The sequence below is a fragment of the Lycium barbarum genome, chromosome 12 (genome assembly GCF_019175385.1).
Source record: "Lycium barbarum isolate Lr01 chromosome 12, ASM1917538v2, whole genome shotgun sequence".
NCBI classification, from domain to species: Eukaryota; Viridiplantae; Streptophyta; class Magnoliopsida; order Solanales; family Solanaceae; genus Lycium; species Lycium barbarum.
Genome location: NC_083348.1, coordinates 82,474,615 through 82,544,613, shown reverse-complemented (window position 1 = coordinate 82,544,613; position 69,999 = coordinate 82,474,615). Strand labels below are relative to the sequence as shown.

The 69,999-nt window shown below is 35.0% G+C and overlaps 2 protein-coding genes across 2 annotated transcripts; one reads left to right on the top strand and one right to left on the bottom strand.

The window, feature by feature from the left end:
- The first annotated feature begins 39,244 nt into the window (after positions 1–39,244).
- On the top strand, positions 39,245–44,251 carry LOC132622680 (protein INCREASED PETAL GROWTH ANISOTROPY 1). The gene is made up of 6 exons (XM_060337333.1): positions 39,245–40,717; positions 41,741–41,872; positions 41,973–42,154; positions 42,266–42,377; positions 43,736–43,870; positions 43,962–44,251. Exons 1-6 carry the CDS (start codon positions 39,542–39,544, stop codon positions 44,097–44,099), a joined length of 1,875 nt encoding a protein of 624 aa, XP_060193316.1. The 5' UTR covers positions 39,245–39,541; the 3' UTR covers positions 44,100–44,251.
- Positions 44,252–52,860: 8,609 nt separating this feature from the next.
- Positions 52,861–59,421, bottom strand: LOC132621490 (protein trichome birefringence-like 38). The gene is made up of 6 exons (XM_060335778.1): positions 58,816–59,421; positions 58,293–58,464; positions 55,656–55,831; positions 53,944–54,102; positions 53,450–53,737; positions 52,861–53,354 (listed from the first exon to the last, which is right to left on the bottom strand). Exons 1-6 carry the CDS (start codon positions 59,109–59,111, stop codon positions 53,243–53,245), a joined length of 1,203 nt encoding a protein of 400 aa, XP_060191761.1. The 5' UTR covers positions 59,112–59,421; the 3' UTR covers positions 52,861–53,242.
- Between the last annotated feature and the right edge of the window lie 10,578 nt (positions 59,422–69,999).

The window sequence follows — 69,999 nt, the reverse complement described above, 5'->3', positions numbered from 1 at the left end:
AATTCTTGGGAAACTGGTTTATAATCCTTAAATGGATTAAATGAATCAAGTTTGATGTGCTGAAATCACATTAATGTAAATATGCATTGACGAAGGGAACAAAAATGGTCCTGTTTATTCTTGTCTCTTTATGATAATCGGAACCTTTCATATTATTATGCAAAGTTGATGATGGCTTGAATATCATTGGAGCTCTTGAAGAGTTTTTAAAAGCAGTACATTATCTGTTGAAAAAAGTTGAAATAAGAAAATTGAATTGGTCCTGAAGTACCATATCTTTATGCAATTGATGCACTTATATATCTTGCTATAACTACGAGCATGATATAATTTACTCCTATATGGAGATATTGAAATAGGATCAATTGCATACTGCTAATGAAAATATGGCATGAATGTGTTTATCCTAACAAATATTGTCAAGTGTTTTGGATATATAGAGCATTCATCTGATCACAAATCCTCTGCCAATCTCAAGATATGATAAGTTGGTATACAAGATTGGAGTATATTATCTTCAAGAATGTTGATATTAATGCGCAACAAATCCGTTCAAGTGATAATCCTGCAGATTTGTTCACTAAATCTTTGCCAATTTCAACTCTTAAGAAGATGATATTCAAGATTGGAATGCGAAGACTCCGACATCTGAATTTTGGTCTTCGTCAAGGGGAGTGCAATACGTGTTATACTCTTTTTCCCTTAACCAAAGTTTTGTCCCATTGGGTTTTCTAGGAAAGGTTTTTAATGAGGCACCTCTCAAAGCGTATTACTAGATATGTGTACTCTTTTTCCTTCATTAGGATTTTTTCCCACAGGGTTTTTCCTAATAAGGTTTTAACGAGGTACATCATCTATTAATGGACATCCAAGGGGGAGTGCTGTAAATATTAGTGATGGATATCCATTTAATATACTTGAAAACCATGATTACTTGGCCACCAAGTTCATTACATGGCCTTCAAGCTATTATCATGTTTTTGGCCACCATTTTCCTCTTATAAATAGGAGGTCCATTTATAGAATTGAATAGCAATAAAAATTTCTCTCTCTCTCCCAACTTCTTTGGCTATATGTCTTGTGTCGTGTACTTTTAATATTATTTTATAACAAAAAGCACATTCAAATAAATTGTTGATGCGAGTAAGAGAATCTTCGAAGTGTTGTTATTGAATTCTAACTGCCTTGTAAGTATCAGACTATTACATTATTAATTTGAAAAAGAAAAAAAATCAGCCTCATTCTAGTAGTAATTAGGGCTGGGATAAAATATTGAAATCCGAATTACCAAATCGAACCGAAAATTTTGATAAGTTTGGTATTCGATATTTCGGTATGTATTCGGGAGTTAAATTTCAAAATTACAGTATTCGGATTTGGGTTTGGTATGAGATATTAATACCGTTCGGTATTTGGTATTTAACGAATACTGAATTGTCTATTGACTAAAGGTTCACCCCTAATTATAACTCATATATCTAATTGGACCATCAATAGTCAGCCAAAGAATCCTTAGTCTCTATGAGCTATGACCGATCGTATATGACTTTGAGTAAATGAGTGACTCAAAACAAAGTAGCAAAATACGGGCATGTAAGGAGTGCTAATGCTATTTGCAGTTCTTGGATAATCCATTTAGTAGCAGCTTTTGGATTATCTTCTAGCTTTTTCTAATTTAATATCCTAGATATCTTTTAGTTGTGTCAATTGTTGATACCCAATTTTGTCCCTCATTTATTCAATTTTATTTACTCGGGCTTCTAAATTTATTGACAAACTAAATACTTTATTTTCACTACTATTATTTTCACTACTCTTATTTTTAAACATTACGAGCGTTACTTTATCACAAATTTTTAATGTTCGTCATCGTTTCATTTTTAGGGTTTGGAATCGTTAAATTAATTACAAGACAGCACTTTACAAAGTATTTATTTCTTCTACATATTAATTATTTATTGTCTTTACATAATATATATTATACCAGTTATTAAATTAGAAGCCCAAAAATAATTAAAATAGCGGAGGAAGGACCAACAATTTTCAGCCAAATTAATGGCCCAAAATACCAATACAATATCATTCCCCCACTCAAATAAACAACCCATATTTTAATACCCAACCCACATTTATGTCAGCCCATATTTGAATTAATAGACCGGCCCAAACGAATTATTGACCAGCCCATTACCCGACCCGGTCCAGCCCATCCTTTTCTCCTTTACCCTAATCCCTCTTCTCCTCTTTCTCCTTCTCACCCGCCTCCTTCATCCTCTCTCTCTCTCTCTCTCACCCTAACTCCTTCTTTCTCCCATCGCCGCCGCACTTCCACCTTTCCCTTCCACTGTCGCTTCGCCTCCCTCGCCTTCCTCTCATCGCCACCCCCCCACTTCCGTCTCACTCCTCTTCTCCTCTTTTCCCCCACCTGCTCTGACTTCATCCACTCCTCCACGTTTCCTTTCTGACCACCCACGTTCTCTCCACTCTCCTCTCTTCCATACTCCTTTTGCACGCGTCTGACACACCCCCTTTCCTCTCTTGCCATCCCTGCTCCTCCACTCACAGTTGTCCCCCATGCGTCTGTCGCCTTTGTTTCCCCACGCCGATCATCTCTCCCACGCTCCTCTCTTTTCTTAAACCAAACGAAGCCCTATAAATTCGGGGTGAATTGTTCTGTTAAAGGGGGGACAGATAGAAAAACGAAGGATCTAGAACCAAAAATTCCCTACAAAACCCAAGTTTAATCATCAAATATAGGAGATTCCAAGAAAACAGCCAACGATTACTCTATCTGTTTGGTTGAAAACTTTAGTTTCTTTAATCGATTTTGAGGTTCGCTCCTGTTCGAGTCTATTCATAACGAGAGTGTAGATTCGACGACTCCGACGCCTCACTTCACTGCACCACAAACAGGTAAACTTCGATATAATTGTCACTCGTGATCTGTAATTTCTGTGTGTTTAGGATTTTAGTTTACTCTGCTGTCTGTTCAGTGGTTATGTTAATTTTGCTGTCGTCATGTTGTTTGTTTGATGTTTGGAGCTGTTAGGATAGAACATTAGTTGCTAAATGAACTTGGAAGATGTATGCTGTAATTTGGTTGCTAGACCGAATTTCCAGGATTCAGAATCTATTTTAAGTTGAATATACATAGGATATACAATGGGTTAACAAGATAAGAAGAAGATATACATTCGATATACAACAGATATACACACCCTGATATGTATATTTTAGGCATATTGCATATATGTTTAAAACAGTTCTGAACTATCCCTCTTTACTCTATTTGTTCTAAGTAGTGTGCCCGCGACGAGTGTAATCTGCTTAGATTTAAATGCGGTAAAGTGATTATACAACATGCCGATGTTGGTTGCTGAATTCTGTTTGGTCCTGTTATTTTTCATCATTTTTTAGTTGGTGGTTGTATTTGAGTAGCATACAAACTATGAACCATTCAGATTCCTCCTTTCCCTCGTTTTTTTTTTATTTTGATGATTGCCCTCGATTAGACCACTATGAAATGTGCCTATTTGTTGTAATTTAAGTATTTGAATTGATTAAGGCTTTTCATGCTCATTAAATAAATTTGAAACTCTGTATGGCCTGCTTAATAAGATATGAATCTTAAGTCGTCTGATTCATTGGTTAGTTCTACAATAAGGATGCCAGAAAATGTGTTTAAGTTCAATATATGCACTGTTTAACCAGCTGAGGAGTAGGCAGTTTCAATTTCTTGTTATGTGCACATTACAGTCTGAACCTAACCTATAGACTAGTTAGTGTCTTTAAAAGTATTTAGTGTTTTAGCTCCACATCTGCAGCTTACTACTATGTCCAAAAAGAGATGTCACATTCCTATCTTGTTCGATCGAGTGCTGGCTATTTTATGCTTGAAATTGTTCATGACTGTTGGTTAAAATATTGTCTGTCGCTCCCTCTTCAAAGTAATTGAGCTATAGTGTTGGATGATAACTTGTTTGTTTAGCTTACTGTAGTTTATTTAAGGGATCAAGGCAGTATTCATTTGAACTTATAATATTATAGGACAAAACCTTATAAAAACCCCTGCTTCTCTGTTCTAGGAGCTGTCTTTGGCAGGGCGCATGAGCATTCTCTCACCGTTTCATATTTTGTTCGAATTATAATTCTGGTTGGTATGTTGATAGTCTAGTAACAGATTAGCATGACTGAGTTTCTTTTTTTTTTTTTTTTTTGTAAACCCAAAAGGCTGTGTTCTACTTGATAGTCTGATGTCTCTATACCCCACTGTTTCCCCTTTGTTATTTGTAAGGTTTTATAGGAGGTTGGTTCAGGATTGAGATGAGAATCCTATTTGATGTATAGATCTTTGTTCGCTTAAACTACTTGTTCAATCCTCTTAGCATTTGAAACCTGTAAAAATCAGTATTTGTTTCCTGTTGAATGACCCTATCTGACTTCCTCCCTGTTTGGTTAGGACTGCTCTGTTGAGCTTAGATTTATGCTTTAAGAACCTATTGTATCCAGATATATGGCAGTTCTTGTATGCTATTGCATTAGTTGATTTATACATGGTTAGCTTGGGGCAAATGTTTCAAGTAAATGGGTAACAAGTCCACTAAAAGGCTTCTCTGTTTTCTGCTTGAACTTATATTGTCATCATGTTAGAGGGCCACCGTGCGCTTATTTAGTCTAAAGGATATGAATTGAGTTTGCCCTCGCTAGTTTCGTTTCCAGTTTCCTACCGCCTGAATATCATTCATCTCGCATATTACCTTTTATTTAGGGTCTAGTATGCCCACTGTTTGGATTGAATAAACAACGTTTGCCCTTTGTTCGAACCTGTGCACACTAAATGTTGATTTTTTTTAGAGAGTTGATTGCTGCCCTATTTTTCCTTTTATTTGCTTATGTGGTTGTCCATTGCAAGTGTATTGTGGGATGTTCTATATTGTATAGGACCCTTATATCTCAATTAATATTTTGATAGGAAGGCGGGGTTAAAACTCTCCAATATTTGCCTTCTACACATCCTTATGAATGTGTATGTATGAGATACACATTGATTATACAAAGCATACACATAACCTTCGATCTTTCTGCATATATATTTTACACATTATTCATTGATCGTATAATAACTCCTTTCTTTTCGTTTTGTGCATGACCGATCGCATACGAGTCCGAGAGATTCGTTCTTCCTCCACATTCGGTTTGGGCTAAGGTCCAACGTGAACTATTCTTCTCCGAAGCCCAACAGAGGCCTAGATCCAGAAAAAGAGATTGTTGGGCCGAAGCCCAACAGCTACGCCCACAGCAGCCTCAAAAAATGGGCTGGACCCATTTACTCTTTTACTCTCTTCCTTATTTTTTGTGTATTTTTATTTGCTTTTGTATAACTAACATTTATGCTTGTTAATTAAGATAAGCCTTAGTAACATTAAAAGTTTTAGTTTAGTAATGGGTAGTTAACTCCATAAATTATATTCACTTCTATTTTTAAAAACTATTTATAGTATCTATAACACTTATTTGAGTAATTGATTTTCAAAAAAGCATGACTACATCTTTTGGCTAACGGAATAATAATTTATACTTACTATCTTAGAAGTTTAAAACGTCACGAATTTTACATAACATTAGCTCATCCTAAATAAAAGGCAAACTAATTTAACGGATAACTCTTTTACTTTAGTTCATTTCAAACACTTGAAATACACATTTGCTGAAACATCAATATAAATCTTGCAATAACTCTACAAATACATTTTAATTTGTTAGTTAGTGTAATTCATATTCAGAATACATATGAAACATCACTCATCCCATTTCTTTTGGTTTATTTATAATTAAACTCTTATTAAATCACTATATTTTCTACAAGTATATTTTTAAATATTATTATTATACTATCGTTTAAAATTTCAACAACATTTATAGGTCGTATTTCAAAATAGCATTAAAAGTATTTTTTTTTACAAATTATTATTATTCTTACAAGTTCTATTTTAAATAGCATTCTTACATATTTATCTATAGCTTTAGCCATACTTACAAACCTACTTTCTTTTTCTATAATACTATATTTACACCTAGCCTAATTAAATTTTAGTCCGGTCGGTTAACCATTGTTAATGGGTCTTAAAGGGTGCCTAATACCTTCCCTTTAGACTAATTGAACCCTTACCTAGAATCTTAAGTTTCGCAGATCTTAAACAGAGTTCACTTTAAGCATAACTTTAATAAATTTCAGGTGTCCTAATTCACCATAAATAATTAGGTGGCGACTCCTTAAAACAAACAAAAACAGGAATCTCCAATACGTCATACTTCTACTTTAACTCTACGGGGTTAAAAAGGGGTGTGACAGCTTGGCGACTTCACTGGGGAATCACTTAGGTTCTAACCATAACGGACTTAGTTTAAATAGGTTTTGTGCGCTTATTTTAATTACTTTATTTGTTTGTTAACTGTTTTTACATGTTATTAATTGGTTGCTTGATATAAACTGTTTGTTTGATATAAACTGTTTATGTGTTACTGCTTTGATAAACTGTCATTCCGTTCATATTTCTTCCACTCCTGGAAAACTCACACATATTCACACACCCGAAACGGCTTCGCGGTTCGCGCCCGTTCACTATTAAATTACCTTTTAGTTGGATTGATCTTGTGGATTTAGTCGATCAGCGGTGCAGTCGACGGCCACGGACTTTCCACTCCCAAGTTGTCCGCTTGGGGGAACCTTGTGTCATAGGAAGCCAACTCTTAGTCAGCCTAAGATAGAGCTAAACCAACACCCTTTATTAAGAGCATACATTTTATGACCTAGGAGGTTTAATACCCTTGGTGTATTAAACCCATTAGATGACTTTACCCAAACGTCCAAGTGGGTTCACGACCCCGAGTGACACTAATCATATTTTATGTGCATGTTTGAAGGATAACTGTGCCTAAATATTGACTATTTGCTCTAATTAATTAAACTTTAGGAGGGAGGGAATGACTAACGTTTCTATGACAGGTATGCATTTGCATCGAAGTACAACAAATGACGAAGATCAAGAGCATCACAAATGGAGCTAGAAGTTAGACATAGAAATTTTATTAGGAAACACTTATGTGGTATCCAATTTGACATGTAATAAATATTACACAACTCTTGTACTTTTTTTTTTTTTTGGGAAATAGAATCTGTTTAATTAATCAAAGCAACGGGATGACATATTATGGCACACCTTATCCTTCAAACAACGTTAGGCCCACCGCTGGCACAAAGAGGTCAAATGCATGTTAGGACGCGTTATTATTTTTTGATATAATCATTTACATCTGTTTGACAACTTGTTTGACTCTACTTGATAAATTATTTGCTACATGCCTTACTCGACTTTACGTGACCATGACTTTACCTAGATATGTTCATGAGATTAACATCGTTTATACTGTATGTCTATTTTATCTTATTCCCGAACAGAGAGTTGATTCGTGTTGACACTCGATGGTCGACCATCCTTACATCACGAGGTCAAAGACGTCATCGTTACCTGAACGTAGTTGGGTTGTCCAAGGAAATGAAATTACTATGTCTGATCCGGCCGCATCTGTTCCAACTGGTGTAGAAAACATCGTGATCGCTAGCGATCCGCCCGAGACTTCCGAACACGGAATTGTTATTCAACGGGATGAACATATCGCCCGCCTGACTCAAGAAATTGAGAATCTACGTGGAGAACTAAATCGGGTTAAGGACTTGACCAATTTATCCATCACGCTCCAAAATTCACCTCCTGAACCTAGAAATACTGCACCAGACCCACCTCGTTTCCCATCACTCGAATCCCCAGTTGCTGAGCATTTTCCTCCCCAAAACAATGCACCTACCAACAACAACTTACCTCCGATCACCCCCGCAAATCCACCAAATCCATCATCCGCCTATACTCCCCACAAAGTCAACCACCCACTTACACTAACTATACTCCTCCACAAAATCAACCACCCACCTACACTACCTATGCTACTCATAATCCACCACCCGTCAACCCACCAAGTCAATCGCTAGTTCACACTCCCTATGTTCCTTTACCCACCAATACTAATCCACTACCCAAAACCACTCCTCTAAACCCACCAGATCAACCACCTATAAACACCACTTATAACACGCCACCTCCAGTCCAAAACACCCCCACCGTCCAAACTTATCCAACCTAGCATCTACAAGGGGCACACTTTGTCACCCCAAATGCACAATATGTTCCTCCGGTATATGCCACAGAAACACAAGCCTTTACCAACCCAGTAGCGATCAGGTTCCAACCCGAGGTAGATCAATACGAAGAAATGGAAAGGGATGTAAAGGCAGGGGCAGATAACATATTGCTAAAAGAGATCCATAGTCTCAAAGAAGCAATGAGAAACCTTCAAGTTGCTAGAGGAACTAAGAGTGTAGAATATGAGGATCTCTGTGTTCAACCTGACGTCGATTTACCCGTAGGTTACAAACCGCCGAAATTTGATACATTCAATGGAACAGGCGACCCTCATACACACTTAAGGGCTTATTGTGACAAACTGGTTGGAGTGGGCAGAGACCAGAACATAAGAATGAAACTCTTCATAAGAAGCTTATCTGGCGAAGCACTTACTTGGTATACACAACAGGATGTCCGTAAATGGCGTGGTTGGAGTGACATGGCGCAAGACTTTATGGACAGGTTCAGTTTTAACACCGATATCACGCCGGATAGAGTCTACATGACTAAGTTAACCAAGAAAGTAGCTGAGACATTCCGCGAGTATGCGTTACGTTGGAGATCAGAAGCGGCCAGGGTTCAACCTCCGATGAATGATAGAGAAATGACTGCTACCTTCATTGAATGCCAGACTGGCATATTTTACGAGAAAATGATAGGTATGATGGGACAAAAATTCACAGAAGTTGTCCGAATGGGAGAAGCCTTAGAAGAAGGAATCAAATCGGGGAAAATTCAGGATCTTATTGCTTTACAAGCAATAAACAAAGCTATTCAATCTGGTTCTATCAACGGGGTTAAAAAGAAGAAAGAAGATGTCGCTGCAGTCATGAACGCCCGAGGGCATGAGCCGAGCCAAGCCGTTCCATACTTTAACCACCCACAACAACCTTTCTACCCTTACCACTACCCTGAACCCTACCAAGCTCCACTATCCCCTTACCCTGTCTACAACGCCCAAGCAAACTACTACCAACCCCCAGCGTCTCCACATCAAAACCCACGTCCGTATAAACCCAACCAAGCTCCAGCTTACCAAAATTGGCCACATACTATACCTAGAGCCCGTCCAAGCCCTGACACCAAAAACACCCGTAATTACACTCAGATCGCTGAACCCTTGGCTCAACTATTCGAAAGAATGAAAGCAGCAGGCATAATACAACCGATTGAAGGGAAAATTCCCGAACCTATCCCAAAATGGTTTGATGGTTCCAAACGTTGTGCATACCACTCTGGAGTTGTTGGGCACGCCACTGAAGATTGCTATGGACTTAAAAACAAAATCGAAGACCTGATTAAGGAAGGAGTAATCCAGCTCGCTGAAGCTAAGCCCAATGTGGTCAATAATCCTTTGCCTGCTCACGGAGGTGCCAAGATTTGAAGGAGTCCAGTGCGGAAAGGGACATGTCATCAACTTTTGTCGTTCCCGTGAACAATCCAAAGACAAACACACATGAAGATTACTGCTACAACCACTCACAACATCGAGACACCTATCACACGAAGTGCCGAACCAAGAGAGACTCTGAAGAATTGGACTTGTACTCCGTCTCTGATTTGCCGGTATTCTTGGTAGTTTGAACATGTAGTGAACTTGTTTTTTTAAAAATTGAGGCTTGAACCATGCCTAAAACTTTTGTTTGCTTTGCTTCATGTTTTGGAAGCTTAATTGCAAAACTATGAATGCATTTCTGATTTCCTTAATCATCCATTATTGTTATTTTCTACTATAATTATCAAATCTGTCAACTCTACGATTGTGACATGAAATAAACGAACAGACAAACATACATCCCGAGAGAGTAACAAAGAAACTAGGGGACAAGACAAGATTCCACTCGAAAGAAATTGAAATAGCCGATAGGTGATGACATAAGCCTGATAGCTAGCAATCCAAGAAGAAATCAAAAGACGACATTAGGTAAGACAACCTAGTTTGCAACCTTTCCTTTAACAACCACCGTACGAACTACGTTCCGACCTGATTCCCGTGGTGGGATACGTAGGCAGCCCACATAGGATTCGGTTGCATTATAACAGAAAGTCCAAAAAAAAAGAAGAAAAAAATCCTTATACAAGGAGAACTATGCTTAGCCTGATTCCCTCGGCGGGATTCATAGACTATCAACATATAGGTCCGTCACACCTAGATAAAAAATTTTAACAAACCTTTTACCATTTATATAGCAAAACTACGCCGACCTGATTCCCTTGGTGGGATACGTAGGCAATCCACATCGGGTTCGGTCCCTTATTAGAAATTTTTTAACCATTCTTATATACCTTACGAACTACGTTCTGACCTGATTCCTTGGCGGGATACGTAGGCAACCTATATAAGGTTCGGTCATACCACAACATAAATTTAGCACACCCTTCTGAACCCAAAACTGGGGCATATTTTGAAAAGATATAGACGAAAGAACGGTTGGACATCGACAAGATTAAGGCTATCAGACAGGAAGTATTGTAGACCAATTGCTTTAGAAGTGTCACAATCTGAAGTTGGCAGAATATTTTACAACTTACATATATATACGTTTACATATATATCTTTCCTTACATATATACATTTACATATACATATTTAACAACTTATATACGTATAGTTACATTTCCTTATACATATACTTACATACCTACCTTCCAAATCAAATACTTTCTTGCAATTGTTTTACTACTGTTCATCTACCGAGACTTGAACGGAGATCACAAGATCCAAACAAACAGGATGAATGGAGCGCCAATAAAGTCAAGCTTCGAGTCAACACGAATCAACTTTCCCCTCCCAAACTAAGAATTTTTCTTTGAGTGCAGGAATCAAAAGGCCACGAGATCAACAGTCAAGTCTATCGATCATGGCCAAAAGCATCGTTTGGCCATTGTGGCCTCGCCTCAAAAGCCATACGGCTTTACTTCCAACCTTATCTTTTAATTTATTTTTATCAAAATAATTTTATAACTTTATACACCTGTTTTTGTAGGTTGACGAGATTGAAGGCGAATTAAATCGGGATTACGTGTCCTAAATTTGGCCTGTCACGATACCATCAACATCATGAGCCAGACGGCTATTCCACCACTTTACTCCATACTTTATCAATTATTTTATTATATACTCTACCAGCTTTAACCATTTTACTCTGAACTTTGCAGGAGAATCATTGTTAAGTTTCCAAAGACAGCTGAAGGCATCTCCCCAGACCGCTGGAGGCATCAATATCACACCCCGAGGATAACTATACATTTTAGGCTCGTCCGCCTTTAATAGGACATCATTTTTTCAAAAGCATCGCGTTGCATATGCACTACTGATTTCAAATGCCCGACAAAGGGACAACATCATTGTTCGCAAACGCACAACATTTAGGCTCGTCCGCCTTTAATAGGACACTCTAGGATTGTCCGCCTTTAATAGGACACTTTAGGCTCGTCCGCCTTTAATAGGACATTTTAGGCTCGTCCGCCTTTAATAGGACACTTTAGGATTGTCCGCCTTTAATAGGACATTTTAGGCTCGTCCGCCTTTAATTGGATATCATTTCTTTAAAATGCCTCACACGGCATATGCATCATGTCCTCGAAAACAACCGGAGACATGCTTGGGTTCGTCCACCCTAAAATAGGATACTTGGGTTCTTCCACCCTAAAATAGGATGCTTGGGTTCTTCCACCCTAAAATAGGATACTTGGGTTCTTCCACCCTAAAATAGGATATTGGGTTCGTCCACCCTAAAATAGGATACTTGGGTTCTTCCACCCTAAAATAGGATATTGGGTTCTTCCACCCTAAAATAGGATGCTTGGGTTCTTCCACCCTAAAATAGGATATTTGGGTTCGTCCACCCTGAAATAGGACATATGGGGTTCTTCCACCCTAAAATAGGATATCGGGTTCGTCCACCCTAAAATAGGATACATCGGGTTCGTCCACCCTAAAATAGGACATATTGGGTCATTCTACCCTAAAATAAGAATTCACATTTTTATCTTGAATTTTACAGGATTGGCGTCGAGTCTCTGAAGACAACCGGGGGCATCATTCGGCTATACAGTCTCATATGCATAAGCCATACGACTACACTATGAATCTACTCTCTACTTGTCATTTACTTCACCAATTCTAACGATTTTACCTTGAACTTCAAAGGAGACACGTCATCAAATCTCTGAAGACAACCGGAGATGTATCATCAAGTCCCCGAAGACAACCGGAGACATAGCATCAAGTCCCCGAAGACAACCGGAGACACAACATCAAGTCCCCGAAGACAACCGGAGACATAGCATCAAGTCCCCGAAGACAACCGGAGACGCATCATCAAGTCCCCGAAGACAACCGGAGACATAGCATCAAGTCCCCGAAGACAACCGGAGACACAACATCAAGTCCCCGAAGACAACCGGAGACGCATCATCAAGTCCCCGAAGACAACCGGAGACATCGCATGGCTATACGGCCTCACTCGCATAAGCCAAACGGCTATACACTTACTTCACTCTTTACTTCATTTCTTTATTTCATCATCTACTTTACCTACTTTAACGAATTCACCTTAAATTTCGCAGATATCATTTATCATCGAGTCCCGGAAGACAGTCGGAGGCCTTATCACTATCATCTTGAACTGCAACTAGAGATATTATTGCATCTTCAGCATACACATCACGCATTCATTCAAGTCCCTGAAGACAACCAGAGACAACACTGGCCATACGGCTTCATTTTCATTCCCACACTCATATTTATTATCATTTTACACTCTTTATAATTTTATACTCTCAACGTTATTACAAATTTTGACATGAATTTCAGTTTTGGCAGAAAATACAACCTGCAGGGACGCAACACAACGTGGAACTTTATCTTACGCAGTGAACTGGGCAAATTTGCGGAAGAGGATTACCAAACTCACAAGCAAAGGTCACGAATCTACTCTCGAACTCAATTCCGCCTATGTCCGCAAACACGTGATACGTAGGTTAATTTCTCTTTCATCCTCCGCTAAAACCCTACTAAATTTACTCTTTTCACCATCTCATATTCCTTTCTACATCCCCAGCGTCTCCATAACTCAACACTGGGGCATTTTAGAGAATTTACATCGTGCCTAGTAGAGTCCTACTTAAAGGTGTATTGCGCGCCACATTTATAACTAGGAGGCTATAAGCATATGTTCTATTCTTGAACGTTCTCGTCACCTGTCTACAACCCCCCGCTAGATTGTGAATCCACAAAAACTTTCGAACTAGACATGACCTTAGTGCAACCCTAGATATGTAGGCAACTCAAAACTAAGATTCAGCCATAATTTTCCATAATTTCTTCGGACCTCATCATATTTTCCATCAATTTTCCTAAACCGTACTTTCTTACAAACTCATATTCGTCGGTCCAAACAAAATTGGCTACTACGTCAACTTCTTCGCCCGAATATTCTTACATCATCTCCGGTCGAAGAGGGGCATCTGTTGATACCCAATTTTGTCCCTCATTTATTCAATTTTATTTACTCGGGCTTCTAAATTTATTGACAAACTAAATACTTTATTTTCACTACTATTATTTTCACTACTCTTATTTTTAAACATTACGAGCGTTACTTTATCACAAATTTTTAATGTTCGTCATCGTTTCATTTTTAGGGTTTGGAATCGTTAAATTAATTACAAGACAGCACTTTACAAAGTATTTATTTCTTCTACATATTAATTATTTATTGTCTTTACATAATATATATTATACCAGTTATTAAATTAGAAGCCCAAAAATAATTAAAATAGCGGAGGAAGGACCAACAATTTTCAGCCAAATTAATGGCCCAAAATACCAATACAATATCATTCCCCCACTCAAATAAACAACCCATATTTTAATACCCAACCCACATTTATGTCAGCCCATATTTGAATTAATAGACTGGCCCAAACGAATTATTGACCAGCCCATTACCCGACCCGGTCCAGCCCATCCTTTTCTCCTTTACCCTAATCCCTCTTCTCCTCTTTCTCCTTCTCACCCGCCTCCTTCGTCCTCTCTCTCTCTCTCTCTCTCACCCTAACTCCTTCTTTCTCCCATCGCCGCCGCACTTCCACCTTTCCCTTCCACTGTCGCTTCGCCTCCCTCGCCTTCCTCTCATCGCCACCCCCCCACTTCCGTCTCACTCCTCTTCTCCTCTCCTCTTCTCCTCTTTTCCCCCACCTGCTCTGACTTCATCCACTCCTCCACGTTTCCTTTCTGACCACCCACGTTCTCTCCACTCTCCTCTCTCCCATACTCCTTTTGCACGCGTCTGACACACCCCCTTTCCTCTCTTGCCATCCCTGCACCTCCACTCACAGTTGTCCCCCATGCGTCTGTCGCCTTTGTTTCCCCACGCCGATCATCTCTCCCACGCTCCTCTCTTTTCTTAAACCAAACGAAGCCCTATAAATTCGGGGTGAATTGTTCTGTTAAAGGGGGGACAGATAGAAAAACGAAGGATCTAGAACCAAAAATTCCCTACAAAACCCAAGTTTAATCATCAAATATAGGAGATTCCAAGAAAGCAGCCAACGATTACTCTATCTGTTTGGTTGAAAACTTTAGTTTCTTTAATCGATTTTGAGGTTCGCTCCTGTTCGAGTCTATTCATAACGAGAGTGTAGATTCGACGACTCCGACGCCTCACTTCACTGCACCACAAACAGGTAAACTTCGATATAATTGTCACTCGTGATCTGTAATTTCTGTGTGTTTAGGATTTTAGTTTACTCTGTTGTCTGTTCAGTGGTTATGTTAATTTTGCTGTCGTCATGTTGTTTGTTTGATGTTTGGAGCTGTTAGGATAGAACATTAGTTGCTAAATGAACTTGGAAGATGTATGCTGTAATTTGGTTGCTAGACCGAATTTCCATGATTCAGAATCTATTTTAAGTTGAATATACATAGGATATACAATGGGTTAACAAGATAAGAAGAAGATATACATTCGATATACAACAGATATACACACCCTGATATGTATATTTTAGGCATATTGCATATATGTTTAAAACAGTTCTGAACTATCCCTCTTTACTCTATTTGTTCTAAGTAGTGTGCCCGCGACGAGTGTAATCTGCTTAGATTTAAATGCGGTAAAGTGATTATACAACATGCCGATGTTGGTTGCTGAATTCTGTTTGGTCCTGTTATTTTTCATCATTTTTTAGTTGGTGGTTGTATTTGAGTAGCATACAAACTATGAACCATTCAGATTCCTCCTTTCCCTCGTTTTTTTTTTATTTTGATGATTGCCCTCGATTAGACCACTATGAAATGTGCCTATTTGTTGTAATTTAAGTATTTGAATTGATTAAGGCTTTTCATGCTCATTAAATAAATTTGAAACTCTGTATGGCCTGCTTAATAAGATATGAATCTTAAGTCGTCTGATTCATTGGTTAGTTCTACAATAAGGATGCCAGAAAATGTGTTTAAGTTCAATATATGCACTGTTTAACCAGCTGAGGAGTAGGCAGTTTCAATTTCTTGTTATGTGCACATTGCAGCCTGAACCTAACCTATAGACTAGTTAGTGTCTTTAAAAGTATTTAGTGTTTTAGCTCCACATCTGCAGCTTACTACTATGTCCAAAAAGATATGTCACAGTCCTATCTTGTTCGATCGAGTGCTGGCTGTTTTATGCTTGAAATTGTTCATGACTGTTGGTTAAAATATTGTCTGTCGCTCCCTCTTCAAAGTAATTGAGCTATAGTGTTGGATGATAACTTGTTTGTTTAGCTTACTGTAGTTTATTTAAGGGATCAAGGCAGTATTCATTTGAACTTATAATATTATAGGACAAAACCTTATAAAAACCCCTGCTTCTCTGTTCTAGGAGCTGTCTTTGGCAGGGCGCATGAGCATTCTCTCACCGTTTCATATTTTGTTCGAATTATAATTCTGGTTGGTCTGTTGATAGTCTAGTAACAGATTAGCATGACTGAGTTTCTTTTTTTTTTTTTTTTTTGTAAACCCAAAAGGCTGTGTTCTACTTGATAGTCTGATGTCTCTATACCCCACTGTTTCCCCTTTGTTATTTGTAAGGTTTTATAGGAGGTTGGTTCAGGATTGAGATGAGAATCCTATTTGATGTATAGATCTTTGTTCGCTTAAACTACTTGTTCAATCCTCTTAGCATTTGAAACCTGTAAAAATCAGTATTTGTTTCCTGTTGAATGACCCTATCTGACTTCCTCCCTGTTTGGTTAGGACTACTCTGTTGAGCTTAGATTTATGCTTTAAGAACCTATTGTATCCAGATATATGGCAGTTCTTGTATGCTATTGCATTAGTTGATTTATACATGGTTAGCTTGGGGCAAATGTTTCAAGTAAATGGGTAACAAGTCCACTAAAAGGCTTCTCTGTTTTCTGCTTGAACTTATATTGTCATCATGTTAGAGGGCCACCGTGCGCTTATTTAGTCTAAAGGATATGAATTGAGTTTGCCCTCGCTAGTTTCGTTTCCAGTTTCCTACCGCCTGAATATCATTCATCTCGCATATTACCTTTTATTTAGGGTCTAGTATGCCCACTGTTTGGATTGAATAAACAACGTTTGCCCTTTGTTCGAACCTGTGCACACTAAATGTTGATTTTTTTTAGAGAGTTGATTGCTGCCCTATTCTTCCTTTTATTTGCTTATGTGGTTGTCCATTGCAAGTGTATTGTGGGATGTTCTATATTGTATAGGACCCTTATATCTCAATTAATATTTTGATAGGAAGGCGGGGTTAAAACTCTCCAATATTTGCCTTCTACACATCCTTATGAATGTGTATGTATGAGATACACATTGATTATACAAAGCATACACATAACCTTCGATCTTTCTGCATATATATTTTACACATTATTCATTGATCGTATAATAACTCCTTTCTTTTCGTTTTGTGCATGACCGATCGCATACGAGTCCGAGAGATTCGTTCTTCCTCCACATTCGGTTTGGGCTAAGGTCCAACGTGAACTATTCTTCTCCGAAGCCCAACAGAGGCCTAGATCCAGAAAAAGAGATTGTTGGGCCGAAGCCCAACAGCTACGCCCACAGCAGCCTCAAAAAATGGGCTGGACCCATTTACTTTTTTACTCTCTTCCTTATTTTTTGTGTATTTTTATTTGCTTTTGTATAACTAACATTTATGCTTGTTAATTAAGATAAGCCTTAGTAACATTAAAAGTTTTAGTTTAGTAATGGGTAGTTAACTCCATAAATTATATTCACTTCTATTTTTAAAAACTATTTATAGTATCTATAACACTTATTTGAGTAATTGATTTTCAAAAAAAGCATGACTACATCTTTTGGCTAACGGAATAATAATTTATACTTACTATCTTAGAAGTTTAAAACGTCACGAATTTTACATAACATTAGCCCATCCTAAATAAAAGGCAAACTAATTTAACGGATAACTCTTTTACTTTAGTTCATTTCAAACACTTGAAATACACATTTGCTGAAACATCAATATAAATCTTGCAATAACTCTACAAATACATTTTAATTTGTTAGTTAGTGTAATTCATATTCAGAATACATATGAAACATCACTCATCCCATTTCTTTTGGTTTATTTATAATTAAACTCTTATTAAATCACTATATTTTCTACAAGTATATTTTTAAATATTATTATTATACTATCGTTTAAAATTTCAACAACATTTATAGGTCGTATTTCAAAATAGCATTAAAAGTATTTTTTTTTACAAATTATTATTATTCTTACAAGTTCTATTTTAAATAGCATTCTTACATATTTATCTATAGCTTTAGCCATACTTACAAACCTACTTTCTTTTTCTATAATACTATATTTACACCTAGCCTAATTAAATTTTAGTCCGGTCGGTTAACCATTGTTAATGGGTCTTAAAGGGTGCCTAATACCTTCCCTTTAGACTAATTGAACCCTTACCTAGAATCTTAAGTTTCGCAGATCTTAAACAGAGTTCACTTTAAGCATAACTTTAATAAATTTCAGGTGTCCTAATTCACCATAAATAATTAGGTGGCGACTCCTTAAAACAAACAAAAACAGGAATCTCCAATACGTCATACTTCTACTTTAACTCTACGGGGTTAAAAAGGGGTGTGACATCAATTAGCTTTTCTTGATGTCTTCTTAGCTGTTGATCTTTTATCATATGGTGCCTCCACATCGAAAAACGGAAATAATTGAAGGAACAGTATCAAATTTAAAATTCAGTTGATTCCGACTTCAATACTGTATTACCGAATGTCATACCAAACTGAAGTTTGATTTACCGATTACAGAATTACCGAACCGAACTTTTTCGGTTCAATATTTAGTATCTACTCTCAATTACTGACAACAGAATTACCGAACCCGAACTTTAGAAATACCGAATCGAATATCGGATGCCCACCCCTAGTAGTAATTGTTAGTTGTTTACTAATAAGTAACTATAGAAACTAAAGACTGATTCTGATTGTGCAACCATGCAAGTCAATAAAAGCCTACAAGTAATTAAAGGAAAAGGAGAAAAATCTTGACTAACCCCTCTAGAGGATTTACAAAATAGCACGAACATTGTAATTAAAGTGCCTTCTTTTTCAAGAAATTGCCTTCTCATATGCATAAGTCAAGACCTTGAATGAAATAGTCTGAGGTCTATTTATAATAATTTTAAAAAAATATTTACATTGTCAGATCACTTAAAGAATAATTGTGAATAAATCACAGTAGTATGCATTGATAAGTAACATTTTCTAATCGGTAAAACTATAACCATCAATTTATAATAAAATTTGCACTGTCAATTTATGTAGCTTAAATCAACAACAATAACATACTTAATGTAATCCCATTAGTGAGGTTTGCAAAGAATACGATGTACTCAACCTTATCCCTACCTTTACAAACAACAACATACCATATTCCGACAAGGTGGGGTCTGGAGAGGGTAGAGTGTGTGCAAACCTTATTCCTACTTTTATGGGACATAAATTAAAAAGGCATAGGCAGAAGAGACAAAGGCAAAGCCTTAAATGAGAATAATCAGGAAACTTACACTAACAAAATAATTACACAAAATTGCAAGGTCCTTCAAATTATAAGTGAGAGCTTAATTTAGATATTGTTTCTCGCAAAAATGAGCAGTGATTAAAAGTCATTGATATGTCCAAATCAGAGAAGGAAAGAGCAGTGCGTGCCCTCAATCTTACGAAATTAACTTAGACAAGAATGTCAATAAGAAATGGCCCCTACTCATGGCCATACTCAACTGCCACAGGTCCCTGAGAAACAAAGAAGATATAAAATCAGCAAAAATAACCCCACATATATTTATTTATCATCAAATCAAAGTGTGCCTCCCTTCTCCTTGTACCACCAACTCTAGTATTGAGCCGACCTCATTAATTTTAAGTATACGTTTGGTTTTATAATCATCATTGACTGTCAGAATATTACTTGATAGGATCCTGCAAGTCTCACTTCCTTCATTTATTTTTATTTCAATATTATTTTCCTATAACATGAAGTCGATATGATGTTTCTCCTTCTTCTTTTTTTCGTTGATTATATGTGTGGAATTGATGGTGTTAGCATATGGGCCTTGCAGATCCAGCTGGGATCACATTCGGAAGTCCGATACCCATACAAGACTCATGGCCATAACGCGAAAAATATCCTGAACAACGTACTGTGTTACAAACTTACATCTTATTATCATTAAGGGATCCCTTATCATTAATTGATTTAATATAGTAAGCATATAAAGTTTTGAATTTGCTCCAAATATTATGTATCTACTCTTATTAACTTGGTATAAATACTCTGTGCGAGTAACGTTTTTACGGTCCTGGAACTGTACATGTTGTTCTAATGTCTTCGGCCCTCCAATATCTCGAATATTGTATGGGAAAAGAATCTCCGTATAGCGCGGTATCCATTTCCAAGGAACTCTAGGTGAGAGGCAAAGGGGGACAAATCTTGACAATTAGATCCTAGACCCAATGAATTATGTCGTATTTTGGGAAAGAAGTGCTGTAATGAAAATTCCGAGTCATTCTTAAAATAGGAACAGAGAAAAGACAAAGGAAAACAGAAAAAATAACCCTCCTGTTCTAAGAGAGGATTCAGTTATATACATCGTCAGATGATATATGCCTCTTATAACGGGTAATTTGTCAAATTTATAAGATTACAAATCTCACAATTTATAAAAATATAATTAGAGTCTATAAGTATCTTTTATGTGACCTGATAGTGTAAATATTTTTTTACAGTACTAAGAATTATCTAACTTAAACCCTTTTAAGAGGCTATGTAGCTAATATATGTAAGGAATTTTTACTGGTTGTAGCTTCTCTTAAGACATATTTATTAATAATAACTATCCTTTAATTTAATTATAAATAGTAACTAAAATACTTTTTATATTTACCACACATAGCTATATCAGTAACTTTTAGTTACTGGGCCAAATACACACGTAAAACCCTCCACCATATCCCCAAATCCCACGTTTAACGGTTAGTCAATTAAATTCATCAGATTATCTCTCCAGCAACATTAATCCTTGCCTTTTATTTTCTCCACTACCTTCCTTCACGTTTCATCATCTTCTAACCATTGTTGCAAAAATTGGGGAATGTATTTGGATAGGTTTTTACATTCTATTAGTGTATTTTTGTTCATAATAACTTCCTATTTTCAAAGATTTTGAAGCGTGTTCAACTTCCAATCATATCTTTTTTCTTCTCCAATACCTTCCTTCACGATTCTTCATCTTCAAATCGTTGTTGCGGAAATTGGGGAAAGTTGTGTTTGGGTAAGTTTTTTACATTCTATTAGTGTATTTTGTTCATAATTACTTCATATTTTTCAGATTTTGAAGCGTATTCAACTTTCATTTGTAAGGTTTTTTAAGAACATTCATTAATGGCAGACGGAACAACACCTAATAGGGTTACTCGAGGTATACCATTTGCGGTTCAAAATATATTTTTTCCTTCTTTTGATTTGGGGATTTCTCAACAATAACATGATGTTGTTGCAGCCTCTGCCGATAAAATGGCTGCTGAAAGGCGTTCCAAGAATATTCATGATCCTCGAAGAGTTCAAAATCCCCCAATTGCAAAATCTTCAAAGAAAATAGATTCGGCTACAGTCACGAAGAGGAGAAAAACTAGTGATGTTGTTCCGGGCAGCAAAATTGCAACTGATATGGATGTTCAAATACAACATACACATAGTGAATTACACTTCAGAAATACATAGTTTAACATAAACTGCAACTGATATGAAAAATAGTTCAGAAATACATAGTTTAGCATAAATTGCAACTGATATGAAAAACAGTTCAGAAATACATAGTTCAGCATAAATTGCAACTGATATGAAAACTAGTTCAAAAAATTGCAACTAATATGGATCTTCAAATACAACATACACATATTGAATTACACTTCAGAAATACATAGTTTAGCATAAATTGCAACTGATATGAAAAATAGTTCAGAAATATATAGTTTAGATAGTTCAGAAATACATAGTTTAGATAGTTCAAAAATACATAGTTTAGAAATACATAGTTTAGATAGTTCAGAAATACATAGTTTAGATAGTTCAGTTTACATAGTTCAGAAATACATAGTTTAGATAGTTCAGTTTACATAGTTCAGAAATACATAGTTTAGATTCAGAAAAATAAAAGATATGAACTGGATCTTTTTTTTGATTCCTAACCATTCACGTACATTAGAATACTTTCAACCGTAATTTTCAAGAGCATTATTCATTCATTGACACTCTTACAATGATATTACATCATTATTTTCGAATATCAGTTATAAAGATAGAAATAAAAAAAAACAGAAGAATAAAACAACTTTGACATTATGCTCCAAGAAAAAAATTTAAATCACATAAATACAACTTGAATAGACGAAATTTGTGAAATCAAAACAGTGTTTTTGCACGAATTACCTGATGATTGATGTGTTTGTCTTGTTAATGTATTTTCAGATGTGTTGAAGATTTAATTTGAAATTTGAATTTTTACGTTTTGAATGTTGAAGAATGCATGGAAGAAGAGATACGTGTAAGGAAATGGAATATTACAGCTGATTTTGTGGAAAAGAAGGTAAAAAAATATATTAATTTCTCATTTAATACCACCACCGTTACAGGCTAAAATAAAGGAACCTGCTCCTTTTTTTTTACTGTATGCTCATGTATTTGCTGGCAACAAATACATCCGAAAACATACACAAATCAGCTGATTTTTAGCTACGAATGGTAATATTAAAAAGAGTAGCTATAAATGGTAAGAAGTTACAATAAGGTAGTCATTTGAGAAATTTTACCTATATTTAATCAAATACCCAAAAGGCCCCGGCATCCGAGCATATATACTAGGAGCCTGTTTGGATGGGCTAATGCCTATAAGCTGTTTGCAGCTTATAAGCTGCTTTAGATAAGCTAAGTCAAATGGACCAAATTATTTTTTTAAACTTATTTTAAGCACAAAATGACTTTAAGCTGACTAGTCAAACACTAAAAAAACTGAAAACAGCTTATAAAACTTATAAGCCAATCCAAACGGGCTCTAGGTAATGAAATTAACCGATATCTTTATGTTTAATATATATGTTTGGCCTTTTCCTTTTTTGTGTTTTGGTTTTTCTCTTGGGGGTTTAGTCACAGAGCGGGAGTTTTTTTTGTGTGTGTGTGCGCGAGGGGGGGGGGGGGGTGGGTTGTTGTTCTGTCTAATATCAGCATGTGACATGGTGGCCCCTATGAAAGATGAAAATAATATTATTGTAGTAGCAGAAAGAAAGGAGCTAACTCGAAGGTTTGCCATGGAGCCAAATGTTGGAGGCAGGGAATAAATGCATGTTAGGGAAGCTCATGCATGCAAGAAATGTTTGGAACTCTCTCTGCTCCAATTCACGTGATACAATTTCATTTTTAGTCTGCTAAAAAAGAATAATATATTTTTATATTTAAAAATAATTTAACTTAAATTTTTCCTTTTTTATTCTTAATTAAATGATTTACAACTTATCTATGAATTGTTTTAGATTATAAATTTCAAAAGTTTTACTTTATTTGCTAAAATTCATACTTAGTCAATTTATGTCACATAAATTGGACGGACGGCGTATTACTCTTCCTGTGCCTACTTCTCTGCATTTATTGCATACTTAGTTGGTCATGCATTCATTCATATACTTACATCATTTTCTCTAACACAACCCCCCCCCCCCCCCCCCCTTAAATGTGCCATCCTTCATTACTGACCATTTTTGTTTGTTTCAATTTACGTGACACTTTTCAGTGAACTAATTTTAAAAGTTGTTAAAAGTTTAGAAATTTAAAAATTATATTGTACAAAAAGTACTACTTATAAATTACTTATAATTTTTCTTATCTCAATAGGATAAAAAAAATTAAAATATTAATAAAAGCTTACTTAATTTGAAGCTCAAAAATTAAATGTGTCATATCAATCGAGAGAGTATTATATTTATTTGTTTCTTCTTGTTTATAAGGTAAATAATGATTTTTTGAAGGATAAAAGGAGGGGCTACCCTCTGCATTTATCACACTCTCACCGCATTCTTTTTTCATGTTTCGACTTAAGTCACCGCTCCCTTGGCTTCTTTCCTCCTTGCACAGTTTTCTTGCCCAAATGACCTCTCTATATATCCATTTATTCTTAACCCACGTGATTTTTTTTTTCTTTCAGAGATTAAGTTTTTATGTTTTGTTCGCCAGCAAATTACTGTTCATAAGAAGAATATCTAAATTCTAAGGAATTATCTTGCCGGATCGAGTCCTGGCCCATTATGTTTTGTACGTTAGATATTCCAATTCCAATCCTTACAATTTACATCGTATTAGATTCTATAGGACTTGATGATATTCATATTGACGATTTTTTGTGGTGATTTGTTATATCATGCTATCAAATCAATCAGATATGGTCTCTTAATATATTGATCACTATGGGACCTTAGCTTATACTATATCATAGTTATAGACAAATCAGTAACAAGCGTGTTAATTACAAATATAACTCTCTCAATAATGGACATAAATATACATTCTTCTCTGGATAGTTTGAAGAAACGCGGAGAGTAATAAATTAGGGAAACAATAATCAGATATACCTTATATTGGCATACGTTAAGCTTTCTCAAAGTGGGATTGGACAAAGAGGCCTTTAGAAAAGAGATACTGTTTACCCCTTTAATTAGTCTATGCTACTCTACCTTTTTTTTTTCTTTCAATTTTTTGTTTTGTGTTACTCTACTCCACCTTAACTCACTAAGACGCAAAGATCAATTTCTTTCAACATTTGGTTTCTTTTCACCAATTTCTTCTTACATTAGTTCACTATCGTTGAATAGATACAACACCAGCTAAAACAATATCTATGATGTGGGAGTAAACGTCACATTTAATTAATAGCTTATTAATGGAAGAAGTAAAAAATAAAATCAGAGAAAACGTCACAGATGAATTTTTGTTTTTTCTAAAATATTATAAAAATTAAAACAATTTTTTATTTATCAAAATTAAATAAATTAATAAGGTTGTCCTAGCTCCCACCACAGCAGTGCAATTAATAAGGTTGCCACATCTGGAAAGTGGACCTAATTTATCGAAATTGCACTTCACATCCTTTTCAAACTCCTATCTTTTGCAGCTTGCACCATTCCCTATAATGTAATAAATCAAAGCAGAGTATCATAATGTAATGGAGTAAATACATAAGAGAGCGAAGAAGCAGCTGCATCAAATGATCATATAAAAAGGCAAAAATCTTTGCAATCAGAATGGTGTGTTCATAACATCAACTTCAAGAATAAAGTAGCTAGAGCTTTTTCATTTTGTTCGTGTTATCCATTTGCATATCTAAAGGTCAAGAGTTGAAGTAAGAGATATACTGATCAGTGGAATGAGACAAAACTAATAAGTGAAAAAGAGAGGAGGTGAGAGGGAGAGAAAGCTGTATATTTGTTAATGGTCACTATATTGCCAGGCTCACCAATCTTCATATGAAAGTGATATATCAATCCATGAAAATTCCAAACTCCTAATGCAATCCCTTTAATTAATTCCTCACCATCTCCATCCATAAGTGCCTTGCATGTTCTTTCAACCAACCTTACCTAAAAGTAGGGGAGTAATGGGAAAATTGCCATTTTTGAACCCGCGTTAATCAAGGTTTAGCCAATATCTTAAATTTAATTATTTAACTTTTGCGGCTTGTTATCGCGGAAACATCATTTAGATTATTATACTCCTATACTCATGTAAACTTTTAAAACTTTGACGTAACCTAAAATATAGGCATCGAGAATGTTCCTTGAGTTAAAATTGACACCTTTCAAACTCCATAAAAATTTCTAAAGTTTGAGATACATATGTAGTTCAAACTCAAGAAAAAAATATTGGAGTTTCTATGTACTTGTAGAATTTAAAACTCCAAAATATTGTCTTTGAGTTCAAAATAAGTGTCATAAATGAAATAATCGTTTTCACAAAACATATTTCTGATGCATATTTTGAAATATAAATATTTTATCATTATTTCACTCACGATACCTATTTCAAACTCCACTAAAATTTCCTGAAGTTTGACCTTTCAAAAGATCAAAAGAATTGTTTCATGTTTCAGCTATGCGGATTTTGTCCAGATTTTATTTTTGCATTAAAAAGTGGTTATTAATGACATTTATAACAGTGGCTAAACTTTGATTGTCAGCTCAAAAACTAGTCAACCCCCTGAATTTTACAACAATATATGTGTCAAATGCGTAGTAGAGTTTCATTTACGTGGATAAAAATAGAATGAATTAATAAATGAATGAGTCAATAACTCGCCTTAGTGTTACTTGGGTTGAGAGGTTGCTTTACGGAAATATCCCTTTTAGGCCACCACTTAGTTAAGTTTTGTCCCTAGCGTTGAGACGGCCAAAGCATTAGTTGTGGTCTAATATTTTTGCAAAATTTAGTTTGCTCAAAAGAGTTTTAGATCTTGGTTTAAAAGGGTCATAAGTTGCAAGAGAAGAAAAAGAGGATTATTTACGAAATAGATGTCCGAAAAAGACACAACAGGCTAAAATTTCCATTTTTTTTGTATGGAATGCCCTGCAAAGGCACACTGGCTTTAATATTTGCCCTTCGCTAAAAACTCCTTGGTTCCTGGTTCGTATCCCCACTTAGTCAAAAACTAAAAAAAAAATATAAAAAAAAATTACAAGGTAGAGTTTGGATTCGTAAGGCAAAATTTTGCCTCAAACTCAACCTGATCAGGCAAAGTTTTGCCTTAAATCTGAAGGCAAAACTCTACCTTAAAGTTAAGGTAGAGGTTTAATTTACATTAAGGCAATTTTTTTTATTCAGTTGAAATTTTGCAAAACTCTGCCTTAAGCCTAACTTTTGCTACGAAACTCTGTCTTGCAATTTTTTTTTTCATTGAGCCGAGGTTTAAATCCAGGACTTCGGGGTATTAGGCGAAGGGCAAAAATTAAAGACCACCAATTTGAGGGGCAAAAATTAAAGACCAGTGCTTTTGAAGGACAATCGTGCAAATGACCCTAAAATTTCTGGAGTTGAAATGATTTGGGTCAAGATGGGCTAAATAATAATGGGTCAATGTCCAATCCACCGAACTCTTACTTGATTTAAGTTTCATTGTTTGTTTTCTGTTAATTTGTTTAATTACCGAATAAAACATTTTTTTCTTTATTATGATTATTTATAACATATCAAACAAACAAACAAACAAAAAAAATCTTCTTAAAATTTTGTTAACATGTTTCTCATGTGTTAATTTAGGCCAGCCCAGCTATTTGATGGGCTTAATTGACAGATCAAAATGGACTGAATTAATACATGAACGGATTATTAATCCGTCCAAACTTAAACGTGTTAGGTGAATCATGTTTTTATGAGCTAGTTTGCCACCCAACCTCAAAGCAATAGTTGAAACGGGTTCCTGATTAATTGCTCTGCTTTTGCCTATTAAAAATTAATCCCATTACTGTACTACTTAATTTTCACCGTCTCCCTTGTAAACATGATCAAAATTAAAAGTTTAAAATCTGTTGAGTTTGAGCTAAAGCTGATTAAAAGAAATTCTAGGAATACTTTATCTTCTCTACGTCTTGGATATCAAAAACTAATTTCCCATGGTTTGGAGTTTAGTGATCTAAACCATAAAATTAGACAAATAGCGGGTGGCAACACTACAGGTAAGAAGACCTTTGCCAACAAAAATACTTTTGTTGCCATAGATAGACTCTTGTTGCAAAAAGGACTTTTGACAACAATATTTTTTTTTTTGTTGCATAAACTTTTCCCACCTGCTGTTACTGCAACGACGACGTGCAACAACTTTTTTGTTATTGTCAAAAGAACTTTTTGCAACAACAGTCAATACTATGACAACAAAATTAAATTGTTCGGCAAAAAAAAAAAGTTCATTTTTAAAAAATTCATCAAATATGTCAATAATAAAACTAAGTTGTTACCAAATATTGAATTTTGCCAACTATATTATTTTTGTTGCCAAAAGAGCTATTGTAATTTTTATACTTTCTTGTAGTGAACTAAACCAATCCCCTAATTGGTTTTCTGTTATATACAGTTTAAGACAAATTCACAGTTGATATAATGTAAAGTACAAATGTCACACTTATACATGGTTATTGCGTGCGAACAAACTCACATAGATAATCGAAGGGAATGAGAAGATACATAATAAGTTATGAATACCATGATGTGAGATATCTTGAGAAAAAAAAAATGTACTATTAGACCAAATTAAGATTGTCTGCTTTAACTCAACAAAGAGAAGATTTCATGGGCCAACATGACAAGATGAAAATGTAGGACTACTAGCATGGATGGATTTTCTTCCTTGAAGATTTGGTGGCTATAAAAATATAGGGACAATGTGTGTGATATATATGAGATCTCCATATAAAAGCTTGTCAAATTTGGTGGTTCATTCAGCGGTGGTTCGCTAGTCTTGGTGGAGCCGTGGAGGGTCATACACTATTAGGTTAGGTTATCATGCATCACGCGGGGCTTAATCTGCTCGAGAAGATTTATTTTTTATTGGTGCGGAAAATATTTTATATTAATAAGTGAAAGTTAAATAAAAAGAGTACGTATAAGTGGAATATTTTTAAAAATGTGTAGAACGGGAATTCGAACCATAGTACACCAATAAATTTTGTAGCCTACTACCTTGGGCAAAATCTGTAACCGTTCGTAGCTGCTTCTGAATTACTAACATCTAAGGAGTACTACTAGAACTTACGGACATGGTTGTAAGGTGAGATAATTCGAGAAGAAAGAGACATCACACCATGTGAGGGACACATTCAAGTTAATTGTAGCTATAAAACAGTACTAAAATATCTCATATTAGTCATTAGACTCATTAAATTGGACAACACCAAAACTATACATATAATGCTGAAACTTTGCCAAAACTCTATGCCAACACATATCCCTGAATAAGTAAAATTTGTTGTAGTAGTTCAAATAATTGTACTCTGAATCTGATATGTTGCGTATGTGCATTGTATACAATCATTTGAAAGTAAAACAATCACGTAAATTTTTGGGGAACAATAAAAATGTGCTTAACACCTCTCATTCTTATTACTTTTTCAATATGAAAACGAATTTTTTTTTTAGCAAGTTTTCAAATATATCGTTTGCCCATCATTATTGTAGGTTAGGCACTCAAATCTTGATTATTTTCTTTAGCCACCAACTTGATATTACCAAATACACACACGCAAATTTTCTAATTTCTTTTTGATGGATGCAAATCGTATTTCCCATCTAAGAAAGAAGCAGGGATAAAGAAAAGAGTGAAACTTGGAACTAAGGGTGTACAAAGGAAACCGACAAACGGCACCAAATCGATAATCCGAACCAAACTGAGAAAAAAACCCGACTAATGGTTTGGTTGACTTGGTTTGGTTTTAAAAAGAAAAACCCGAACACTATTGGTTTGGTCTGGTTCTAACTAAAAAAAGTCAAACCGAATCAAACTAACCCGACATTACATTTATAAAATTTCAAACATATTTTATTCATAAAAATATTTATTTATAATGTAATTTATAAATGTTTATTTATAATGTAATTTATAAATGTTTCTTTAACTTTTTCATAGTCTTTTGTCTTTTAACATATTATTTCAAGCTTAGAATTAGAATTTTGAATGATCCATTAAGTTTTATAGCCCAATGATATTAGCAATTCAAATAAAACTCAACAAAAATCAAATCAATATTAATGCTAACAAAGGTAATTCATATCTAACACTGGGAATGACAATAATCTTAATATCTATTCTTTAGTTTTATATTAGTTTAGAAAATGAAAAGAAATAATTTAATTTTTTTCTTTAATATCTAGTCATGTAATTAATAGTTATTAGCTGTACTTATTTTAGCATGACTTACTACTTTTAGATTATGATCATTTTATTTTATGCAGTTTCATTAATTTTTTTCATTGAATATTTTAGTACAATGACATCTCCTATCTCGCGTTTTGTGTTATTTTCTTAATAAATATCTTAATTAGATAGTCGTATCTTACTAAGACTAAAAAAAATATTTGAAGTACAAGTTATATGTTTTGTATGAAGACTTTACCGGAAAAAACTCAAAAAACCCGAGCAACCCGAAAAAAACGAGAAAACCCGAGGTTGAAAAATTGACTTTTGTTGGTTTGGTTTGGACTTTAAAAAACCCGAACCAACCCGGTCCATGTACACCCCTACTTGGAACAATAGGGCATGCACTATGGTACTATACAACGTCCTATTAATATTTCAACCATAGTGCAAATTACAAATTATCTAAATGTGGGTTGAAATCAAATGCAAAATTGTAACAATAATAAAGCCACGTTGCTTTTTGAAAATAATTTCAATTCATAAACTTCAACGATCTTGAGATCTCGGCCTTAAAACACAAGCAATTAGGTGTCGCTGCCAAAATAATTCTTAATGATTATGCTAAATCAAACTTCATCATCATCCTAGGTCCTAACAATAGCATAAAATGTCAGGAGTAGAGTGGGCAGATTTAAATTTTAAGCCAAATCCATCAAATTATGAGCACTAAATTCTCATGAAGTACTCAATTAAATCCTAAAATATGCTATCGATCTGGATTTTGCAAAAAGAAAAAAGAAACTAATCAAGCTCTCGTGTCGCTAAATGCTGGAATTGAAAGGGAAGTCAGTGGTCATAGTTCAACTTGCTATTGATGTTACCTTTATTAGTCGTAATTGTCACCTTAAATGTAGTGATAAATGCTGAACTATTGTGAGTACTTGACACAGAGGTCAATGATTAATTCAACTCTTACCATATGTCCTACTTCTTCAACAGTTGAACTAAGGGGCTATACAAATTCTTCCATTAATCCAACATTTTGAGATATAAACATATGCTAATTTCATAATTAAAGGATTACACAATATAATTAAAGGATTACACGATATATATATTTTCCTGTTTATAGTCTGCTTAGTTAATTGGTTCTCTCACGGTATATGTGTGAGTCGACGTTTTTTTCTTCATGCATATGCTCATAACTTGGAATGCATCATTTTGTTTCGCCAATACAACCTGATTAGCTTAAACACAGATTTTCCTCATCTTATAAGAAATCTTTCTGTTTTCCCTAATTGGCTTCAATATTTTAATCATTAGATGAACTAGTCTAAAACTTTTTCCAAATGTCAATGGATCCAACAACTTATATAAGCAAAAAAGTTTATTTTATATTCTATTTGCACAATGTAATTATTTTTAAAAACAATCCCCTTTCTTTCACCTAACTCCGCTATTGATGATTCTTCTCAAAATGATACAATTTAAATAGAAGAAAATAATTTCAAATAGATTTCATGTCTTCAATCCCTCAATTCTTATATTATATTCTATTGATTTTTTAGAATAGTCATATCACTAAAATAATATTTTTAATAGGTCATATAATCAACGTAAAATAGTTTAAATGCCCTTAATATATTGGAAATGACAACATCCTTCCACCTATTGGACTCCAATAGCCCTTAACGTTAATTTTCAGGTTAACAATGCCCCTCCTTTGTCCTTCCTCCTGTGGATCCTAATTTCCCCTGAACGTTAATTTTCGGGTTGAAAATGGCCCTTCTTTTAACGAAATTATGAGGTGAAAAATGTGGGGCTTTAAATAGGTGATACTGATTTTGGTCCACGTGGATATTAGAAATAATTTCTTCTGACTGAATAGATTCAAAAGATAATAATGTCTTCTTCGTTTGAAGCTGCAAGTTTTTATTCAAAATCGGTGCAAACAAGCTCCAATACACTCTAAATCTCGGTTCAACTCAACTTCTTGTCCTTTAACAATAATGGTCTCTTAGAAATTCAATCCCAACAATTACCAACAAATAAATTTGAATAAGTCGGGTTATTTATGGATTGGATCTAATATCCACGTGATACTAATTTATTATTTGGTTAAAGTCTAGCCATCTCATAATTATGTTAAAATGAGATGCATTTCTGTCACGCCCCGAACCTGAGCCTGGACGTAACACGGCACCCGGTGCCTGACTGCATGTGACCGAGCGAACCAACTGGCTGGCTGAATCAACATGTGATACCAAAACATAACTAATTTATAAAATAAAACTAACACATGCTGATTAACTAAACGTCTGACCGAAATATCATAATGCGAAAATACTTAAACAATCTGAACATATCTGACAGTAGCCAACATGGCTAAACCAAAACAACTGAACGACTGAGTATAACTGTCTACAAGGCTAACATAACAAATATCTGACTGTCTGAATTGTGTCTATGAAGCTTCTAATGAATACAAAAAGGTAATTGTCTAGAAAGCTGTGAGAACTGCATGACTGATATCGCCCCGAAGGAAACTGGGGTTCACCACAATAGCTGATACGAACACTCCTAAGTAGCTGGATCGTCAACCTGTATGTCGTTACCTACATCGCGAGATGCAAGCCCCCAAGCAATAAAAGGGACGTCAGTACATTTGAATTGTACTGGTATGTAAAGCAACTGAAGCAATAAAATACTGGAATTGAAACTAAAATTGAACTAAACAGGAAAGCAAGAAGCTGAAGTACTCCCTGTTCTGGATGAAGGATCACCTGTAAAACTGTAAATATAACTGTGGCCTAGGGCCCAAATAATGTGCACAAAAACTGTGGCCTCAGGCCCAAGCAATACGTATGCATAAGCTGTGGCCTAGGGCCCAAAAATACAAATACAGGTGTTCAACATTAACAATTTACAAGACTGAGACTGGCTATAGCTAATAGCATGATAACTGTTTCTGATTATGGGACTCATGCAAATAAATAGTTATACACTGACCGAGACTCATGTGATAACAATGCATAAGTCTATAAAGATTACTGTCACGACCCGACTAGGGGCCGTGACGAGTACCCGATACTTGTACCGAGCACCCCTTATCTCGTATCATATTCTTGTTGCTAAGTAGGCCGTATAAACTATACCATTTTGTTTTCATTGTTGAGCTTTAACATTAGCCGCGTCATCATAAACATAGACTAGTAAGCGTTGCTATCACATTATGCAGAGACGCGAACAATTCAAGATACAAGACATCTAACTGTACATATCTGTCTACGAGCCTCTAGACATAGTACACATATACATAGAAAGGGCCGAGTACTGCCGTGCCCGAATATATATACACAAAATAGTACCAAGGAAGTGAGGCTCCGGAACAACTGGAGCGCTGTCAAGTGCTGCTGGTAGAGCTCCTAAGAACCAAACCCGCCCGTCTGCTGACTTGCGCGGCATGAAACGCAGCGTCCACAAGAAGGGACGTCAGTACGAATAGTGTACCGAGTATGTAAGGCATGAATAGTAATATACGGAAAATATAAAACAGGGATAATGACATAAAAGAGTTATAACACATGTCCTGAGGTAGAAACATAACCTGTACATATAAGTGCCCTTGGGCAGATGCCATGCATGCTTAGCTTTCCTTTGAAAATATTTTCTTGTTCATATATATCTGTAAAAGTAGAACATGTCATGTTGCCGAGGCGTCGGCAGCCGATCCATTTAACCATAATTATACACATCCCGCGTCCGGGCATCCCGCGTCCGGGACGATATCATGTCATGTAATGCCAACTGATCAGGTGGATATGCGTATATAACGCTCTGCCTTTATCTCCATCTTCCCCGTATACATATGCATATATCGTGTACGTATATCAGCGTCTATAGCGCTCTGGCTCTTTCATCATATACATATACGAGTATCATGTACATATATCAGCGTCTATAGCGCTCTGGATCTTTTATCATATACATATACATGTGTCATGTACATATTTTATAAATATATATACACATATCTTACATACATTTACATATCTTATATACATATGTCACATAGGCACGCAGGAGAGCCCAAAGAAAAATCATATAGCCATCGGAGTGACGTAAGGTCGGTGACCTCCGATTATATTATGGAACAATCGTGGTCGCTTTGTCTCTCCTTGAAGGAACAAGTATTTAAGGCGAGACTACCAACGGAGAATAGCGTCAACAATAAACATAGATGGAATCATGGCATCATGGACATCAACTCATAGGCTCTGGATTCCTTAGGAAATAGTGTCATAGCTAGGAGGTGGAAATAAGGTTCAAGAACTAGTTTATTACTTTCATACTCGCATTGAATCCTTAGCTTAGAAATCTTAGCCGTAGAACCGTTCCGGTCGTACTTATCATAGGCATGTTCTCTTGTCTAACATCATCGTTATCATTATCATCGTGAAAGTATCCTCGTTAGAGTAGTTATAGTACTTATCATTTAGTAACGGGATTGGGATCAAAGGCCCCCTTTGGATTCAACTTCAAGTAAGTCAAACAGAACTATAAGGAAAATCCAAGAGCAACGGGCCCACCTCAGCCCGAATGAGGTAGTGTATATGATTTGCATATGTTGCATGTCATGGCGTTACTTGTGGGGGTTTTATGGTAGTCGGGTCCCATTTATACAAGTTCTAGGGGTTTAGGAGGTCTTTTCAACATTTCGTGCACTTTCTAGTTCAATTCTACTGAAGGGAAAAGGGGAAACTTTGGATGCGGATTCCGGGGAATAGAGTTGTCCCCGGGGCTCGTACCCAACTTATTACGTCTAAGACATGTCATAGAAAGACGGGTGAAGCCTTACATACCTCTTTCCGCTCCTTTTGCTACTCCGAATTCACGTTGCAATTTCGTCAAAATCTGCAAATTGGTCATATTTACCAAAACTCTTATCAGGATACTTAGAGTTGAAATCTTAAGGTAATACTTGGCTACCGAAATTTCGGCAGCACTTCCTCTGTAAATATACCATCCTCGGCATTCAACTTAGCAAGTTTTCAATCAACAACAACCCGGGAATTCAAACCCGGCCAAACTATTAACACAACTCAACAATCACACTAGCAATTCACATATTCCATTCAAGACACATGATCTCAATTTACCACTTTCTTCCAAACCTTCCGACTTCAATGAGTACAATAGCAACCTTACAATATATATTCCAACAACATCATACTAATACCATTACATGTTATCCATGCAAAAACATTATTTTTCAATATACACAATCTTCCACTTACCAATACTTCACCAAACTTATCAAGTCTTTATTTGTAATATGAGATCTACCACACAACAACTAAAATATTAATTACAACTCGCTCATTATTCTTTCACAACTCACCAATATACACGACTATACATCATGTATACACGGCCACATACACACTACACACTCACGGCTTCATCATGCACACACAACTACCTTCTCTCCAAATTCATTCAACTTCCATTATCAATATAGTATTTACAACAACAACAACCAAACACTAAACAAAATAATTGAAATATGATTCCTACATATATATACACATGCACGGCCACATACCATATCCCTCTCTTTCATGAATTTCATCCATTTTAGCATACTACAACACATATAAACCATGTATAACACATAAAACAAGATTAAAATTCACCTTTCTTCTTCAACTTCTCACTTGACTACAACTTGGCAACTTGTATGATTATGAATCTTTCTTGCTCCAACAACAACTCCACCTTGTTAAGCACCCTTTAATTAGTAGGGAATGATTTTTGAAGAATTTTTGACAATTTTTTTTGTTGCTCCTTGCTCTTGGCCGAATGGCCCTTAGGTTTTTCTCCTCTCTCTCTTGTTCTTGTCTTCTTGAAATTTCTAGAGAATTATAGGATATAGATGACTTATTCATCTTTTTATTATGAAAATTAAACCCCCCTCATGGGCCTAGCCCATGTCATGGCCGGTTGGGCCTTCTCCATTTTCTTAAAAATTTCAAGCCCACTTATATTTGGCTAGCTCTTGTAATTCATGAAAGATATATATATATATATTTTTTATTTCCATTTCCGAATTTGCCCTTCGTCTTCCTCCGTATATCCACGAGTCATATTGCAAATTTCCCTTTTATGCCCTTGACCTTTCTTAATATTTCCGCTTCTAAATTCTTTATAAGCAACTTATATGCTTAACAAAATAAAAGTAAGACCTTGTTTTTCATCTCCCCGCAATTACCTTGAATTATCCGATTGTACAAAATGCGGGATATAACAATTACGTGTTGAGTTCATGATGTTCAAAGTGACAACCATGAACGAATTCTGTAACTGCAACCCTAGAAGATATCAGTTCTATATCATATCATGAAACTAGGTCTAAACTATATTCTGAGTCAAATTGCTGACAAGTATGAAGAATGAGGCGTAGGGAGAATCATGAATATTCCCAAACGTAGATAGTTAGCCTCACATACCTTAATTCCAACCTTTGAGCGTAATACAATGTTCGTCAACCCTTTCAACTTTGATCTATATCAATACAAGTCAAAGGGATTTTATATTAGCAATAATATTCATGCTTTGGTTATTTAAGTATTTTATCAAACACTTAGTGAGCATATAGCTCCACAATCTCCATAAATGGTGTTTCTTCACCCAATTCCCATTCTATTACTTCTAGGTGATTCTACAATCTCAATTAGATGTAATTAACATTATTCTCCATCACCCATATCATAATAACAATCTCAAGTCAATAATTCAAAACCCTACTATAGTTTGTGTAATTCTCTTTACTAAACCCATTTATTATTCTCCCAAGAACTCATCAATTCACTATTATGAATGATTAGAGTGTAGAAACGTTACCTTTTTTACGTTCAACCCTCTTGATTCTAGGGTTTCCACGCCCAACAATCATGTTCCACTCATAACTCTATTGATTAGAAGGGTTTACTTAAGTTAGAAAGAGATTAAGGACTTGAATTCAACCTAGAATCATGATAAAACTTACCTTGTAGGGTTCTTGAGCTTGGGACTTGTTCTCCCTGACTTTAGGGTAATTTTCGTGACTAGGGGTGTTACGAAAATAAATCCCAAGGTTACATATAACTTAAAATGCAAAATCCCAACTTTTAACCCGAAACCCGACCTGCTACTCGATGGGTCCGCGACGCACGTGCATCGCGCGACATTCTGCAGGTCAACACTCAGAGTTGTTCCCCCACGCGCCCAGAAAAGCAGCGTGTGTCGGTTCCACCCAGTGTTCAGTAAAATGGTCATAACTTCTTGTACAGAGCGATGTTTGGGCTCCACAATATATCGTTGGAAATCTATTTCAAAGAGATACAACTTTCATGTTTTAAGTTTTCTCAAATTCGCAACGGATTTTCACGAAATTTGACCGTAAGGCAAATGTATCGAAAACTTAGCCGATTCTATACAATTTTAAGTGCCTTATTATTAGCCATATTGAGATGATCATATCTCCTTGCTTCGATCTCTCATTGGCCTGGTCCATATATCGTTAGAAAGGTATTTCTACATACTACAACTTTCATTAAGGGTAGTTTCCTGAATCCCCAACTAATTAAGGAGTTATGGCTGTCCGAAGTAGGCCTATCAACCATTTTCGCAAAACGTTCAAACCTTCAGTTTTTTCACTAAAACTCTAACGATACGGGGTGCTATAATTTTTAACCCCCAAAAATTAGCCTTAAGATTAATTAAGTTCCAATAGGTGGAAGAAGTGACAATTTAACTCGAAAATTAATGTTAGAGGCAATTGAGATCCAGATATTTGGAAGGATGACTGACCAATTTAAGGTCATCTTTAATATATTTATTAGGACATGTTGACCTTTTCTGTGTACAATCTCCCTCAGAGTTATGTTGTATAGACGAACAAAACCTTTTTAACTAAAGTATCTTGTTATAGATCAAACTTAAATATCTTTAAGTTGGAGCAAGATTGTCGCGGATCAAGATTACTACTCCAAGTCAAACACACACTAGTTGTACATCCTAAGCAAACAGTCAAAATAATGAAGAGATCTCTTAATGAAAAGTTAGTGAGACCTACCTCAAAATTCAAAACCAACTACCCCTCCTTAAATAACATCACGAAACTTCCAAAATATCGCGATAAAAAGTTTAAATTCTCACGTATTGATAAGCTGACCGTTGGAAACAAATTTTCCATTTCCTTACTACTCTAATTTTCTAATATCCTCTGAGTCTTCACTCTCAAAAATTGGTTTACTTACAAAAATAAAACATTCGAGAGAATAAATAAAATAACATATCCAACGCTCTCACTCGGCGCGTGATGGTAAATTTTTGTAAAACCAGTGCATCAATTCAAATACCTAGACATAAATTTCAATTTTCATTATGACTATATTTAAGCAATTTATTCCAAGTTTTATTTAATATATAACGTAAATAGTGCACCACCAAAGGATGAGGTTGCTCATCCCTTAATCAGAGATCTCAGGTTCAAGCTTTGAGTGTGAAAAAATTCTTGGTAGGAAACACTTTCCTCGAACAGGGCCCTATGTAGTGTGAATCCGAATATAGGCGGACACCAATGTGAGTACAAGACACCTGATGGGAATCACAAAAAAAAAAAAAAAGGATAACGTGAATAGTGAGAACATGTCCATTGGTTAGACCAATTTTCATTAGGATTGACCCGAGCATTTGACTTTGTCTAAAATTTACATTTAAGTAATACTCCCTCGGATCAAAAAAAGAGTTCACTTAGCCATTTGCACACCCCTTAAGAAAATACTAACTCTTAGAAAAAAATAGGTAATTTAACTAAACTATCCCTAATTAAATTTGCATTGGGATTTGATCAGATAACACTTAATAGGGGCAAATATGAAAAAACAATGTTAATTCTTTCTTGATTTGTTAAGTGAACTCTTTTTTTTATCCAAGAAAAAAAGGCTAAATGAACTCTTTTTTTGATCCGGAGATAGTACTAAATTGAATGCATTTGACATCAGTGAATCATATTGTGTGCAAGTTACAGATTTTTGTTTACTCTGATCTTGTTGACGTTGAGGTAAACCAAAGACTTACCCCTAAAATACTCTTTTTTTACGTCATAGCTTGAAGAATTAAATTTGATTTTTCAATTTTTATTTTATTTTCACAAACCTAAAAGACAGTGCATTCACGCTCTTTATCGTGTTAGCTTCAAAGAATAAACGATGCTAAATTTAAAGGATCCCAAAATATTTTACCTTATTTATCCCACAAACTTTATTCTAGATTATGTACATTCAAATTAAAATAAAATACAGGAAATTTTTATCAAGGCGTATGACCGTTGGAACAATTATCTGTTTCCAACGTTAGGGTAAAGGTAAAATAGTGATTCAATTTCGCGCGTGGATGAGTCAAAATATTTCAACTTTAGTTAATAAAATGCTTGTCTTATTTTTTGTTTTCCTTTTTTGCCTTTAAAAATAAAAATCAAACCGGATCCAAGAAAAGAAGACCGTTCATCGATATCTCTGCATCATTACACATTCAAAGTTCCAACAAACGAATACCCTGGCCTCTATACAAAAACACACACAAACACAGAGAGTTACAGACTTACAGTATCTTCACTCTTCATACCCCTATAACTCTTAAAGAACCCCCTACCCCTACCCCCACCCCCACCCTTAACCCTACCCCCTTAACCCTTTTCTTCCAGGCACATAGATAGGGACCTCATTTTGGCCTATTTCCTTCTCTTTGAAGGGATAGATAGCATTCTTGAAAACAATAATTAGAGAGTTAAACCTTTTGTGATAGATGCAAGAATGGTTGCTGGCAAAGTAAAAGGTGTTATGGGTTTACAGAAATCACCTGCAAATCCAAAGCCATCAAAGCAAGATTCATCACCCAAGCCTCCATCTCCTCCACCAAGCAATACAAAACAACAAACACCCAAAACTACTACATTTTCTCGTTCTTTCGGTGTTTATTTTCCTCGTTCTTCAGCCCAAGTCCAACCTCGTCCACCAGATGTAGCAGAGCTACTACGTATAGTCGAAGAGTTGCGTGAAAGAGAGTCGCGTTTGAAAACTGAGCTTCTTGAGAAGAAACTGCTTAAAGAATCAGTTGCTATTCTTCCACTGCTGGAGAGTGAGATCAATCTAAAAGATTCAGAAATCGATCGGAAGAGTCGGATGATTGAATGCTTAGAAGTGGAAAACGAGAGACTTAGAGAAGAAGTAGAGATATTACATATTGAGTTATCGAAACAAAATGGGAGGTATGATGAGAGGATTAAAGCTATGGAAGCTGAGATTTCTGAACTTAAGAAAGCTAATGAAGAGTTATCTGTAACAAATGGTGCACACAACAAATCTAACATGACCAAGTATTTAAGAAAATGCGTTACTCAACCTAGTATTACTGTGACTAGTTCAAAACAAGAGGAAATTGTTAGTGCAATGGAAATATGTGAAAGGCCTAGACAACATTCTCGTAATAATTCAGATGAGTTAGCTGAGATATCTGTTGGGATTATTGGTTTAAGATCACGAGTTCCACGTGTTCCTAAACCACCACCAAAACCATCATCATCGTCATCTTCCTCCGTATCTTCATCGTCATCTTCACCTTCTTATAGTTCTTTATCAGATTCAGCTGAACGTGCTTTAGCTGAAATTTCCAACATTCCACCACCTCCACCTCTACCTAAAGTTGCAGCAGTTCCTCCTCCGCCACCGCCACCTCCACCGCCACTGCCGTCTACAGCGGTGTCTAAAACAGGTGCAGCACCACCACCACCCCCACCGCCACTACCAGGTTTAAAGCCGTTACCAGCAAAGGTTAGGCGAATACCTGAAGTAGTTGAGTTTTATCACTCATTAATGAGGAGAGATTGCCGGAGAGATTCCGGTGCCGGAGTTAGTTCCGGTGCCGATGGTCCAGCCACGGCGAAGGATATGATCGGAGAAATTGAGAACCGCTCAGCCCATTTACTAGCGGTAAGTTTTTCCACCATTGTTACTCCCTCCGTCTATTTTTACATGTATATTAAAAATAGATGTCGGAATTAAAAATATTAGTACAAGATAATTAATATTTATTTGTCCAAATTAAAAATATTACTACGAGATAATTTATCATTTTATATTTATTGTTTAATTTTATTATTAATTATTGATTTGAAAACTTCAATAAATTATTAGTGTTTGTATAAATTTTAATGCATGTTTGATTGATTTAGTAATAATTAGGGGTAATATAATAAAGTGTTATTTATGGATTCTTTTTAATATATATGCCAAGGTAAAAATGGACGGAGAAAATATTATAATTAGTTTGTGAAATTACTGCTTTGCCATTTACCCTTCGCATTACTGTCTGTGAAAATGACTAGTCTTGACTCTTGTGATGTCTTTTTTTTGGTACCCTTATTGCACTTTTCTTGGAATTTTGCAAGTATCTTACAAGATAAGACAGTGTCTAGATTCGAATCAATGCAGGTAGAAGGTAAAGTGCAATTATGAATCAGGAAAGGTGTAATTTCATTAGCTTACTCTGGGCAATTTAGTCATTTGAATGCTCTATAGACTGACCAATCGCTATCACAATCTTTGCTGATTTCATGGGTTTAAGTGAAATTTTTTGTGTCAGATCTGACATTAGTATTTGAACAAAAGATTGGATTTAAAAGTGCTGCAAATTTCTTTTTAGTTTATCAATAACAACATGGAGTAAAATAATTGAAGATCTTAATCAAAATTTATTTCTTTGACTCTTGGTCACTAAAATTAGACTGGAATTTTGGAGTTCATGGAATATTATAGAAAATCAAATGGCGTTTTAAGAAGGTTGCCTAATGATGGTTGAAAATAAAGGGATACTTGTTTTAACTTGGGAACTTTCAAAATTGGATTTAAAATTTTTAAAGATGTAGCATTTGAGGGATCAACTGCAAAGTCTCATTGAATGTTAGTTGGTTTGTTTAATTTCTGATTCTTTCCCTTTTGCTTCTTTAATTGCAGATTAAAACAGATGTTGAGACACAAGGAGATTTTATTAGGTTTTTGATCAAAGAAGTAGAACATGCTGCATTCACAGACATTGAGGATGTTGTGCCTTTTGTAAAATGGCTTGATGATGAGCTCTCTTACCTGGTAAACTTTTTCTTTAGTTAATCATTTAAAGATCTTTTCATTGTCCAACGTGCGAAATGTATATGCTTGGTCAATCAATCTGATGACGTTGTTTTTTCAGGTTGATGAAAGGGCTGTTCTGAAACACTTCGAATGGCCTGAGCAAAAGGCTGATGCATTGAGAGAAGCTGCATTTGGATATTGTGATCTAAAGAAACTTGAATCTGAAGCATCGTCCTTTCGTGATAATCCCAGACAACCCTGTGGCACAGCTCTTAAAAAAATGCAGGCCTTATTTGAGAAGTACTTATCTGCTCTATTATTATTACTTAAGTTCTAAATTAGTTAATCTGAACTTGCATTGTAAAAATAATATGGTAGTTATTCTAATGTCAATTGTTGTCAATTTAACAGATTAGAGCATGGAATTTACAATCTGTCAAGAATTAGAGAATCAGCTACAAAGAGATATAAAGTCTTCCAAATTCCAATTGAGTGGATGCTGGATAATGGTTTTGTTACTCAGGTAATAAATAATTCTCTTGTCTCCTTTGTGATTTCTACTAATTAGCCGTTTGATGTTCCACATAGTTATGTCTTCACAATATGTTAAGTTTGACGGGGGACCTCAATTCATTCCATCTTTTCTGGTAGCAGCACCCCTTTTGGTGCCTGCAATTTTTTTTACTGACTATTAAAAAAAGATACAAGTGACAGTTCCCAAAATCTCTAGGAAATGATGTATAATGCACTGAAGCAAGTTCTGTCCAAAGTTCGTACTTGAAATTTCCTCATATTTTGCTCTGCAAAGCTGGGTAAACCACCAATTACTGACTTTTTCTCTTGAAGTCTATAAAACATAATAAATTTTATGTCTCATGGTATAGTTTCTTTCTTCGTTAAAAAAGCCAATTTATATCAGATATCTCTCTATTTCTTTATTCTTAGAGTTATAACTTGAGGAAAAGCAATAGAACCAACAAAAAAAAAAAAAAAAGTCAGGTAATTGAAGATGGTTCTTGGTGTTACTGGTGTGGTCCCATGGATGTTTAGTCTTGCTGATAAATAATGGATGGACAAAGCAAATAGCATGGGATAAAATCTATATTGTATTATTCTAAGATTAGAAGAGGTTACTACATGACAAAATTTATGAGGAAGTTTTGCATTATTAACTATGCCCATGCCTGCATGAGCACATGTGAAGTCTCAGTCTCCAAAACCTATTTGCTTGTGTGCATCCCTTTTTATGCCAATGTTGGTGGTAGTAAGTAGAAAAAAAGGAATCAGATTCTTAAATGTGTTGACCTTTTATAGATCCCTATGATTTTTATAATGTCACACTAAGATAGATCTGCATAATTTAATGGCACATTAAACCTCAAACTTCTTTATTGTGTTGGTCTTAGTAGTCAACAGTGAACAAAGAGCCTCTAGTAGCAAGAAGTTTCCTAATTGGCAAAAACTTGTATCTTTACTTTTCCTTTCATGTATTTCAAGATCTGTCAAGATTTAAAAATGCTTATATAATTTTATTTTCTTTCTGAGCTTTTAGTTCAGTTTTTGGGCATATAATTGGGGTTTCTGCAGAATGATATGGGCATCTAAACAAACTATTTGGTCTGTTAGTCTTTATTCCTACAAGATGACATAATTTAAGAACAGGCAAAGTTCACGGACATTCTGCTTGCCTGCACAATTACTGCTTTCCCTTTTTTTCACTGTTATGTGAGGCAAATATATTGTAGTAATATCTACCCTTTTCTTGCAAACCGTGTGGTCTCAAATTTTGTACCATGCTCTGCTGCTTTGATTGAGAAATAACACAAAGAAGGACTTGGTGATAACGTGAGGTGGTTGTGTTGGTTTTTTGCATTATTGCAGATCAAGCTGGCATCAGTAAAATTAGCCATGAAATACATGAGGAGGGTATCCGCAGAGTTAGAAATGGTTGGTGGTGGTCCTGAAGAAGAAGAGCTTATAATTCAAGGAGTTAGGTTCGCCTTTCGAGTACATCAGGTACTAAAGAAAGAACGTTATCATGCAAATTTGATCTTTCACATGCTTTCTTGTACTAATAATTAAATTTCTGTTTATTGTTTTTGTTAAGTTTGCGGGTGGTTTTGATGTGGAGACAATGAGGGCATTCCAAGAGCTGAGAGACAAAGCAAGATCATGCCATATACAATGTCAAAATCAGCAACAGCAGCAACAACACAAATATGTTTGCAGATCTACACCATGCTAATTCAAAATCTGTAGCGAACTCAGCTTCAGAATGCTGTTATTTTTGTTGTAAAAAAGAGTGACATAACCATGTCCATGTGTATGTGAATATACCAATGGCAGTAGCCATTTCTGCATAAACATTTATTAATTTATTCATAATTTGTGCGAAAATGGACTCTCCATCAGCCAGCTAATAACTTTTCCTTACAGACATCTATCTAATCCATCAGTTTTTATGTTTGTGATATGTATTACTCTGTTAATCCTAATTGACCATTTAAAATGACTCGGCACCATAACTTGAATTAACACCTAAAACAGTTTAGAGGAAATTACATAAATTTGATGAATTAGAATTGGGTAAATGTTATTTCTCGATCCCTCAACATATGCTCAAACTTCAAATATTAACTTTTACCTTTCAAATTCAAGTTTTGAAGTTTTAAACTTATGTCTACTTTTCTTTTTCTTTTCCCAGTTTCCTCACTTTCCTTGACATTAAACAAAAAGTAGAAGATACATTTTCTTTGTGTGTGTGTTTTGTTTTTTGAAAGGGGAGAAAGGAGAGCAAGCAAAAGGAAGTTTAACAATTCTCTACCAACTAAGAGGATTTGAAAGTTTATCCCTCTTTATTTGGAAAAGCTTCTCGTCTATACAAATATTATTAAAACTTCCCTTTTCATTTTGCCCGCATCTCACAAACATAATTAGAGGAAAATATGCCCAATACTTGAAATCACAAACATCCACAACCAGTAGAACTTTAATTTATTTTACTTTATCCTTTTCCCAAATTAAAAAAAAAAGGGAAAAATGAAAAAAGAAAAAGGAGACTAGCGTTTTAGAAGAGCTGTTAATCAACAGGAAGAACTGATTAAACAAAAATGATTGAGATTATCTCAGTCTCGTCTCCGTCCCATCAACTATAATCCCAACACACTCATCAATTAATTATCTACACTTTTCTCCTCTACCTCAAATTGGTCGCCAAATTACATGGTTTGTGCCTGCTTGTTTTAAAGACTGTTCAATTTGTGGGGTTTTGTTAACTATGGTCATAGGTTATGTTTTTCTCTCTCTCTTTTCCTCCCTTTCTTCCCAAGTTCTTCTAAAGTGATACAGAAGACAATAAATCTAACCTTCGCTTGCAATGATGAATTTACTGGAAAGTACAAGACCTAGGTACTTTTACTTTTTGGCTTCGCTTCTGTTCCAAAAAAATGTTACATATGTAGTAATTAAAGTTTAAATATACTTTTAACAAAAAGAGTTACATATGCAGTAGCATGAGCTTAACATAAACCCGTCAATCGGTTCGGTTTTACCGATTCAAACCGGTAACCGGACCGATAAAACTGGAATCGAAACCGATTAACCGTTTATTATATACCGGTCCGATTTCAATTTAAACCGATAAAATCGAAACCGGACCAATTAAACTGGTGGAATTTAATTTTTTGTTTTTTTAATTGTAGCCGTTGGCAGCCCAATGGACCGTTGGGCAACGGTCCATTTGCAAAAATGGCCGTGGCCAAACGGTCCCCAACTCATTTTTTGCCCCCCCCAAACCCCTCAAACTTTTTTTTAACACTTTAACCCATCCCCCATCCCTATATAAACCCCTCTCCATTTTCATTTTAATCCACACCAATTCACTCTTCTCTTTCTCTCAATCTTTCAATTATAGTTACTTTGGAACAATTATCCACTTTAAATTTCTCTCAAATAAATATTATAAAGTCTTATTATAGTTTCAATTATTAATTTTACAATTATAATATTGTTGGTAGAGTTGGTGATTTGCAACAATCCGAAGTAGCTTTGATGGATTTGCAATTCTAGCCGCCTTCAATCTGTTGGAAATTAGTTCGGCAATTTAGTACGTTCGTTCCAACTCGATCTTTATTTTTCGCAATTTAATTTGTTGCAATTCATTTTCTTGTGATTTATTTGAGTGTGATTTAAATTAATTCTATTTAATAATGGCGAAGAGATCTAGACATGGTGCTGGTAGTAGTGGTATTGTTAGGCGTGGGCTTAATGAGGAAACATTTGTGGAAGAAACACCTAATTTAGGTATTGATATTGGTGGAAATAATCCACTTTTAGGTCATGAGGCAATGCAACAACATTATACCGACACCGACACTTTTAATGAAATTGATGATGATGATGATGATGATGATGAAACACAACTCCCCCCCCCCCGAAAATCCCATAGGAGATACATGTCTTGCACAATCACATACACAAGACAAACCGCCTAGAACTCGTAAGCCAACCGCTAAAATTTGAAAATTTATGACTAAGGATAGGGAAAGTCAAACAACTAAATGTACCCTATGTGGACAAATATTTACTTTTAAGCAAGAAACTAGTAAGGATGGTGGAACGGGTACACTAAATGGTCATATGAGAAAGAAACATATGGATGTTTGGGGAGAGCAAACGGGTTCAAATGTGGGGGGTATTCAAATGACGATAGACCCACGAACCGGTAAAATTTTTAAGTATGACAAGAAAAAAGAGCGTGTAGAAATAACTAAAATGGTAGCTTATGATTATTTACCATTTTCCTTTCCTTCGGGTTTGGGGTTTGTTACTTACATTCAACATTGTTATAATCCATTATTTGAGGGTATTCCTAGAAGTACTTGTAGAGCGGATGTTATAGATTTGTATAAAAAATATAAATTTTATTTGTGTCATGTATTTAATTCTTTAAATTGTAATGTTTCTCTTACCGCTGATTTGGGTCTTAGTCTTAACAAGTTAGATTTTTTTGCTATTACATGTCATTGGGTTGATGACAATTAGGTTATGCAAAAAAGAATTATAGCTTTTTTATATGATGAAGGAAAAGGTCGTCACGATAGAAAATTTTTAGCGGATTCAATGTCTACTATTATGAGATTTTTTAACATTTATAGAAAAACACTTTGTATTATTTTAAATAATGCTTCTAATAATACAAAGGCGATTGGTCTTTTAAAAAGAGAACTAAACTCTCCGCTAAGAAATATTTTTCATGTAAAATGTAGTTGTCACATTTTAAACTTAATTGTTAAAGATGGTCTTGTGCGTTTTGACGATTCTATTCAAAAAGTTAGAGATGCGGTTGCGTTTCTTTTTTGTAATGCTAATAGGGGAAGAATTAGAGATTTTAAGAATGCTTGTGTGGAAAATAACCTTAAACCTAGGAAAATTCAAGTAGAAATTGAGACTAGGTGTAACTACACTTACATTATGCTACAACAAGTATATAGGATTCCCATACGACAAGTTCACAACAAATATAGTATTAATAGTGATGATTGGTTAAATTTTACGGATTGAGAAGATGTTAAGGAATGTGTTGAACTCTTGAAATTTTTTTATAATGCAACTTTTGCTTTTTCTAAACAATTTTATCCCACGGTAACCGGAATTTTAGCCTATTAGCGGAAATAGCTAGAGTTTTATAAGAGTATAAATATAAACCCGGTTATCAAGCGGCTATTTTTGGTATGGCAACAAAATTTAAGAAGTATTTTTTTCCCATCCCAACTTTATTTATATTGGGTTCTCTTTTAAATTCTTGTTTAAAAGTGTCTTATACTAAAGCATTGGTTGGTCAAATTTATATATTTTTAGAAATTGAAGAAGGAGTTCAAACATCTTTAGCTGAAGCTGAACTCGCTATTGATGACGATTTTAGAAAAGATTTTACTCATTATTCTAATTTGGAAGAACATGTTACACCCGTTGCTCCACGCCCTACTACTTCTCAAAGTAGCAAAAAGGGCTTGTCGGGTTTAAAAGTTTTACATTCACATCCAACTCCTTCTTATAATGCAAACTTTGATGAATATCACTTTTATTTGATGCAACCAAATGTGGATATCAAGGAACTAGATGAGTTGGACGTCTTAGCATGGTGGAAGAAATACAAGGCAAGTCATCTGATACTCTCAAGAATGGCTCGAGATATCTTTACGGTTCAAGTATCAACCGCGGCTTCGGAGAGTGCATTTAGCCAAGGAAGACAACAAATTGGAGACCATAGACACTCATTATCCGGCTTTAGCTTGTAAGTACTAGTGTGCATTCACGATTGGATTAGATCGGAGCGACGCAACCAAAACTTAGAAGCGGAGGAAGGCGAAGAGGAAGAGATTGAAGATTTGATAGCAAGTGGACCAGACCAAATGGAAGACTTTGAAGATATCTCCATGGCCGAATATGATATGGGAGAAATTAACCAAATGATTGAGAATTGGTGATTTTATTATTCTACTATTTCTTTGCAACTCATGTATTATTTGCAAGTTAAAAAAACTACATCTTGCAAATAAATTTTATCCAAAAATGAATAAAATATATGGCTCATTGAGATTTCTTCTATTTACTTGTGTTCATATTTTTACTTATATTAAGTTAGGACTATACCTAAAATATACTAAGAATATACTTATAATATACATCTACTTAAATTAAAAACTAGAAAGTTATATACTTGAAAAATAATTAAAATATACTTATAATATAAAATACGAATTTATAAACTTAGAAAAAAAATTAAACTATAAATAACTTATATTATAATATATAAGTATGTATAGTATACATATAACTTAGACATATATATATATATATATATATATATATATATAAGTTATATAACCTATGTATATTGATATATATAAGTATATTCTTAGTATATTTTAGGTATATGTAGTATAACTTAAGCATATAACTTAATACATATATATATATATATATATATATATATATATATATATATATATGCCTGTATTGATGTTAGTCAGTTAATATATAAACCTTACTTATAAATAAATATAACATATGTAAATATACCTACAATATACTAATAAATACTATAATATATATATAAAAAGAGGTTTTGCTACTTTTGAATAGGAACGGTCCGGTTTCGGTTATTTAACCGGTAAACCGGAACCGGTGGCCGGTTCCGGTTTTTGAACCGGAAACCGGCCGATTTGTTAACCGGTTACCGGTCCGGTCCGGTTCAAACCGGTTAACAGGCTTAGCTTAAGATGATTAGAAAACATTTGTGGGACTAAAACTGATTCTTGTAAGTTACTATTTGGTTACTAGACCTGTTTGTGAATTTGTGATCATGATTGAATTTTTAAACTGCTTGAGACTTGAAAGTAGTTAAAGTATCTGCAGTTTAACGAGGTGTATGGTCTGAAAACAAATGACCCATCGGTGTGGGCAGTAAAGACAACATTATATTTCTCACTAAAAATAATAATCAGGTTATGTACTTATGTTAGTGCTCTTTTTGTTTTTCTCTTTCAAATAGCTTCTAAGCAGAAAGAGGGCCTACATCTTGTAGGGAAATGAAATTGGAGAAGTAACTTGTTTCATTTAATTTAAAAGTATTTTGCTTATCTCTTTTATTCTTCTTTCCTCATCAATACCTTTAGGGCCTGTTTGGAAAGCCACCCAGGTAATTGGAATTAGATGTAATTGGGTGTAATTACACAGTTTGGCCTGTTTGTTTTACTAAGTAATTACATAGTTAGGTGGGAATTGGGTGTAATTGACAGGGTGTATTTTTTCAAACATCCAATCCATGACGTTCTCACAAAAAAAAAAAAAAAATCTTTTAAGTTTTATAATTAATTAAAATTAAATATTAATTTGAAAAATATATATCAATTATTTTTGTTACAATATTAGTTACAAATATATGATTATTAATTAATATATTTTCAAGAAACAATGTGTTATTAAATAACTAATTTAATATCATTTATAAAGGCAATATTTTTTAAATATTAATTTTAATTTTTTTATAATTAAATTTTTTTTTTAAATTAAATTGACTGTGTAATTACACTTGTGCAACCAAACAACACGCTTGTAATTACACTGTAATTACTTTATGACAAACAAACAGGTCGTTGTAATTACACTACTGTGTAATTACTAGACTGTGTAATTACTACCCTAGTAATTACACCAATTCCAATTACCAGGTGGCTTTCCAAACAGGCCCTTAATTTGTTGTACTTGGAGTTGTTGAAGATGCTTGTTACAACAGCTAACATGATGTCTAAAGGTGCATGTTAGTTGGAGTTGTACTTTCCACTTGGAACAGCTGGAGGTTTTCTCTTTGTAGAGGCTAGAAAATGTTCTTGAATTCTTTTCATCCTCCAAGTATACTTAATTTTCTCACTGAACTTTGTGACAGCATAGTACGAGATTGAGGTCCCTTCTCGAGTCTAATTCATCAGTTAGGACGACAAAAGAACCTGATGCAGTAATGCAGATAATGAATTACCCAAATTTAACCAGTTTATAGTGATATGTTGATAATTCATCTGACAATTTACTTCGTTCAACTTGCTTGGTGGCGTTTGGATTAGAAAATGTTTGAATTTTTAAAGAGCTCAGCCTAATGTTTGATTGACGTAGAATTATCAGTAAGATAATAATTGCTGAAGTAGCTAAAAGGTGGTAAAACCTAGCTTCTGCTTAACAGGGATTCCTTTAGTGAGAGCTAGGAATGAGAATTCCAAGCCTAAGTTGGAAAAGGGATAAGAAAAATAAAAAGCTTTAACTTAAGATTCTTTTACAGACAATCCACATACTTCATGTTGCTTAAAGCTTGTGTGCATACCTTTTTTTAATCCAAATCATGAAGCTTAGGCCTCCCTAGGTAGGATATATATTGATCGATAATGATTGGAATTCCCTTGATGAGGTTCTCTTGGCAAAATTTCTGCTTTGAACCCGACGTAATCATAATGAACTGGAAACAACTCTTTCAAATGGTGCATTCGTACACATCTGCAGGGTAACTTGGTGTGCTGCCACATTTTAATTTTACTATGTTTAGCATGTATAACTTGCTATGTCTAGTTCCTAGCAATTTTTATGTCTCCATTTATAATGATTTTACATGCTCCATAGACTTAATGCTACTCAAGGCTATATTTCAACATGATAGGTTATTTTTCTTTCAGTGTTGATGTAGACTCTCCTTGGACACATTCTTGATTTCCGTCAAAACGTGCTATTTGCAGTCGCGACAAACGTCTCTAACTATAAACTAATTAAAAGACCCTGTTGTATTTCAGCTAGGTTAATTACTCGTTAAAGTGGTCAATATTATGAGATGGATTCTTTAAGACTCAACTGTTTTGTGTTAGATGGATTATGTGGCTCATGCAGGATCTATGCCTGTTTTTTCATTCTAGAGGATCAAACTGCAGTCTGCAGATAAATCTGGGAGTTCCTCAGCCTCTTCAACAGTCATTTAGATATTGAGACAGTGAAATCGACCTTTCCTAAGTATGTGATCTTTTTGCTTTCTAACTGAAGTTGACTGAAAAAACTTCTCTTTGGGACTAGTGTATCCCAAAGAAATCACAGATAAACTGATGATCTTCACATTGTAAATGCTGCTACTTCTGATGGACTGATTTATACATAGCAAATTGAAAAATTTCAGGCTCTAATACTTTTTGAATTCAACTGCATATGTGATGATAAAGTTGGCAGTACTTCTTTTATTTGCTAATGATGTGTCAATGTTAGTAAACATTACGACCTAAAGCCTTGTGAGTGTAGTCCTTTAGATGACTTATATCAATGAAAATCGGTCAATGGAAAAGATATGAAAACTATTACTATTTTCTAAGGCAAAGTTGGGAATCATTCTAGTCTGAGATTTTGCACACCTCGGAGGAACCATGGGAGGTAAAAACCTTGTAGGACTAAAGCAGAGTTTAATTTTTGAGCTGCGAGTTTTGTGTGCCTTTTAAATATTTTTCAAAAAAAAAATTTAACAGTATTTGACTATATAACATACTCCTATATGATATGCTTTTGTACTACAATTTCAGGTGTGGTTTACTATATTATGATGTGCATGTATTATTATGATTAGATGCTTACCAGTAAATTTGGGGCATAGTTTGCTCTTGGATTTAATACAATTTTAGTTGTATTTCATAATTTTTCATAATTTTAGATGTTGTTAATTTTGTCCTTTAGAGCTAAGAAATTAAGAAATAATGAATCCAGAAGGTTAACGACTCATACAGGAGCTAACCCTGGCACTCATGATAGAAGTCCTGTACCCTCATCTTCAGTCTGTTGTTTCTATTGTGTCCTAGCTGATATACCTGTTTGCCTTGCTTTGTCTTTTACTTATTGTAATCTCTCTATGACTCTTTTGGACATCAGGCTGATAATTTGTCCCCACTACTTTGTTTGCTGTTTGGAGTTTCTTCTAGTTAGTCTAATATGGACTTAGCAATATAATTGGCCCAAAATCATAAAATCACCAGCCTGGGACAGTTAATGAATTCCATGCTAAATGAAGGGATCATTGTCTCGGTATATGTTATGAATCTCATCAGATGACAAATTTATGTAACAAAGTTCTCTTGAGGATATGATAAGTGTGAACAATATAATGTCAACATTTGTTGGCCTTGCATCATATCTTACACCATAAACAATGCAAAATAAGTTCTTGAATAGTTACCAATTTTGCTGGTATGTTTTGGATAGCTCTTAAGGGCTTTATGGCCTTTGCTTACACAGGTTGATAATTTTGCATCAAATTTATGAAGCAATATGACTTCAAATAGTTGTTTGGACATTTACTTCTTCCTCTCCCGGAAACGAGAAAAGGAGGAAAAGAAACAGAACCTGCACAAAAATAAAAGAATTCAGGTCTAACTTTGATCCAAATTCTTGTAGCAAAGTTGATTCCACAACGAACACTCATTTTCAAGTTCTTTTGAATGACCAAACTTTTGTCTAAATGTTGCAAATCTCTTAGCTGTGAATCTTAAAACTGACTTACACATGATGTTACATATCTGGATAACAAGCTTTTACATGTACTAGGACTGAGTCCAATATAAGCAGAGAGATTCTGCTTTTATTTGTAGTTGCTTAATAAAATGAAAGGAAACTTCAAGCTAGAAACTAGAAGTTAACAAAACTACTATGCACCCCTATTCCCCAATCATAGTGCTTATTACATCTAAAAGCTATTGTATGTCCTTGAATTTATAATTTCACAGTAGAGCCTTAGGCCCCAATAATACACAGACCAATATCAATGAAAAGAAACAAACTATGAGCAGTAAAAACAATTTGAAATCTTCATCCTCAGAGAAGAACTGCTGCTGCATAAAGAAGCTGGCTCCAATTGTTTAGAAATCCAGAACTGCGCCAATGATTGAAACGTGCACCTGATTGCTCGCTGTTTTGAGCCGATGGTCTTCACATACCTCCACAAATGTACAGTTAATTTCACTTTTTAAGTGGAAAGGAAGATTTAAAAGGAGAAAATTATATGAGGTTTTTCATCCTCACATAATCAGTGATGCGTAAAGAAGTTGGTTCCAAGTATCAGGTAGTCCGGGAAGACACCAATGGCTGCAGTCTACACCGGGGTGATTGCCGCTGTACATTGATGGATGAGCATCTTTCCTTAACTGGGATAGAAACGTGATATCGAGGAGGTAAACTGGTGTCTTCATCCTATTTAGTACTTTGTTAACTACAACAGCTGATGCTGGTGTACCTGCTGGATATGTTGATCCATCTAATGGTATTTGCTCTGAGTTACAATTCTTTTGTGATGCTCCCCATTCCTGACCCCTGATCAAGATACAACAAAATATGAATTTTGAGCTTCTGAATTAGTAAGCATTGCGTATTACATTTTCTAGGTTACCAATCAATATTTATTTTTAAGTGACCTGATTGTGTAGCTAATTTTTACCACGTTTGTGCATAGAACTTATACTCTTATGAGAATATGGAAGGTAAATACTTTTGAGCAAATGAAGAGGATTAGAACTTACATATAATGAGTTGGAGAAATGCCCTGGAAGTAGACTTTGGTCTTGGAGGAGTCAACATATCTGTCAACCCATCTTGCCCAAGTAGTTAGACCCTTGTAAAATGCCATCAAACGGTCCATATCTTTTGATACCTTCGATCCATCTTGTACATAATCCCATCTACAAAAAAATTATGATTCGGTTAATATAATCTTTTTCACACTTCTTTACCATTTTGATTCTTTGTTGTTCAATGAGAATGAAATACATTATATGGAAGAAATCTTCTATATATATATTTTTTTACATTTGGTGAAATAACTTCTAAATGTGATTTGCATATGATAATTATTAGGAGTAGTAGGTTAGTACCTCACTTAACAATTGTGATTAAAAAATTGACTAATGCACTGTGCGAAGCGCGGGCATATTTACTGGTATATATATAAAGTAGGGTCATAGACCCGGTGATGTGATAGCCTCTTAGATCAGAAAATACATTTATCTTTTTTTTCCCCATGTTTTTGGCCTTTTCTTCTTAGTTTTTTGCTTTATTTATTTTAATTTAAGATTCTAAAAAATCGTATCTTTTCGGCTCCATTAATAAACGAAACAGTCGCATCCCCACGAGTGACTGTTGCAACGTTTCGTATTCCTCATTTACTGAAGAAGAGAACCCCTACAGTCTCTGCAGTAATAAATCAACCACAAATTTAGATGTTCAACAATGCAAAATGTGAAAACAAATATTTGCGTCCGTGTAAAAATTAACATAGGCTTCCGGCAATGGCGCGGCTTTTCCTCCAGGTTCTTTTTCCTTTTTTTTTAATATATAATGATGTACACAATTATTTGCAAAATATGTAAGCACATTACATTGAAGCACAACTCTATATATTCATCAGTGGGGGAAAAGTTTTGAAAAAGCATTATTTGACTCTCTAATTAAGGACAAAAACCAAACATCTAGTAAATGTACAGAGAAAGAAAAATTATTTATTCAAGATATATTTATCTAAATAAATATACATGTAACACATAGATAACAAAATAAACTAGCCATTGTAAAATTTCTCAAAAAAAAAAAAAGGGAAATTGAAAATTTTGAAGACGACAATTTGACATTATTTAGATTTAACAATGGAGAAAACTTTTGAAAAATTATTATTTGAATCTCTAATGAAGGACATAAACCGAACTATTAAATGTGCAGAGAAAGAAAAATTATTAATTCAAGATATATTTGTCTAAATAATATACATGTAACCATATAGATAACAAAATTAAAAATAAATTAACCGTTGAAATTTTAGCTCTAAGGGCTATCTCAGAGACCGTGATTTTACTATAATATGTTTCTTTTTTTCTTTTGGCCACTTATTTGATCAATAAATGTATAAAGATGGACCTTTTATAAAATCATAAGATTACTTATTTATCAGTATTTTGATTCATTTGTATAGCCGCACTAAGCGCGAGTACATTTCCTAATAATTTATGTATGTGACAAACATTATTGATCTCTTTTTTAGTGTCTTAATATATTATAGATTGTGTTTTAAACTATGTTGCTCGGACTCTTCAAAATTGTGGATAGATATGTGTCGAATCGTCCAAAAGTAATGTATTTTTAGAGGATTAGACACGATAATATTATTGGAGAGTTCGAACAACATACAGTTTAAATTGCTTCACGGAAAGATAAGAAAAAAATGGAGGAAGGAAGATTGTACGGTTGAGAGTTGCCCTTGTGAGTCCACCAATGCCAAGAATTGAAAATTAACATATCCATTCCTTTCCAAGCATCACCTTGTTGAATGGAATCCAATTTCAATACCCTTCCAATATGCTCTCTTACTATATCCACAAGATAAGTGGTTCGATAAAGGAATAAAGTAACTCCATAGTCCTGCGGGGAAAAAGATATAAGGCAACTAAAAAAAGTGCCAATGTATATCAAAAGCTAGAGTGTAACACCCTTATCTTTTTCATAATATGAGTAACATGGCAACAAAATTGTCAGAAGCTTTTATAGCAAAGCTGTGCATTTTATTGTTAGGTTTGAGCTTTTATTAGTATATGTGGCTAAGGCGAAAGGTGAAGATACTTATGCTGCGACAACCAAAAAAATCACAATAAAACTAGCCTTCAAAGATTGGACCTACCAATGATTATGGCAATGTTCTGGCCAGGTAACACCACAGGTTGATAATTATTTCTCTTGTACCATTTTTTTTTTTTTTTTGCTGCATTTATGGTTTCTTGTAATTACAACAACAACAACTGGATAATAAAGTTGAAGATTGAGTAAGTGTAGTGCAGATGGCACATCGACAAGTAGATAGTATAAGGCGAAAATTTCAAAGCTGTTGCGAAAGAATTTGTCGAAGTGGTGGAACGAGCTTTCCTATTAAAAGCTGCTAGGTGAATCCCTAAAGTAGATTAGTTCGATCAGCAAGACCACATGATGTTATCAATAACTAGGTAGTCGGATCCTCCAATGAGGTTCAGTCGCGTTTGTTTGAAGTTCTCAAGAATTGAATTTGCAAACTCAGTTTGTGGCTTTTCCAAAAATTGTCTGTTTGGGACTGTTATGGTTTGAAGATGTGTTAGTTCAGTTTTTCAAAAATTTTGAGAACTCCAAAATTCAGTTTTGAAAGTTAAGTTTGTAAATCTTCAAAAGAAAAAATTAACTTTCGTTTTTCCCCAACAATTGAATTTTCAAACTCAGTTTCTGAGAATTTTCATAGAGATTTGTCATTCTCTTTCCTCGGTAAAAGAAAGAGAGAGATTGGGAAATAGTAGCAGATTGGAGGATATGGAAAAGGGTTAAGCATGTCTTTCACTTGTTCACGGGTTTACTGATATTGAAGACATGACAAAACCAAATAAAATTCTTTTTTGTCTCCTTTCGAAGTATTTTCTTGAAAGTCTAAAAAGTCAACTTTCTTTTTCCCCTTTGTTGGACTAAGAACAAACACTGGTCTTTTGCTACCACAATTCTCAATCTTTTTTCCATATTTTGTTTGTAGTATTATATTAATGGTTGCCGTCACAAAAATAAAAAGCTTTTCTACTGTTTTACATCTTAGTTGGATCTTGGCTGTTCCCTCCTTCAAGATTTGCCTAACGGATGATATAGAATTGAAGATAATTAATTTTCTCCTTAACAACTCCGTCTTTATCTTGTACTACTGATTGCATTCTCATATTATCAAAAAAAATGAGAGGGAAACCAAGGCAGAGCATGTGAGAATATACACTTATGTATGTATGCATGTGTTTTTGCTTTAAGATGAGACTTTAAGTTATACTCCTATACAAAGGCAATATATAAAATATATATATTTTATTATTAATATAATTTTACTTATTTTAATAGTTTAACTGTCATTTTATAAAGTTACTAATTATCATAGAAATGTATTCATGATTGTGAACATACTTTTCATGTTGCTAGTATTTAGAATATAGACTCGTTTGTTTATAGATTATGTTGTTATTTAAAAGATGAAGATTTTCTAACTAGAGGTAAGTCTGAATTCTATACCCCTTCCACTTGCTATTGCTTTTTTATTTGATGGTTTTCCTTCGTATCTGGAACCTACCGGTCCCATTAAATTTAATTTCATACCACAAAGGCTCCATTAAAAGATAAAGCTCTCTTTATCAGAAATTTTATTTTCGGATTTTCAAGACTTTTAATTAAGTGAATTTTTTATTATTGTCGGATTTTCAATAAGAGACCTTTAAGGATGAATCACTTACTTTTGCTATTTCATATTAATAGATTCTTTTTTCACAACATCATTATTGTCGCAACAACCAACATCATGATCCACTACCACTACCTTTATGATAACACTTAACGTAGATAATTCTTTTAACTATTGAATTCACCATCAACAAATGATTAGAAAAATCATTTTTGTCATAAATAAAATACTTTCGAATAAAGATGTTTCACACCCAATCGAATACAGTTAAAACACTGTAGTAGAAGATTGTTCTTTTCTCTTATCCTTTTTCTTCTCTCACTTGAGTTTATGCCAAAACAACGATGAATTAGCATAAACTCAATTTTTTTTTTTTCATTTCTCCATTCAGTTCAACAACGACAAGATAAAAGAAGCAGTTTTCAATAGACCTTTTGGGGGATATGAGATAACCATAACGGATGCGTCGGAGGGACGTCAAGTGGTTGATATTATCCCTCCAGGACCAGAACTTTTTGTTTCCGAGGGCGAATCTATTAATTTTAAGTTCTTCTTCCTCATATCTTCTTCCACAGAGTAAATAGCAGAAAAGAAAACAAGAAAACCAAATACACACACAAAGAGACAAAGAAGAGAGCAAAAGAGAGACGAAACCTGAAATGTTACAGAAGAAAATGACTCCTTCCGAGAAATAGCAGTCTTGGCATTGGGCACCGACGCATGAATCATACAAGCCAAAGAATTCCACATGTTCAAACTCAACGAGTCACCAATAAACATTATTTTCTTTCCTCTCCATCTCATCAAGAAATCTTTTCCATTAAACCTGAAACACCAAAATCCACAATCACCAAAACCAAACAAATTTCTTTAAAATAAGAAAAAATCTATTAAACCGTCACACAATAACTACGCCTTAATCCCAAACAAATAACACTGGTTATGAAAATTTATCATAAATTGACTAGCTTTACGCTGACTATCAATTTACGACAACTTTCATCTTTTAACCGGATTTGAAACAAGCAACATGATAAGCTCACACAGGCGGAGTATTACTAAACCATAGTATTAAACAGAACAAAAACTTCTCTGTTTCTTCAAAATGGCGGACACAAAATGTGTTGCAAGTCATATTGCAGACTAAAAGGTTTGGAAGAAGAAGTGAAAAGGGTACCTGGGCAAGTTACAAGAATCAGGTTTCCAAGCATATTTGAGGTATTGCTTATCAGGTCTACCATATTTTTGGCAATCAAATTCAGGGTCAATGAAAGGGCAACTTTTGGAATCATAAAGAGGAAAAGAAGGGTCAATGACCCATCTACCTAGAAACAATTTGCACCTGCTACTGCTTACTACTCCTTTGTTTTTCCAACTAAGGCCACTAACATTTTGTACTACAAGCTCTGCTGTGCCAGTGTGCAAGAACAGAGAAATAATGCTAAGTAAAAGCAATTGGCTCCACTTAACCATCTTTGGCTTTTGTTTTTTTGGTGTGGAAATAATGGGGGGAACTAATGAGGGACTTGTCTGCAAGCTTAGTACATTGTCCTATATATAATACTACGACCACAACATACATAATACAATAATTATTATTTTTTCTATTATTTTGGTGTGTGTGTTGGTTGGGCCGGGGGGTGGGGGGGGGGGTTGGTGTTTGGTTTCAAGGTGAAGTGGTATCTGGATATTCCTGGTTAAACAGATCACATGATGAAAGCTAAAAAAAAGAGGAGTGATATCGATTTCTGACATTGAGTTGGAAAATCTTGATTAGATTTGTATCATTTTATCAAGTCTTCGGGTAGAAATAGTGGGGGCTTTATGTTTTGGCTCTTTGCAGTTATATTTATTTTTCTCTTGGAATAGTGTTCTTTACAGAGTAATTCCGTGGGCTCTATTAATTAACTAGACTTTTTTGTTTAATAGAGACATGTGGTGGTACTCCGAATTCATAGTTCTCAAATTTTGACTCCGTCCCTGAGTTCGGATTCCACTATCATTAGTTAGAGTTACAAATTCAAATTCTTAAATTGAAGAATTTTTCAGTAGAGAGAACATTTACCTCTTAGTAGGCACATGAATTTGATTAGTCGGATCGATATATTTAGGAATGTCAACGCTTAAACAAAAAAGGTGCATATATCAGTTTTTGATTGTTTTTTCTTGCAAATAGTTTACAAGAGTAAGAACACCTAACTTAGCAGCAATGACTGCAGTACTTCAAACTCTTGGTACTGATTTGTCCTATTGGGGTTAATAATTGAAATTAAATCAGTTACCCATAAATTAGTAGTTTACAAAGATCAAATTCAGATATCTTAAAAGTTTCATAGATTATTAAAAAGATAATCTTCTCATTTAACAGCATTTTATTTAATTCTGAAGAAGCAAAATGGGATCATTTTGGAATATCATGAATATAGTTGTTGGTTTATTTGGTTTGCTTATCAATTATTAGAAGTAGAGATTCTAATTTAGTGGAATTGCTTAGTCGGATTATTCCCTCATCAAAAAAGGAAAAAAGAAAAGCAAATGGTTACTTTATTCCTTTATGCTCAACTGATACTTTATTTAAGATCAGTAATCAGTATCGCTAGTCCACGTTCTTAATTAAGATTCATTTATTCGTTTCTTTTTTCTTTGGGGTGCATTAATTGTATTTTAAAGATTTATTAGTTTCTGGGGAGTCCGAAACTTTTTTAACCCAAAAGATAACTTTTGGAATCAAACTAATCCTTTAAAAAAAAAAAAAAATAACTAGGCTTCACGCACAGAATCTGTACGTGAAATCCTGTTTCCCCCGACCCCAACCTTTATTCTTTGAAAATCAAACTCAAAATTAAGCTTTTCTCCGTACTTTGACCGAAGATTAGTCACGTTTCAAAACACCGGAATATAAATATTTTATATAGAACTTAATATTTTTTTAGCTTAAAATAATGTTGGCTCATTACATCAAGTATACATATATGTTTGGATCGTCGTTTTAGGGGTTGTAAAGTGCCTCGAAGTAAGTTTGGAAACTTGTTATCTTTAAGTTTTTTTTCGTACTTTGACCGAAGATTAGTCACGTTTCCAAGCCTCGGAATATAAATATTTTCTATAGAACTTAATATTTTTTTTAGCGTACAATAATATCGGCTCATTACATCAAGTATACATATACATTTGGATCGTCGTTTTAGGGGTTGTAAAATGCTCCGAAGTAAGTTTGAAAACTTGTTATATTTAGGTTTAAGTGTCATATTTTATAGGGTTTTGATTAATCTCTTTTGTTTTACTCCCAAAGCTATAAAAGTATTTTTCTGGTTCAAGAAAGATAGAAAAGAAAAAATTACTCTGCTTTGTATTTGGTTGCTTTTTTCTTTTATGTCTTTTTATTTTGTTATTGTATTGTGTAATTCGCACCTTTTGAATGTGCAAAAATATATATAATATTTAAAAATAATTCATCCAATACGAGAGGTTCATAATAACTGAAAAATATTTCATTCCATTAGCAACGAAATACATTGTTAAATTACAATATACTTTAAAAAAAAATCAAGTTCTAGACACTCTTCTACTTCCAGATGTACTGCCACCACGAGAGTTTTGCCCACATGAACGCTTATCATGACCAAATTGCTTACATGTCGAGCACTTGTGAGAGTAAGTCTTTTCTCTAACATCCATTTGATTGGGAAAATGGGTTAGGTTGTTTTTTCCCAATTTACGGATATGCTCCTTGTTCGCAACCATAGAAAACGGCGCGGCTGGCCAATAAGCTTGATTACCAAGGGGATGGAATTGGCCGGAATATGCTTTAAGGTAATTTACGACCTTATATTCCCCCGCCACATAATCAGTTACATTTCTGGCCATTCTCTCAAAGCACTTGACTGCATGAGAACATGGCATGTGGTACGTTTGCCATGTACCAGAAGTGCATGATCTAATACGCTCAGTAACGATATGTTTGTTTCCTTCTTTACCGTCATAATAACCCGTTATAACTTCATACACTCGTTGAATGACATCACACTCGGTCATGCGGTGACCCCCTGCTTTTCTTCTATAGTGCTCCATCTTTTTGTAGGGCTTTGGCATCCATGTTCCGTCCTCGGCTAATATGGCTCTAGCCTGCCTTGTCCTATCCGCAAATCGCTCCACGACCTGCTTGAAAGTTAATCTTACCATTGTGGTGACAGGTAGTCCCCGAGCAGATTTGAGGAGTCCATTGAAAGACTCCGAGCTGTTCGTTATGAGCATGCCCCATCTCCTTCCTCCATTGGCATAAAGCGTCCATTTTTCAACTTCTAATTTCATTAACCAAACATATGCCTCTTCACTCACTTCCCTTAGCAGCTCCATTTTTGCAGCTTATTTTCTTTGTTGATGTTGCATCGCAGCCCCCCCACATCAATTTGTTTACAGTGTCATTTCCAAACTTTGTTTACAAATTAGCCTTTAAGTGCCTTAAACGATATCGATGGTAAGCATGTGGAGGCTGCCACCCTTCCAGAGTATGCATATTGTGCAATATGCCTTTATGACGATCCGATCGTACACATATGCCCTGACGACCCCTAATAACATGAGTCTTCAGATGAGTCAAGAACATCCCCCATGTCTCGTTGCTCTCGTTGGCGGTAATTGCGAAAGTAAGAGGGAATATTGACCCATTAGCATCCATACCTATTGCAATTAGGAGCTTGATGTCATATCGGCCATATACATGCGTCCCATCTATCGATATCACATTCCGGCAGTGAGCAAAACCATCAATACTTGGTTTGAATGCCCAAAAGACGAAGTCAAAAATTCTACCCTCTAAAAGCCGCCACTGTACAATAGTGCCAGGATTAGCATATTGTAGAGCTGCCATATACCCCGGCAACGCCCGAAAAGAGGATTCTCAAGTTCCAAAGATCATCTCAAAAGCAAGTCTACGCCCGAGAAATCTTTTTCTCTTGCTTATGGTTTTACCATATTTGGAGTGGACTATGCTAATACAAGTTTTGATAGGCATCCTGCATAAGTTTAAACAAACAACATTTAGCAATGATATTTTAATTGCTATGAGATATATAATGTACTAGGTCAGATAAGTTACCTTGGAGTTTCCTCAATGTCTTTAAGTAACACATGAGCAATCAGGTTTATATCTAAATTAAAATGATCTACTCGACTTTGTCCTATATCACAAGTGTGCTTTGGGTGGAATTTTGTGATTTCCCACAGACCATCAAGCTTAACAATTCCCCGAAGCAACCACCGACAGCCTTGAGTCTTTCGCTTACAAAGCAGCCTCCATACCGATTTGTTTGAGTCATCAACCTTAAAATCCCTCATATCCTTTATATAATAAATTTTGACAGCCTGTTGCAACACCTTTTTTTTATGTGAACATCATTCCCTTTGCAAGGACACATTCATCAGTTATGAGATTTTTTTGTTCAATCCACGTTTTTTTGCGACTTTGATCATCATCTCTTGTGAAGACAAATGCATCCTCACGACCTTGTAGACTGTCAAGATATGGAATATAGTCAGAATACCACTGCCCATAAGTGTTAACTTGACTGGGTTGTTCTTGAGGGATCTCTCAGGGAATCTTTTCAACATACATCTCAAGAACATTAATGACGACTAAATGTTTATATTCTTCTGGCGCATTCAAATAATCCCTCAAAGAATCATCATCATTGATATAATGCATACCATAAAGCACTATACCATGAGAAACTGATTGTGGATATCTGCCTGTTATAGAGATTTCATACTCATCTGGACTAATGTTCAGTTTTTCATGTATGTAAGTGACTAGTGATTCATAAGACATTTCAAGTGGACATTTAACATGAACTTTTGGTCTTTTATTGTAACGAACTGTACTGTTGTCATCAAGGATAATACCATCTCAATATAGTGAAACCCTAACTGATGGAATATCTTGAGCCATTTTTTGTATGAAGTTTGATTATTATTTTTTTGAATGACTTAAGAGAGGTTTTTTTGAATGACTTAAGAGACTTAAACTTATGAAATGGATGAGTTTTTACCTCGTCCAACATTCTTCTTAAATAGATTCATATTGACCCCTATTGCGCATGGAAATGTTGCGCAATAGTCACTATTTTCGTCATTTCATGCATTGTATTGTCAAATCGATCCTTTATGTGTGATAAAAAAGCTGAAATTGACATGCATGGCGTGTAGTCAAATCAAGCATGGGGTATAAATACACTTGTATTGCGCATTGAAATGTTGCGCAATATGAATTAATGTCTAATAAAATAGTCAAATAATGCATCATTGTATTGTCAAATCGGTCCTTTATGTGTGATAAAAAAGCTGAAATTGACATGCATGGCGTGTAGTCAAATCAAGCATGGGGTATAAATATACTTGTATTGTGCATTGAAATGTTGCGCAATATGAATTAATGTCTAATAAAACAGTCAAATAATGCATCATTGTATTGTCAAATCGGTCCTTTATGTGTCATAAAAAAACTGAAATTGGCATGCATGATGTATTGTCAAATCGGTCCTTTATGTGTCATAAAAAAACTGAAATTGGCATGCATGATGTATTGTCAAATCGGTCCTTTATGTGAGATAAAAAAAAAACTGAAATTGGCATGCATGGCGTGTAGTCAAATCAAGCATGGGGCGTAAATACAAGTTTACAACCCCTAAAACTTAAAGATAACAAGTTTCCAAACTTACTTCGAGGCACTTTACAACCCCTAAAACGACGATCCAAACATATATGTATACTTGATGTAATGAGCCGACATTATTTTACTCTAAAAAAAATATTAAGTTCTATATAAAATATTTATAAACATGACTAATCTTCGGTCAAAGTACGGAAAAAAGCTTAATTTTGAGTTTGATTTCCAAAGAATAAAAGTTGGGGTCTCTGTGCTTGAAAGGACCAAAGTGTAAATTTACACTTTGGCCCTTTCACTCACAGATTTTGTGCGTGAAGCCTAGTTTTTTTTTTTTTTTAAAGGGTTAGTTTGGTTCCAAAAGTTATTTTTTGGGTTAAAAAGATTCCGGACTCGTTTTTGGGCACAAGGGAAGTAGTTCTAGGTAACAGCCTATTTTAGGCTGCCTATGCTATAATCTCTTATGTGGGGTGTTGGTTGTTTTATAGGACAATTACTTCAACTGTTTTCTGGATTAAATGCAAAGGTAACTGTTGAAAAAGTAAGATATATCAAAAAAATGCAGTAAATGCTTGTTTTCAACTCCAACAACATTGGATATAAGGTCCAAAGGCCATCTAGATAAAGTACATAAACAAATTATAGTAGTAGATAAGAATTTCAACAATTCTTTCTGCTAGAAGAATGAAGTGGGTGAGGTTTGATAAAAACCAAGCGAGACTGGAGTGCAAATTTCAACTGACAAAATAATACTAGGTAACTTTTTTTTATCTATCTAAATTTTGATGAACAAAATTACTTGATATCTATACTAGTGATAGGTATTAGGTTTTCACTAAACAAGTCAAGATGCAGAGTTGACCTGAATACTATCGTTATAAATAAAATCTTTCCGCTAGAATAAGATGCTTAAATATATCACTACTAAAAAATCTCTATTTTTTCACTGAATTTCCCACTGAAAAATGTTCAGTGGCTATTTCCTACTGAATGTCGGTGGGAAAAACCTAAATAGTAGTGTTTTCACACGGAAAAATTAGAAAGTTTCCTAGCATTTCAATGGGAACATATTTCCACCATGTGTTTTCCCAGTGAGCTGATTCGGTGGGAATTGATATGGGAAAATTATGTTTTATAGTACAAATTTTCTACTGAATGTCGTTGGAGAAAACCTTTGTTTCTAGTGGTGTATTACTACAAAACAATAGATAGAGCCCGTTTGGCTTAGCTTATAAGTTGCTGAAAACAGCTTATAAGTTGTTTTCAGTTTTTGTGAGTGTTTGGATGGTCAGCTTATAAGCCATTTTGTGTTTAAAATAAGCTTAAAAAATTAAGTTAGCCCATTTGACTTAGCTTAAAAAAACAGTTTAAGCTGGAAACAGTTTATAGTCTCAAACATTGGACACAAAAATATACTCTCTTTTGCCGCTTGGAATTAATAAATCCGACAATTTTGTTTCTGGTGAATAGTAGTTTTACGCTAGTCGTTTATTTTACTTTTTGTTTGTGGTACATCAAAACGGAAGTGGCTCCCCTCCAGTACCAATCCTCTCCATTTGCTCCAGTGGTGCATTATAATTCTGACATCTGTCACTTTAAAAAATCAATGGACGAGATTATTTTGATTAACTAACACTACTAATTAGTCTTAACCAGAGTCAAGTAGTCTCTTCCCTTATTTCTTATGCTTCCTCCTAAATCCTCGACTAAAACTAAATTACAAATTAATGATATCATAGATTAAAAAAAAGGGCTAGCGGTAGCGGCTAAAATTTTTAGCGTTTCTGGTTCTTCTAGTTTCTCGAAGATTAAGGAGGAAGCATAAGAAATAAAGGATGGGGTGGTGGGAGGGATTAGAGAGATTACTTTGACTGTGGTTAAGACTAATTAGTAGTATTAGTTAATCAAAATAATCTTGTCCATTAATTTTTTAAAGTGACAGATGTCAAAATTATAATGCACCACTGGAGCAAATGGAGAGGATTGGTACACAATTATAAGATCAGAGAACACGCACGCCTCTGACCAGCTCTTTTCATTCCAGTTTTAGAATTAAACACCCCGATGGATAATATATTTCGTCATTTGTAATAAAGAACATCGGATTAACTTGTATGTAGTTTTCTTCATTAGGTTTAATTATCTATATTTTGTTTTAGAACTATTCATCTAAATTTGCTTTACTTAGAGTTTTGTTAAATCAAAACTTAACAAGTAAAATTGAGGGCAAAAGTCTGTATTAATTTTATTATTAGTCACCTTTTCGCTGATTATTCTGATAATCTTTTACATGAGTACCTTTTATTATTTTGCTTTTAACAGTTCACATTCGATTTTAACAATGCCAGTTGAATTAATTAGCATTTTTTGCTTTTCTCCAGTGGAAATTAATATTTTAATGACGGGTAGAGAATCGACGAATATTTTTGAATAACTACCGTGCAATGAAGCATCTTCAATAGTCTATTCCTCGTAGAATTTATTTATGGAAAGAAAAACGTTTCAGAAAAATACGGCAACATGCATTTCATGGAGATAAAACCAAAGAATAAGACAACGAAAAATCATGAATGGAATATTTCCAGTTGGTGACTATCTTCTTGGTGCCTCCAATCAAAAATAGGTAACCAAATGGCAGACTTTTCTTATCATATTCATATGTGTCTACTACTATAACACTAGCCATGTGTTTATTTGTGGATGGTCCAACCCTATTCTGTCAATTTTACATTCCAAAATATGTCTTTGACCTGCTTCATTCATCTTTTGACATGATTAAACTAATTTGATCAATATTTTAGATGAAACTTCTCTTTCAAACTGCATGTGATTCGTCCGTAAGTTGAAAAGGGGTATGATTTATTATAAATAAATTAAATATATTTAATTTTTCATATAAATTAAGTTTGAACAGAAAATTGTGAATAATATTACAGTTGCTATAATTATTAAATATGCATATATAGAGCGAATAAAGGTTACCTTTAATATTTGATGAGATTCGTAACCCAAAAAAGAGCTTTTTATTCGAGTGAATGACTCATCAGTCCTCTAGAAAAAGACCATATGCTTCAGTAATTCCTAAAAATGTATAGTAGTTTAGGATAATTACGAAGCATCTTTGTTTGGCAATTGTTCAAAGTGGCCAACGAATTATGTATTATTCCATGCAAATTAACCCTCAATTATTAAAGGAGAAAAGATTGCCAAGTAAAGATTTCGTAACACATAAAGCAACTATGACACTTGAGAAGAAAATTGATTATTGGATTAAGATGGCAATTGATTATTGGATTAAGATGGCAATTGATTAAAGCAAACGTGTATTTGATATCGTTTTTTGCTATAGAATACATGTTAATGTCCTAGTGGGCTTGTATTGACACGTGCAACCATTTGTTAATGTACTTTTGGCTAACAATTTCACCTAGTATTGATAATAATGAGCCCGGAACCAAAATGGCCTAATAAAAATCCAAGTGAATCAAAATACCCTCAAAAAATTTTTGGTACAAAAGTACTTTTAGCGCAGTATTTTACTGCCCTAAACAATATTTCTCTCTCCTCTATAGCGCAGCAAAATGCTGCGCTATAGGACTTCCTATTTTCCCAAAACAACCTCTTATTACATTTTCACACTTTTTTACATACATTCGCCGTATATTAATCATGTTTTGAGACTCCGAAACTTCAATATTTTATATAGAACCCTACTTATTTTTGTACGATTAATAAGGTAGGCTCAATACATCAAGGATACGCAAAAGTTCGGATTATCATTTTAGTGGTTGAAAAGTGCTCGAAGTCCATTTTTGTTTGAAGACTTGTAGCCGTTAGCTTTACGTTATTTATGTTTTAGGGTTTCGTGTTATTTTTAAATTAATGCTTAAATTTATTTCGAATGTGTCGCGTTTTTTTTTTTTTTTTATATTATCAATTTAGGATGTGACACTACAACAACAACAACAACATACCCAGTGAAATCCCACAATGTGAGGTCTGAGGAGGGTAAAGTGTACGCAGACCATACCACTATCTCGGAAGACAGGGAGGCTTTTTCCGAAAGACCATCGGCTCAAGAGAAATCACAACGAGAAAGGTTAGATAAGCACAAGCAGTTCAAAGCAGAATGCAAATGAAACTAAAGAAAGCGAATAAGTCAGAATAAAGCAGTCTGAAAAGAAAAAGGGAACAGTAGCTACCACAGATAAATAAGATAATCGAAGTACAAGAAACCACATATAGTAGCAAGAAACAAAGGGCAATAGACTATAGATCGAAACAACGACTACCTACTAGCGTTCTACCCTAATCTGAGTCCTCCAAAACCTCCTATCTAGGGTCATGTCCTCGGTAAGCTGAACCTGCGCCATGTCCTGTCTCAGCACCTCTCCCCAATACTTTTTCGGCCTACCCCGACCTCTTCTGAAACCATCCATAGCTAACCTCTCACACCTCCGCACTGGAGCGTCTCTGTCTCTCCTCCTCACATGCCCAAACCATCTCAGCCTCGCTTCCCTCATCTTATCCTCCACTGATGCTACTCAACCTTATCCCGGATATCTTCATTCATAATCCTATCTCGCCTGGTGTGCCCACACATCCATCGCAGCATTCTCATTTCCGCAACTTTCATCTTTTGGACATGACAGCTCTTGACTGCCCAACACTCTGCCCCGTACAACAAGGTCGGTCTCACAACCACTTTGTAAAACCTGCCTTTAAGTTTTAGTGGCACCTTCTTATCACACAGCACTCCTGAAGCAAGCCTCCATTTCATCCACCCTACGCCAATACGATGTGAGACATCATCATCAATAACCTCATTTTCTTGTATAATGGACCCGAAATATTTGAAACTTCTTTTCTTTGGGATGACCTGGGTACCAAGCCTCACTTCCACGCCAGACTCATGTGTCACGTCACTGAACTTGCATTCCATGTACTCTGTCTTGGTCCTACTCAACTTGAACCCTTTAGACTCCAGAGTTTGTCTCCAGACCTCCAGCTTAGCGTTCACTCCGCTGCGTGTCTCGTCGATCAAGACTATGTTATCTGCAAATAACATACACCATGGCACCTCACCTTGAATTCGCCGCGTCAGACAATCCATCACTAGAGCAAATAAAAATGGGCTAAGAGCTGATCCTTGGTGCAACCCATCTCCACTGGGAAGTACTCCGAGTCTCCTCCCACGGTCCTTACCCTGGTCTTGGATCCCTCATACATGTCCTTGATCGCCCTAGTGTACACTACAGGTACACCTTTGGCCTCCAACCATCTCCATAAAACCTCTCTTGGCACTTTGTCGTAAGCCTTTTCTAGGTCGATGAAAACCATGTGCAGGTCCTTCTTCCTCTCGCTATACTGCTCCACCAGTCTCCTCACAAGATGGATGGCTTCTGTAGTCGAGCACCCCGGCATGAATCCGAACTGGTTCTCTGAAATGGGCACGCCTCTTCTCACCCTCATCTCCACCACCCTTTCTCACACCTTCATAGTGTGGCTTATCAGCTTGATCCCTCCATAGTTGTTGCAACTTTGAATATCACTTTTGTTATTATACAAAGGGACCATCATACTCCACCTCCATTCATCAGGCATCTTCGCCGTCTTAAAAATAACATTAAACAATCCAGTCAACCACTCCAAACCTGCCCTGACCGCACTGTTCCAAAATTCCCCAGGGATCTCGTCAGG

Bases quoted from the DNA above. Each gene is read 5' to 3' on its own strand.
- LOC132622680 (XM_060337333.1), top strand. From the start codon at position 39,542: ATGGTTGCTGGCAAAGTAAAAGGTGTTATGGGTTTACAGAAATCACCT. The intron at 41,873-41,972 runs GTAAACTTTTTC...TTGTTTTTTCAG, and splicing joins ATGATGAGCTCTCTTACCTG to GTTGATGAAAGGGCTGTTCT. The intron at 42,378-43,735 runs GTAATAAATAAT...GCATTATTGCAG, and splicing joins ATAATGGTTTTGTTACTCAG to ATCAAGCTGGCATCAGTAAA.
- LOC132621490 (XM_060335778.1), bottom strand. From the start codon at position 59,111: ATGGTTAAGTGGAGCCAATTGCTTTTACTTAGCATTATTTCTCTGTTC. The intron at 55,832-58,292 runs GTTTCGTCTCTC...TTTTCCCCGCAG, and splicing joins TTTCTTCTGTAACATTTCAG to GACTATGGAGTTACTTTATT. The intron at 54,103-55,655 runs GTACAATCTTCC...ATTTTTTTGTAG, and splicing joins CACAAGGGCAACTCTCAACC to ATGGGATTATGTACAAGATG.